This window comes from Rosa chinensis, chromosome 7, assembly GCF_002994745.2.
Source record: "Rosa chinensis cultivar Old Blush chromosome 7, RchiOBHm-V2, whole genome shotgun sequence".
NCBI classification, from domain to species: domain Eukaryota; kingdom Viridiplantae; phylum Streptophyta; class Magnoliopsida; order Rosales; family Rosaceae; genus Rosa; species Rosa chinensis.
This window is the reverse complement of record NC_037094.1, coordinates 31252087-31324175: the sequence shown is the minus strand read 5'-3', so window position 1 is coordinate 31324175 and position 72089 is coordinate 31252087. Positions and strand designations below refer to the sequence as shown.

Sequence of the window (72089 nt, the reverse complement as noted above, 5' to 3'; positions counted from 1 at the left end):
AATTCCATTAAAATGTTTCCATTAATCCCAAGAAACAATGAACCCACAATTTATCTTCAGTCAATTCACAAAAAGATGCGAAATTTCGAACGAAAAGCAAAACCATACCTCGACCATCTCAACACTCCCAGCACCTTCGAAGAGCTCAACTAGCTGAGCACTATCAACAGTGAAGGGAAGGTTTCTGACGAAAAGATTTAGGTCAGTCAAGAAATAGAGTAGTACCTGGACACTGGAATCAAATTAAGGCTCCATGGACGGAGTTCTTAGGAATCATCCCAAGCTTCCGTTTGAGAGGATTTGATGGCGGCGGCCGTGGTGGCAACGTACTATTCAACTTGGCCGCCGGCGAAGGCTTTGAATCCAAGGCGGTCTAGTTAGATCTGAAGGCGGAGGCACTTTTCTCCTTGGAGGCTTGCCGGAGCTAAGGTTTGGCGACTGGGGAGGCTCCATTGTCTCCCGTAAGAAATTGTCGTGCGGCTGCATAGTCTTCATCTTCGTCAATTACAGAGAGAGACGAAGCGGGTTTTAGAGAGAGAACGAAGAGGAGGGTATTAGTTGGAGGCGGAGAACGAAGAGGAGGAAAGGGGGGTTTGGTCGAATAGTGTTAGGGCTATCTGAAGTCAATCCAAATATGTTTAAGTGTGGGAATGAGTTTTTCCTCCCCCGCGCTTCTTTAAAATTTTTTAACTTAGCCGCTTAGCGTTTTTTCTGAAAATTCAAACAGAGGTTTTGTCAAAATAATTAGAAAATTTTAAAAGAAGCTCCACACTCGGACAACATTTAAATGTTGTCTGAATGTCACAATATTTTCTAGTCAACTAGGGCTTGGTTATTTGAGAGGGAAAAGTACCAAATCAATTTTTGGATATCCCTCCAAATTTGAGATAGGAAATCACCACCTTCTACAACTACATAAATATGTTGTCTGAATGCTCACCATTTATCCAAATTTGAGATAGGAAATCACCACCTTCTACAACTACACAAATGTGTTGTCTGAATGCTCACCATTTTTCCAAATTAAACCAGTATGGTTTTAGTGTATATTCAGACGACAGAAAAAAAAATTATGTCGTCTGAAAAACTCAGACGACATAAAACAAAACTTATGTCGTCTGAAGTGTGTCGTCTGAAGGCCTTTTTGGCATAGTGTAGCGTACCGCGTACCCGTACCTTAGCGACCCGTGATCCAGGTAACACTATTATCAACGAAGACGGTTGAGGAAGCACGATCTGGTCTGAGTGATTTCAGAGAAGATCGAAGGGATGGATGGAGGCTGAGCGTCCGTAGTGAATTGTAGTCATATCAAATTCCCGCGGAAAGGGAAGATAAAATTGTTGATCAGATCGTTCGAGAGTTTAACGAAGAAATAAAGCGTCTGAAGCTAAGGGAGGATCTACCGTTGGTCGTGGGTGTTAATGTATCTCTTCGGCATTCACATTTGATGTTCTGCTGCGAAGCAGTCCTGACCAGGGAATCAAGGAAGAGACTGTTGACCAGCGTAAAGGTGGTGCCGAACAAAAGGGCTAAGATGGAGCATTGTGTAGAGGGGTCAGAAGAGAGCAGGGTGGTTGGTGAGGATGCTCTCTGCACTATTTGTCTCTGTGAGTTTGGTGAAGAGGATATGGATGTTTGCAGGATGCCATGTTTACATGTGTTTCATGGTAAGAATTGTTTATACACATGGCTACAAAAGGATGGCAGGTGCCCTATATGTCGATATAAACTACCTGTTTGATGAGGCTGTTTCAACTCAGCTTATTTTTCGATTTATTGTTTTAGAAATGTAAATTATATTGTTTTGTTTAATGCGACTAAATGTACATGGTTAAACTACTTAGTAGTTATTCTACTTGTCTTGTTCTTCTACTGGCTTAAAGTACATGTACCCTTGCCCTTCTATTTATGTTTACCTGCAAAGCCAGGTTGGAGGTTTTGACAGTCCCGGGTTGTTGAAGGCACGCTACTTCCCTAGTAGTAATTATCTAGAAGCTTATGCGGACTCTTTTAACTCTTGGGGTGGTATGTCACCAAGGTGAGGAAACCCCCTCGCACGTAACTTGGGGTTGTCTGTATTGTGTTGCATCCAGGTCAGTCTACTACTTTCCCTTCTTTAATTCTACATGCTACGAGTGTTTTGCTACCTTGAGAATTATGGCTCTTCAGACAGGGAATACTTGCAGTGGTGCCGGTGGTAGTGTGGTTCGGAGGAATGGATGGGGGTGGGTTCCTCCCTCTTTTGGGATGATTAATGAATTGTGATGGCTCAGTTTTCGGTCGGTGGTGCTCAAGTTGGCGCTGTGTTCATGGATGAGGGGTCGTTTAGCTGGGGCGATGGGACAAGACTGAGGCTTAATGTTGCACCACGTACTGCTGAGTTGTTTGCAATTAAGGTTGGCTTGGATTTTATTATGGAGAATGGCTGGTCAAATGTAGTAGTGGTGTGTGATTGCATGGAAGTCGTTAATTTTCTTTCTAGAGGAAGAATGTTTATCAAGTGATGCGGTTGTAGTCTGGGAGATCCATCGACGAATGGATAGGTTGCGTATTCCAAGTATTGTCTTTGTTCCTAGAGAGTTGAATTGGGCTGCTCATGTGGTCGCTTAACATGTAGCCCGGCTTGAAGGGCGTTTTAGTTGGTCTTGGCCACGTACCTTGAGCTCTGTCTTCTAATGACGGATATCGAGGTTTCAGGAGGAAGCCTACTGCTTCTTGTTAGAGTCATTATCTGACTACAATTCATCAAATTTGGTTCAATAGGCCACGTACGGAAGCCCTTCTAATGAGGACCACTAATTGAGGACTTTTTTGTAAACTTTTCAATCACATTTCCACAAATCAACTTATAATTGTTTAAATATTTATGTGTAGATCATTTATGAAATTTTTCAACTAAATTAAAATCTTTATGACATTCATAACTGTGATTTATTAGTTATGGCCATGAACGTTTCATGTTTATCATATTTGGTGTGTCCATTGATTTGATCTGGTTCGGTACCTTAATGATTAGGTATTTTGGGACAAATGAGGAATGAGGATGGGGATCCCCAATCCCCGTTAACTAAGATTGGGGATGGGGAGGGGATGATATTGTGATTCCCATCCCCAAACCCGCTCCATAATATAAACATATATTTAATTTATATATATATATATTAATTTATTTTTTAAATATAAATCACAAATATATACATTTACTGTTTTACTTTAATGGCTACACTATAAATTATTATCCTTAAAATAAAAAACTTCGTCATTTCAATGATTTAATTACTCTATAAATCTTAACTACATATACATTTCTTAATCAGACAACATGCATAAATCTCTTTTCCAATAAATAAATAAAAAAGAGTTTTTCTATTGGAACCCCCAAATTTACTCACTTGACCTCTATGCTTTTTACACCTCTTATCAAATTTTCAAATACTAAATTTACTTACTAAACCTCACTAAACTTCCTCAAATAACCTCATTTATATAATTTGCAAACAAATTATTATCTTTAAAATAAAAATTTAGTCATTTCAATGATTTAATCACTCTATAAATCTTAACTAAATATATATTTCTTAATCAAACTTGAATTTCAAAAATTAATCTCTAATCAATAAGAAAATGCCATGAACTAGTCTGTTTTTTTTTTAATTTTTTTTTTCTGTATTTTTTGTACCACATGAAGAATTATTTAAATATTTTTAGTTTTTTTTTATTTTAACTGTTTTTTTTTTTTTTTTTTTTTTTGCAAATATAGTGGATTGACTTAGATTTAGGTCATAAATCATAAGAGGATTTATTTTGTTTGCCCTCACTAATATGCATTTAACATATATATCATACATTTTTATGTCACATGATCTTAATCATATTTTTAATTCTTATTAAATATATATGAATGCTTTAATGAGTATGTAGTAAAATTGGAAAATGAAAATAGATAAGGAAAAGAGGAAGGAAAATAATAAGAAATACAATCTAATATTTTTGAATTGGAAAGTTTACATAAAATAAATATAATTTTTTTTTGGTATAATTATTGTCCTTAATAGTCATTTTGTAGTAGGTTATATATGTCATTTAATAATTCATAATAAAGTGAGGTCAAGTGAGCAGATTTGGAGGTTCCAATAGAAACTCTCAATAAAAAATCAAACACAGGGTATTGAGTTTCAAAAATTAATTTCTAATCAATAAGGAAATAACATAAACTATTCTGTGTTTTTTTTTATAACTTTTTTTTTCTATTTTAGTTGTGGAAAAAAAAATGAAGAAATTATTTTTTTAATGTTTATTTTTTCTCTATTTTTTGTACATCATGATTAATTATTTAAATATTTTTTTAGTTTTTAACTACTAGTTTAATTTTTTTTTCTTGTAAATATAATGGATAGACTTAGATTTAGGTCATAAATCATATTTCCTCACCAATATGCGTTCAACATATAAATCATATATTTTTATGTCACATAATCTTAATCATATTTTTAATTCTTATTAAATATATATGAATGCTTTAATGAATATGTAGTGATTGGAAAATGAAAATAGATAAGGAAAATAGTAAAGAATACAATCTAATATTATTGAATTGGAAAGTCTACATAAAATAAATAGAATATTTTTTTTTTGGTATAATTACTGTCCTTAATAGTCATTTTATAGTAGGTTATATATGTCATTTAATAATTCATAATAGAGTGAGGTCAAGAGAGCAGATTTGGAGGTCCCAATAGAAACACTCGGATCTTATTGGGGATTTTGGGCGGGTTTGCAGGCTTAGTTACTTCCCAGTGGGGATGGGGACGGGGAATCCCAAATATATTTTTATTGGGGATTGGGGCGGGGATGGGGGTGGGGAATGACCTCGGTAATGGGGATGGTATTGTCATCCCCATCCCCAACCTGTCCCATTGCCATTCCTAATATGTCACACCTCTCTTCACCATAAGTGAGGCTCTTAAACCAACTTGACCACCTATGGTGGTTGTCTAAATGATTAAATGCTAATTATGGAAGTATGAATAGAAAATACCTTCAATATTCTTCTACCAAAATTATTGAATTTATGAAAGATTGAACATGTGTCCTTTTTCAGTGGGGAGATTGAACATGTCATACTGACACCCTAGTTAGTAAAAAACGGGACGTGTATGATTCGGCAAAGAAACGTACGTGTATTATTCGGTTAACCTAAGCTAATTATACGGTCAAAAAAATGCAATACGGCAAATTTATAACTTTGAAATATACGTATATAATACGGATATATAAAACTCTGTTTTTATAAGAAAATAACTAATAAACACCAACAAACTAATACTTAGACAACAAGAGCTAGTTAAACTGATATCCCACAACACATATGAATGAAAATAAGTCTTTATCATATTCAAGGCAATGACAATTCCGGTCTTTATAAGAAATCCAAGTCTAGTTTTAGAACGAAATAAAGAGTTTCCTGAATACTAATCTAACCATGAAAGATCCAATTGCTCATTTGCTGCATCATGGTTAGAGCCCTCATCATCCAACTCAAAATCATTGTCCAGAGACTCTAAACCATTTTCTAAAGACTCTGAACCATTTTCCAAAATTGAGAAGAAATGGGCTAATGATTATAAGAATCTGATCAAGCTTTAGTGCTTGATCTCTTTATATTGTTGTACTTTGTAGTGCATTAGAACTCTAGTAGTCCATCAGCAATTAAAAGAGTTTGATGCTTCCAAGATTCAACTTTCCAAGTTCCACATAATCTTGGGGAACTTCAAAAGTCCATTGCTTTAAAGATTTAAACCTTTAACCAAAGCTAAAGCTTTAACGTTTAAAGTTTTGTTTTTCAACTTCCCGTATTTTTGGTATGTATAAAATAACTAATAAACACCAACAAACTAATACTTAGACAACAAGAGCAAGTTAAACTGATATCCAACAACAAATATGAATGAAAATAAGTCTTTATCATAGGCAATGACAATTCCGGTCTTTATAAGAAACCCAAGTCTAGTTTTATAACGAAATAAAGATGGAGACGCAACCGCCAAATACTAGAGTAAATGCAACAATTAGAACAAAGGCTAATCCAGGCCGAGGCAGGTTCCCCAGCGCCCATACCAAATCCACTTTTTGCATCCTGACCAGGGCCACTCACCGCCAGGATCCTGCATGCCATCCGCCCGGCACAAGAAAAAACACCAAAGATGTCCTATTACAGCAGCATGACTGACCCCTTTATCCATATGGACACCTTCAAAAAAGTCACCAATAACAAGGGGTTCGATGACGCCACCATCTGCCATTTGTTCAGTGAAACGCTTGACAGTGAGGCGATGAGTTGGTTTTTTGAGTGCCCGCCGGGATCCATTAACTCATTTCATGCCCTATCAAATGCTTTCCTTTCGCGGTTCATCTTATTAGCTGCTGGCCACCACAATACAACTCAGCTTTTCAGCCTCAAGCAGGGGGCGGAGGAAACATTGAAGGTGTTTGTCACCAGATGGTGAGCGGCAACATCCCAGTGTCACGATCTCGACAAGACAATGGCACTGGCAGCTTTCAAGTAGGGACTCCTCAAGGGGCCATTTCTCTATCACCTCAACTACAATCATCCCAATGCCGCTTACAACCATGTCATGAGTGAGGCTGTCATCCATACACAGGCAGAATTCATCACATATGGAGAAACCCCCCATCACCACCAACACCTGTAAAATCCACCCAACCCCCCTCCAGCCATCAGGAAACCGCTAACAAAACCTCCGCTGCTCCGCCAACTGATAAGAAGAGGGAGTGGCAACAGAGCAGCCACCATAGCAAGCAGCAGAAGGATCAACATTACACCAGGGGTAATCGCTCATTCCAGGGAGACAACCGTAATAAACCAATGGAGTCATCCCAGCGTTACGCAGTGTTCACTGTACTCAAGGCCTCATACAAGGAAATATACGATCAGTGCAAAGACCAGATTCCTCCACCACCCCTAAGAAAATACCCACGGGTAGGAAAGCCAAGAAATACTGGTAAGTGGTGCAAATATCACTAGAACAGCGGCCACAACACCAACAATTGTAACGCCCTCAAAACAGCCATTGAAACCTTGTACCGAGATGGTAAAATGGAACAATTCAAGGTACACCAGCCACCACCTGTGATCGCTAACGTCGAGCCCTTGGGCTGCATCAACACCATCGACGATGGCGCTCCAATCACAAATATGTCTCATAGGGCAAAGAAGCGTTGCGCACTTGCCAACCACCCCTAGGAGGTGTGCAATATCCGCTATGAGAGATCTGCTAAGCTCCCCAAATCTGGTTTGGAGCCCATTACCTTCTCAGAGGAGGAGGAGCGCGGAGTACATCTGCCCCACGATGATCCATTCTTCATCGATGCCATACTCGACAGATGGCCTGTAGGGAGGTTCCTTGTCGACAGCGGGTCCGCTGTAAATGTCATCTTCAACAAGTGCTACGACAAACTCCGGCGGAATATAAATTACTGCAGGATCACGAGCCATTGCTTAGCTTCTCCAGTGACGTCACACAGCCATTGGGCTCTGACTATATGCGATTGGTTATCGGCACTAGTCCACGAATGGCAGAGATCCACACGGAATTCATCATTGTAGACTGTTTCAGCTCATATAATGCCATCATTGGTCGACCGACACTTAACAAGATCAAGTGCATTATCGCTGGGTACATGCTCCTCATGAAGTTCTCCACTCCCAACGGAATAGGCTATGTAAGGGGAAGCCAACAGCTGGCACGAGAGTGCTATTCCACAACCGTGGCACGATCAGCACGCCGCCATGAAATCTTAATATTAGGAAGTCATGCAGCGGCGCCGGACATCTTCGAGGACCCCAGAGATGAAGAGAAGAAGTATGTCAAAAAGGAGCCTGTCAACTCGGAGACATACTTGGGGGTTATCAGCATCTCTGACAAACACCCTGAGCGAACAGCCGCATCGGCGCTCAGATCGACCCAGAGGTAGCCGCTGAACTCATTCAGTTTCTACGTGACAACGTCACCGTCTTTGCATGGTCCTATGCTGACATGCCAGGCATCTCCCCCGAAATCATCACTCACAAATTAAGTATCAAACCATCCGCCTACCCTACGAAGCAGCGGCGGAGGGCCTTTGATGAAGAAAGATATTGTGCTATAGGAGAGGAGGTTGCCAAGCTCCAGAACATTGGATTCATCCGCCAGGTAAATTACCCGCAGTGGATTTCCAACTTGGTCCTGGTCAAAAAGCCCAGCGGAAAGTGGCGAATGTGTGTTGACTTCAAGGGCCTCAACAAGGCATGCCCCAAGGACAGTTTCCCACTACCCCGCATAGACCAACTAGTCGATGCAACCGCTGGACACGAGCTACTCAGCATGATGGATGCTTTCTCTGGCTACAATCAGATCAAGATGCACCCAGGTGACCAAGAACACACCTCCTTCACCACCGACAAAGGCCTATACTGCTATAATGTCATGCTATTCGGTTTGAAGAACTCTGGGGCAACTTACCAGCGGCTGATGAATGCTATGTTCGCGGAGCATCTGGGCAAAATCATCGAGGTCTACGTGGACGATATGTTGGTAAAAAGCATAAAGGCCAGTGGACACATAACAAACCTCAGAATTATATTCACCATTATCTTGGCCTACGGTATGCACCTCAACCCAGAAAAATGCTTCTTCGGCATCACCGCCAGCAAATTTCTAGGTTACATAGTTAGTGAGTGGGGCATAGAGGCCAACCCTGACAAGGTACAAGCCATCCTCAACATGAAGGCCCCAGAATGGAAGAAGCACTTTCAGAGTCTCCAGGGCAAGCTAACCGCTCTCTCTCGGTTTATCTCCAGACACACTAACAGATGTCTCCCATTTTTCAAAGTCCTAAAAACAACCCACAAGAAAGTCATCGACTGGAACCCATACTGTGCGGCGGCGTTCCAAAGCTTGAAAGAATACTTGGCGGCAGTACCACTCCTCTCCATTCCGGTACAGGGGGAGACACTATACATATACCTAGCGGTATCACAGACAGCGCTAAGCTGTGCCATTGTTAGGCGGGAAAGCCAGGATGAGCTCCCTATATTCTACGTCGGCAGAGGCATGAACGGGGCTGAAACAAGATATCCACCCTTGGAACAGCTCGCTCTTGCACTCATCACCGCCGCTAGGCGCCTCCGCCAGTATTTTCAGGCTCACACAATTCATGTCTTAACGAACCAGCCGCTGAGGCAAGTAATGCAGAACCCTGAGCACTCGGGGCGCCTCAGCAAGTGGGCCATCGAGCTCAGCGAGTTCGACATCGACTACAAACCAAGAGCAGCAATGAAGGGCCAAGCGGTGGCGGACTTTATTGTTGAGCTCACTGAGCGGCAGGATGATCCCAACATAGAGGCACAGCCCAGCACAGCAATGATAACCGCCGAGGAGCCAGCCCCCCAACAATCAGACTGGAACCTACACGTGGACGGCTCCGCATACGCCCAGGCCAGCGGCGCCGGAGTTATCCTAACAGGATCAAGGGGACTAGACGTGGAGTACACGTTGAAGTTCAATTTCAAAGCCTCAAACAACATGGCGGAGTATGAAGCCCTTATTGTCGGCTTACTCCTCACCATAGACTCAGGAGCTGACAGTGTCAATATATTAAGCGACTCTCAGCTTGTCGTTAACTAGGTCAACGACAGTTTCCAGGCCAAGGACCAACAGTTGGCGGCATATTTGGGATACATCAAGACGCTCTTCAAAAAATTCAAATTTCACACCATCACACAGATCCCCAGGGAAAAGAACGCCAGGGCTGATTCATTGGCAAGACTGGCAAACGCTCAGCCACACCAGAGTCCAGCGGACACAAGGGTGGAGTATCATGATAGGCCTAGCATCACAAAAACCCTAGCGGAAATCTTCAACATTGAGGTCAATCCCGATTGGATGAAAGAGATCATCGAATACAAGCGCAATGGAACATTGCCAGAAGACAAGGTCGAAGCCCGACAGCTCAAGCGGAGAGCAACCCGCTAGAACATCCAAAATGGCAAGCTCTACCGCAAGGGGTTCACTCACCCCAACCTCTGGTGTCTAACCCCAGAGGAGGGAAAGGTCGTGCTGACAAGGATACACGGCGGAGAATGTGGCAACCACTCGGGCGCCAGGTCCTTGGCCAACCGAACAATGCGACAAGGCTACTTTTGGCCCACACTCGGCGACGATGCCAAGAGGATATCAAAATCTTGCCACAAATGTCAACAATATGCTGATCTCCCACACGCCCCAGCAGAACCACTGTCGATCATCATTGGCCCATGGATCCACTCGACCTGGGGCCTTGACTTGATGGGCAAATTCCAAACCGCCAAAGGCCAGTTCAAATATATCATTGTTTCCATTGACTACAATAGCAAGTGAATCGAGGCAGAACCACTAACGGCAATAACCGGCGACACGGCGCCAAAAATTGCTCTGCTAAAAATAACACGCAATTTAAAACCCTTTTCGTTGTCAAGTTGTAGTAGTGAAAGTAAGGGATCGTTCTACGCCAAGGATCAAGGGTTTACCTTCAATTTATGTAACCTAGAAAACAAAGAAAACTGGAAACTATAATAAAACAAATTTAAAAACACAATTGGGGGGATTGTTGATTAATTTTGCTGAAAATAAAGTAAGAACAAAAGATGAAACTAAAGTAAAGTTTGTGAATATGATGATGAGCAGTTAGGAGTTCGTTATCCACCACTAAACACAATCCGAGTTCCAATTTTTCTTCCTATGTTTATTACTAAGTCATGAGAGAGAGATTGACCAAGTTACAAAGCTAGAAGCAAGCTAAGTACCTTATATTACTTCCCTATAATGTTCTAACAAGAACAAGCGCCGTTATTAGAACCTTTTGAAAACATGCAACATAGAGATCACAAGCAGCTCCTACATTTAGCAAGTTCTAAAGCATTAAGCACATATGGAAGGATGTCAATCTAAGTGTACAAACTAGTACAACAAGCGTGTCTAGTTGCATTCCTCATCTTTGGTACACACCTAGGCGAGAGGTTTTACTACTTCGGTTAAAATCACAAAACTATTAGGTGAATTGCTATTTAACCTAGCACCAATTACATGCATATCCTATATGTTTGCAACCACATAAAACATACATATAAAAGATTCATCTAATCCAGAACCGAAGAACAATCTCATCAACAAAGTAACTAAAACATAGAAATTTATTATGAAACTTGAACCATAGTTTAGGGCTTCAAACTAGCCCCTAACACAAAAGTATTTAGCTACTCATTGTTCTAAGGTAAACACACAGTAACATATTGAAAATAAAAGGGCAAAGTCGCAGAAAAAGAGAGTGAAGATGCACGGTGGATGTTGCTTGAAGATGGATGGTCACGGTGGTGGAAGATGGCGACTTTGGTGGCTTCTTTTCCTTATGCTTGTATGGAGCTTCGAAAACCAGAGAGCTAGGGTTCTTTTGAGGCGTGAATTCTGTATGATATCGTCTCCCTTTTGACGCCAAGAAGCCTCCTCTTTTATTGTTTACAAACTCCTAACTTTCCTCCTCAAAACCGGGTTGAGTTCTCCTTATTCTTCTCCAATTCCACTTGCTTGGCTGCCCCACAATCTTCTGAACCTTCCTTAAGTCTTTCTAATAGTCTCTTGATAAGTATAATGCAGCAAAAATCCAATAAAATTCGTCCCAAAATCTGCCAAGAATATCTTCAGAAAATATAGCCTTTAATTCACTTTCCTTTCTCAACTAGGACTGATTTCCCTCTCCATGTTTGACAAGGGTTCCCAGCAGATTCGAAGGTGATATTCTGCCACATAATACTTCTGTTATCACCCTTCAAAACCGTGCAAAAACGTTCTAGAAAGCTTCTTGAAACGTGGCCCAACAACGGTCTTGAAAATGCTTCGCATAAAGACTTGTCAGAAATTCCAGATTTTCCTTATCCTCTGCTCATCTATGCAGCATCGTAACTTCTTCATTACACCATCTTTCTGGATTATTCTTGATTCTATACTGATCTACAACATATATTCTTAAATTCTGGGCAGAAAATTCATGATTATCATCCCATAAGTCCAGTATAAAAATCCTTGAAAAAGCTTCCTGAAAAGCTGATGGAAACAGTCTTCTCGAGGAACCAACTTTGAGCACAGCCTCCGGCTTCCTCCTTATCATTCTGGACCAACTCTTTGCCTTCAGTTATAGTAGAATATGTGATCTTCAAATGTTGCCAGGCCTTTCTTCATAATTCCACTCGAAGGTTCTTCAAAACAGCTTCCCAAAACAGAAGAAAATAAGGCAGACTCTTGTACTCTGTTTTCTGCTTCTCTGCAACTGTTTTTAACGCCAACTCTCTCCATCTTCTCTTGAGTTCTAGGACCAAATGAATCATCATAATCCATCCTTTGCATCACTACTTCATGTGAAGTTCCTTGATTTCCCCATTGTAGCTCTCTTTTCTCCTTAACTGCTTCTCAAAGTACCTAAGAAAATAACAAAGTTAAATTGATCTTTTTAAGGAATAAACTAAGCAAAAGTATAGAGGTTTGAACTATAAATTCATAGCATTTTATGCTCCTATCAATCTCCCACACGCCCCAGCAGAACCACTGTCGATCATCATTGGCCCATGGATCCACTCGACCTGGGGCCTTGACTTGATGGGCAAATTCCAAACCGCCAAAGGCCAGTTCAAATATATCATTGTTTCCATTGACCACAATAGCAAGTGAATCGAGGCAGAACCACTAACGGCAATAACCACCGCCAAGGTAACTCACTTCCTTTAGAAGAACATCTACTGCCGCTATGGTGTCCCCCACACCATCATCACAGATAACGGCATGCAGTTCAACAACAAAGAACTCATATCTTTCACCGCTAACTTAGGCACCAAGATGAGTTTTGCATCTGTCGCTCACCCCCAAACCAACGGCCAGGTCGAAGCAGCAAATAAAATAATCAAGAAACTGCTAAAACAGAAGCTCGAAGAGGCTAAGGAATTATGGGCCGAAAAACTGCCAGAAGTGCTATGGGCCATCAGAACCACCCCAACTTCCGCCACTGGTGAAACACCATTCTGCATGATGTTCGGAACTGAGGTCGTCCTACCTATATAGATAACTCAACCCACCGCCAGAGTCAAAAGCTACTGCCCCCAGACCAATGGCGAGGGAGTCAACCTCGACAGAGACCTCCTAGAGGAAAAACGACACAAGGCCCATTTGCGCAATTTGCAAAACAAGTAGCGGGTATCGCGTTTCTACAACGCCAGGGTCAAAGCCCGGAACCTCCAACTGGGGGACTGGGTAATGAAGGAAGTTATTCCACCGCCAACGGTACTCCGCCCAACTTGGGAGGGTCCATACAAAATTGTGGAAGTTGCTAGCCCCGGCACCTTTTACCTGATGGACAAGGATGGCATCACAACGACCTACCCTTTGAACACCGAACACCTCCGATATTACTACAAGTAGTCTCACCGCTACCCTAGAGCATCTTGGCTTAGCTAAATTTTTAACTCAACATTTAGCTAAGGGAAGCTACCCAACGGGTACAACCCCGCTTTTTGTAAACGCTGACATAGCAGCTATCAATGAAACGAGGAATTATTCAAACCATTGTCACCAAGTCCAAACACAAGAATCAACTGGCAACGCCAACAATATTCGGCGGACTACGTCCGCTACGACGTGTACTTGGAACAATTTTAATCCCTTTAATGTTTCAGTGAGCCACAAAACAACAGTCAAAACACTAGCGGTTCAAAAAAAAATGCAAACATTGCAATCAGCAAACACATCCACACTTAGCAAAATACCAAATTGTATTAGAGGTTGGAACTACCAGCCCAAAAATATTGTTTAATTACAATAAGCCGTAGCAACATATATATATATATATATATATATATATATATAAAAGAGGGGCAAGACAAAGGCCTCAGCGGCAATACTTTAGGTGGGGAAGTTATCTTCATTCCTTAGGGGCTTCAGCGGCAGTCTCGCCCTCCGGCGGCTGTTGCACGGATTGGTGACTCGTCTGGTCGGACCCATGGGAGGTAGGACTCGGCGTGAAAACGGTACCGTCTTCTCGAGTATAGGCAGCCAAAAAGCCAGCGCGGGAGACCTCGGACTGAGTAGGAGGAGGAGTCCACTGAGAATCTTCCGCCAGACACATACCATTTTCGCCGCTACCAGAGCGGCACCTTCAGCCTCGGCGGGAACCACGTCCCTCGCGGGCTGTGCATCCTGACTTCAAGGTTCGGCAGGCTGCGATGCCTTGACCCAGTCGATAGCATCCTTCTGATTTAGCAGTTCCACATTGGCCATGGCACCGGCCTTCGCCGCCTCGGTCATGGCTTTCTTATATTCCGCCGACTGCTTGAACTGTTCCACAGCCGCAGAAGACTCACGCTTCCCCTCCGCCCCCAGACGGCCAACCTCACCCTCTAACCTCTTCAACTCAGCAGACTTGGCGGCAGATTCCCGTTGAAGGATCTCAACTTTCTTTGCTTTGGCCGCCACCTGATCCTTCAGCAAGGCCATATCTTGCTCTAGCTTGGAGACATGGTTATTCCGCTCCACGCCTCGCTCAACGGCCACAGAGAGCTTGCCGCGAGCATCAGCGGCATCACGTTCTACCTTGGTCAGGTGCCGCTCGGCGTCCGCTAAGCTGTCCTTAGTCTCAGCTAGCTCCCCCTCCATCTCCTCCCTGAGCTGCCGCTCCACCAGGGGTTGCTTGGAGGCTGCCAAGAACATCTCATGTAGCCCAACGAACAGGTGCCCGAAGGCTGAACTATAGGATGATTGTTCAATGGCGGTTGAGCGTACGATCCCCTCCAGCCCGCCGAAACCCAACCGCTGGCAGAGGTCAAAGATGAACTCCCGCTCAGCCTCCGTCAGGAATTCAGTTGCACATCCGGGCCAGCAGCCACAGTTGCCTTTAAAGGGGCCTGCCTTGCCTTCTTCCGCTAGGGAAAGCTCCCATCTGCGGCTCCAGCCCCGCAACAGTCACTAGCTCCTTGGAGGGCGCCACCCTCTCCTTCCGCAACCCACGCCTAGCGGCTGGCACCCTCTCCTTCTGCTGCACTGGCACTGCGGATACATTGCTTCCTCCAGCTCCCGCTTGCACCACGGGCGAGCCATCGGGGCCGAGGTGGGAGTGAAGCAGCATTGGTAGCACCACCGGGGTCTCGGACTGGCTCATTGCCAATGTCTCCAGATCAACAACTATATGTTGGGCACCCAGCCCAGAAGCATACATGCTCTCCAGAAAATTATTTATCTCAGCTCGGTCCATGGCTTTCTCGAACGCCTCGCGACTAGCTCTGTTGCCTGGCGGAGAATCTAAAAAAAAAAACAAACAAACAGCGAGTTAACCCGATGGTAACCAGACTAAAACACTTGTCAGCAGAAGCTACTTACCAAGGGCTCGTGTCAGCTGTTGATCGACCAGCAGCTCCCAACCAGTAAGTAGGCGGAAATCTAGCAAGTTATGGTTCTGCCAGCAGCCGCGGATCCTTGTCAAGCGACACTCCTCTTCGCACGTCAGACTGTAGCGCAGCCCCGCTACACAAAAAACTCAAAGTGGTCAGTATAGCATTCACGCAAACAAAATAAACTCTAGCCAGCAGCAGACTGACAACCTCGGATAGGTTGGAATTTCGACTTAATCCTGAAGGTCGGCTCTCCCTCGTTGGACCCAGCCTGGTATTCCCATCCGACGGTGGCAACACAATAAGTCCCCTCTAGGGCGATATGGAATCCCTTAAATTCTCGATTAGCTTCGGCGCCCCCTTGGCGGGGGCTCAGATTCACTTGCCCGCTGCACCCTTGACGCGTCACGTACACCAACTCATAAAAGTGCAGCACCTCCACCACAGTGGGACCCTCGCAACCATTAAGGCGCCATAGCGAGTTGAGCCCCATCAACAACCGCCACATGTTAGGGCAAATTTTCCCAAAAGCGAGGCCAAACTCGCAAACCAGGATTTGGAGATTGGGCAATAACGGGAATGTCACGCCCTGCCGGAAGATAGCTTCGTGCACGGCGGCGTGCCCCGGTTGTAGGATCGACGCTCTCTCGTCCTTCAGCGGTGGTCGCAGCTTCACCACACCCGGCAGGTGGAACACCTGCTTAACACGGTCAACTGCGGCCACCGTCATCGGTCCCCCAGCCTCATCGACTGCTGTTCCGTCACTATGAACCCATGCGAACTCAACTTCTTCCCCACCAGTCTCCTTCAACCCACCACAAGAGCCGCTTGCAGCACTGTTGCTCGCCAGCCTCTCCTCCTGCCTGTCATGAACGGCGACATCCTCTCTCACCCTAGAACTCTCGGGGCGACCAGCGCGACCCATGCCAGCTTCCCGGGGAATGGTCTGTAGCGGCACGATGTCTAGCGGTTCAGACAGTGAGATTCCTGTAGGGTTAGACGGACGCAACGAGTCAATAAACACCCTATCCGCCACGTTGAGCGACACGTCAGACCCGGAATCCTCACTGCTCGAAATCTCTATGACGCCAGCCATCCCAATCCCTAAAACCCACAGCCAGTCAGTGCATACAAGATCAAGGTTATCCCTATGTCAATTGGACCCAAGAACATCAAGAACAATTTCCCAGAAACCACCAAAACAAGAACACAACACATTCGAATAGTCAGCCCAGATTCGGCCATCTAAGAAATCCCTAAAACCCCATCTCGCCATCAAACACCAAAAATCACCCCCACAGCCCACCTCACACCCTCCTACCATGTCAAAAAAGAACAGAGCACCCCAAATCGAAAACCAAACAAAAAAATCAACACAGATTCAATGGAACAGGGGTGAGATTCGGAGTACCAACCTTAGAGATAATGGCTGTGGCGAAATCAAAGGTGTCTCTGCTTCAGATAACTTTCGTGCTTCGACGATCGACAACTTCACGACGTACTGGCAGTCTGCTTCTCAGAACACAGGGCCAAGCTTGAAGACGACGATAACAAGCAAAAGTTACAAAGTGTCAAACCTACGGATTTCCCCCCATTTTATGTCCGCATCAAGTTAATCTCGGCCATCCGCTGAAAAACGACATTGCACCACAACCGTACACGTGCCCCACAGGCGCACTTACTCTCCGGATTAACCGAGGTGACGCCTCGGTTACAAAATCAATAATTACTCGCATTAATGACGAGGTGACGGGCGTGCCAAAGAAACGTTATCACACAAGCTAATCCAGTACATATATGCCACGTGTCAGGCACCATCACAGGAAGCGTCTGTCCAAGATAACTATCGAAAAAAAAAAATCAATCAGCGGAACTTCTCCCTTTCCATCTGGCAGGCAAGACATTCTCAGCTAGGAACAACTCCGCTAGCGGAACTTCTCCCTTGCCATCTGGCAGGCGAGACATTCTCCGCTAAGCGCAACTCCGCTAGCGGAACTTCTCCCTTTCCATCTGGCAGGTGAGAAATTCTCCGCTAAGCACAACTCCGTTAGTGGAACTTCTCCCTTTCCATCTGGCAGGCGAGACATTCTCCGCTAGGCGCAACTCCGCTAGCGGAACTTCTCCCTTTCCATCTCTCAAGTAAGACTCCTCCCTCAACACCTGAGGAGACAGTCGCCGCTGACCACAACACCAGGCAGGTCCTACCAACAATTCCGGCCACTTATCACCAGCGGAGGGACTTCCGCCAGCGGCGATTCCCGAGGCCACGCCTCACTTTGACAACTACCGCAACGCGGTGTTGCAGTCAAAACATAGTCCTCCAGGACAGATAGGGGGACATGTCAACACAGTCTTCGACGGCCCTAATCAGGCATGTTGACCCCCACCACTTGGGTATCAAAGAATGGGTTCGCTACCCAACACCCTCTGCTCAGCGCAGCTCCCCTCAACAAACAATACACCGGCCAAACGGAGGTCTATCTTAGCTGGGGAGTGGGGGACTCCCTAGGGGGCCTAGCAGGGGCCCACCCGAAAGGGTATAAAGCTTTTGCTTAGTAGGTCCATGGTTAACAATGCACTGACGCTAATTATGCTATTGCAAGACTGGCGGAAGCAACGCTTCTAACCGCTAGGCAACTCCCCAACCAAGATTGCCCTCCTTGACTGGGGACTTGGGGTACTTGTACTTGCATAGGCATTTGCAAGCATAATTAGCTATAATGAGCCACGTTCAAAGCTACCTCTAGCGGTACCAACTCCCGCCAAAGGAGCGACCTAAGGGAACACAGCCAAGCAGGCTACCGCCTGAGCCCCGGCATGCCCCCAGATCACCGCCACACGCTGCGCCAAGACAGCATCTGAAGCTCCAGTAGCTGGGGACTGAAATATGTCAGTCCCACATCGAAAACATGAAGAAAATCAACTCCTTCTTCACCTATAAAAGGTTCTCCCCTCTCTCCTCATTGATTACGCAATTAATACTTACCTACTGTTACTTTGTCAACATAAATACATTGACTAACTTAGGCATCGGAGAAGAGAAGACCACCAAGCGCGGTCTCCCCTCTGACACCCTCTGTATTTTACTTGACAGGTAGCGGGAACTTTGAGTATCATTGATAGCGGTCCGCCCATCGGACCAACGTTAGTAAAGGTTTAGTTACCGCTGAACTTTAAACATCAATAGAGTCTAACGAATGGATCATGGACATGTTGGAGGAGTTGTTCTCTCCTGAAGAAGTTGAGTTGATCAGACGAATCCCGCTAAGTGTGAGAGGTCCTCCTGACCGGGTGGTCTGGCGTTATGATAAGCGTAGGTTGTATAGCGTCTGGAGCGGTTATCATATAACAAGAAGGGTGTCTTCACCGTTACTCCAAACATCTTCCTCTACGGGGCAAGTTGGCTTGAAGGTGTTATGGAAGAAAATTTGGTCAGTAAATGTCCAACCAAAGGTTCATTCTTTCATTTGGCGTTTGGTGAGTGGAATTATTCCCACTAAGGCAACTTTGAATAAGAAAAGAGTCCAGCTTCCAGAAGTGGTGTGTGTAATGTGTAGATGTGAGAGGGAAACTGATTTGCATCTTTTCAAGGACTACTCAGTGGTAGCTTGTTTTTGGCTTTATAACTCACTTGGTTTACATGCACGTAATTACCAATCACCTTCTCTTTGTGCATGGATTATGGACATGGTTGACGTACTCCCCATGCATCAGGTTTGCATTTTCTTTATGGCCCTTTGGACTATATGGGTTGAGAGAAATCAGATTGTTTGGAATGGGGGCACTTTTAATCCAATGCATGCCTCTGCATGGTCCACTCAGCTTTTGTTGGAATACCAACGTCTGCACCCTATTCAAGATAGATGTCAAGGTGAAAGGGAGAAGGGAGCAAACTAAGTGGGTCTTTCCCCCTCGGGCCGGCTCAAGTTAAATATTGATGGGTCTTTTCAACAAGATGGGGGTCGTGGTGGTTTTGGAGTTGTTGTGAGGGATTGTGCTGGCATGGTTCATGCTACGTGGTCCAGGTCGCTTTCCTCTGTGGGTTCTGCACTCCAGTACGAGGCTGAGGCCTGCAGAGAGGCCTTGCTATTGGCAATACACCAAGGATGGAGAGAAATCGAAGTTGAAAGTGACTCGTCTATCCTAATTAACGCGTTGAACTATCAGGGGGAAGACAACTCAGAGGTTAGTCGAATTATTGATGATTGTAAAGATTATATTGGTTCATTTGAAACGATTGTAATTCGGCATATTTTTAGAGAAGCAAATAGTGTGGCAGATAGATTAGCCCACTTTGCTAGTCTAGGTCATGTTTTTGACCTTTCTTTAGGTGAGGCTCCTGGTTACTTACAGGATGTCCTCTATGAGGATTTTTGCAAAGCTTCTATGAGCGCTCGGGGTTCAGGTATTATGTCCCCCCCCCCCCCCCCGATGCGACATTCTATAATAAATAATAATATAGGCATGGGGCTGAGCCTCCCAGCTTGACTGGGTTCCAAACCCCTTTTCAAAAAAAAAAAAAAAAAATACAACCCAATGAAAAAAAATCTCAGTCAAATTCTACCTATCAACAACTCACTGGAATAAGATTAAATCCTAATTCAACCGAAACTGGGAAAAAAATAATAATAAAAAAATAAATAACCAACGACTTATCACATGGGACTCGATTAAAGCACCATTCTAGAGTATCTGAAAAGAAATTATGAATTAGACCACAAAACCACTAAAATCAACCATCTAAAGCTTTAATTGATTAGGAAGATCAAGTGTGCTTACTATGGCATGTGGAACTGAATATGAGCATGCTTTCCGAGGACTTACCATCAAATAACAAATTGATGACAATAAGATGTAAAGCTACTTCATAGCATGACTTTTCAAGGAAGGATCATATCCATGCAAAAGTATGAGTATGTGATGCATATTGCCAAAAATAAAAAAATAAAAAATTGTCTACTTCAAGTTTACCTGAATTGGTTCTTTCTCAGACGGCTCTGTAGTTCAAAGAGTGTCGAAATTGTAGGAAGCTCTAGCATTTTCTTCAAGACCACGAACTATCACTTTCCCTGAAAAAGTGAAGATGACTATTACAAACCCAAAAACCCACAAAAAGAAAATCAATCATCCCACATCAATGAGGGGCTTGATCAGTGTGCATATTGCGAACATTGTAATATATGAAAGATTTCAAAGTAGTTTCAAAATTTTACAACAGAAAGTACAAAAATAGAATTCATTATCTCTGCCCCCTCAAATACCATGGATTCCTCCCTCTCCGGTGAATTTATATTGTTATGGCTTTCTCATTTGTTTAATTATAATATGTAATCAGATTGTTTGTGCCTGGGCTTGAAGTAGTCAAATGAATATTCAATCAGTCTACTCTGTTTATTTCAATAATAAATATGAAACCATGAGGAGCTTACTTGGGAACAGTTATAACTCTCGCATATGGACTAACTGATAATTTAATTGGAAAACCTATATATAAGGACCACTTTTATTCACTTGAACTTACAAATACAAAAGCATATACGACTTCCACCAAAACGTTTCTTGAAAAGCAAACAACAAAAGCAAAAGAAATCACAAAGTGCACCACATAGGCACACATGACATGCATATTAACCCCAAAAAGCAGGTTCTTGCCTATGACTTGATCCATGCCATGCAACACAAAGTTAAACTAAGATCGATGCATCTAACTATAAGTCCTGCCAGTCCCATACCCAGGGGCATAAATCACACTACATTGTATATGTTCAAAGAAAAGCCCCAAACAACCTATAACACCCCAAAGCCAGAAAGTAAAATTTGTAGAATCAAAATATCGGTAAAAGCATTAGGCACTTCCTCAAGCATAAGATAAGTGGGAAAAACAAATGCAGCCACATCATTATTCGTAGTATTGTCTAAAGGGATGGAAAATATTTTATCATGAATGCGCGAAGACAACAATTATTCAAATATATGATTTGCAAGTGACTCTCCCGTGTAAGGGTACTCAATCATCTTAAAGCATATTATTCTTTTATTTAAAGGCTAAGTTTTATCAATAAAATGTGCAGTTAGTGACATGTAACCCATTTTTTGACGCGATGACCAAACATAGGATGTCAAACAAATTTTTCCTTGAAACTTTTCAAAAAGACTCAAAAGCTCATTTTTGCCCTTAGTAAACTTCTTCATCACATCTCTTTTACATGTTGAGGCTAAAATTCCTACATATTGAGGACAAAATCCTCGACGAATCATTCCTTTAAAATCATGTTTTTCAACAAAAGTAAAAGGCAGTTTAGCTCTAATAACATAATCAACAAGTTCTCTACGTGCAACATTCTTATCGTAAGCAAAAGTAGAGATATTTCCAACAGTAGCAGGACCTAATCTTTTCTGCCCTTTTTCATGAATTTGTAAATGCCTTCTTACATGATTAGTACCAGCACTGGGACCACCTCTAAACAAAGCCTTACAAACCCCACATTTATTTTTTGGTACCATACTTCCATGCTCATTAACTTGAACCGTTTCAAAAAATTCCCAAACATTACTAGTGAATCTAGATTTCTTAGAAGATGCAGAAATAAATGAAGCTCCGGCTTCTGTCAAGTTATCAGCATTAATCATCCATTTATAACTGGAAATAAACAAAGTTAAGATATTACTTGAGAGTTTTGAATGAGCTAGCTAAAACATATTTGCAGAGATGCTACTGTCCTTTCCTTTGTTTGCTCTTACTCATCCTGCAATTTAAGAGATCACAATCAAAACAAGGGAAAAAATAGCATACAGCAACTAGATTGTCATTAAGAAAGCTGGGTTCTTCATTGTGAAAATAAGAACTCAAAACACCAACTCTAATCATGCATAAACACCAACTTCGATTAACAAATACAACCCAGAAGATAGAAAGCATAAATCAAAACACTTGTTGACCTGTCCAATAAATCAAAACACCAACTTCGGAAAAAAAAAAAAAAAAGGGCAAAAAAAGAAGCCATAACCTGGATTCAAAAGATCGATGGGACTGTGAGTCGGAGGGAGAGGATCGAAGATCGATGTGACTATGAGTCGGAGGGAGAGGATCGAAGATCGATGTGACTGTGAGTCGGAGGGAGAGGATCAAAGATCGATGTGACTGTGAGTAGAAGGGAGAGGATCGAAAGATCGATCGTGAATGAGGAGCGGCTGAGAAAGATCGATCGTGAATGGTCGTTTGGTCGTTTGATCTGAGAGAAGAGGATGAGCCGATGAGGGATGGATGGAGCTTGGAGCTGGAGGTCGTGGTCGAGAGAGAATGGAGGCAATGGAGACAGCGGCTGAGTCGAGAGAGAAGAATTTACACTTTACGAAATAGGATTTTGGTTTTAGGTCAATTGGGACTTTGGGAGTGACCTAGTGGCTAGTGGGGCTGGTATGAGATAGCTGGTCTCCAATTTACGAATCCAACGGTAGGAAATTAGAGTTCTAGGATTGGATTCCCTTTCCAAATCCAACGGTAGGATATATCATTCTAAAAACATATATATAATATTATAATTTTAGTATTTTACATAATTGTTTTATAAATCTATATTTATATATCATACATTGATACATACACTCTAAAGAGCAATCTCTATAAATTCAAAGAAAATGCAAAAACCAAACCGTTGGATGTGATTACTACAATAAATTGTGCATGTGGTTAAAAATTTAGTCAATTTCACTATAGTTTTGAACCCGATCGGATTGGTCAATTGTAGTCACTTATATGTTTTCTTGGTTGACCGATGGCGTAACAACCGCGAAACGTGCTTATTTTTTCACATCACGTTTGTAAATATTCAATCCATGGATGTGCGTGGACATAAGATAAAAAAAAAAAAAAAATTATTACAAACACGTTGGCCTATATCAATTTTCCTTCTAAAGTTGTATGACTTATACATGGCATTTAAATTGTTGAGGTTCATTCTAAAGCAACCGCAACCATGAAGTGGAAAATGAATTCGGAGAAACCAACCGCTCGACGGAGAGATTGTAATGTTTTATGATGGTTGTAGAAAATCTAGCCAATTTGCTTCTCGTTTCGAATTCGATCAACTAGGTCAAACTTAGTTACTCTTATAAACATATATTTATATATCATACACTCCAAAGGGTAACCTTTATCAATTCAAAGAAAATGGAAAAACCAAACCGTTAGATGTGATTATTATAATAAATTGTGCGTGTGGTTAAAAATTTAGTCAATTTCACCATAGTTTTGAACCCGATTAGATTGGTCAACTACAGTCACTTATATGTTTTCTTGGTTGACCGATGGCGTGACAACCGTGAAACATGCTTATTTTTTCACATCACGTTTGTAAATATTCAATCGATGGATGTGCGTGGACACAAGATAAAAAAAAAATTTAATTAATTACAAACACATTGGCCTATATCAATTTTCCTTCTAAAGTTGTATGACTTATACATTGCATTTAAATTGTTGAGGTTCATTCTAAAGCAACCATGAAGTGGAAAATGAATTCGGAGAAACCAACCGCTCGATGGAGAGATTGTAATGTTTTATGATGGTTATAGAAAATCCAGCCAATTTGCTTCTCGTTTCGAATTCGATCAAATAGGTCAAACTTAGTTACTCTTATAAACATATATTTATATATCATACACTCCAAAGGGCAACCTCTATCAATTCAAAGAAAATGGAAAAACCAAACGTTAGATGTGATTATTACAATAAATTGTGCGTGTGATTAAAAATTTAGTCAATTTCACCATAGTTTTGAACCCGATTAGATTGGTCAACTGTAGTCACTTATATGTTTTCTTGGTTGACCGATGGCGTGACAACCGCGAAACGTGCTTATTTTTTAACATCACGTTTGTAAATATTCAATCGATGGATGTGCATGGACACAAGATAAAAAAAAAATTAATTACAAACACATTGGCCTATATCAATTTTCCTTCTAAAGTTGTATGACTTATACATTGCATTTAAATTGTTGAGGTTCATTCTAAAGCAACCATAAAGTGGAAAATGAATTCGGAGAAACCAACCGCTCGATGGAGAGATTGTAATGTTTTATGATGGTTGTAGAAAATCCAGCCAATTTAGTTCTCGTTTCGAATTCGATCAACTAAGTCAAACTTAGTTACTCTTATAAACCGATATTTATATATCAAACACTCCAAAAGGCAACCTCTATCAATTCAAATAAAATGGGAAAACTGACCGTTGGATGAGATTATTATAATAAATTATGAGTGTGGTAAAAAATTTAGCTAATTTCATCATATTTTCGAATCCAATCAAATCGGTTAACAGTAGTCATGATATGTAGAATACTAGAATATATATACACATATTCTATATAGATTATAGAACTATAGAAGTATGAGAACTTCCAATTTCACCATAAACCAAATTACAACAAATTCACACTCACACAAAGACACACACACACACACATATATATAACATATATATATATATATATATATATAAACACACACACATATATAAACATGTCTAAAAGTCTTGGATCTTTAATAATGATGATGTAGCATACTGAAGATTTCCAAATATATGTGCTGGGCCTTCTAGATAGGGCTTTCCGTGTGTTTCTGTTATAGAATACGGAACAGGAACTAAGTATGAGGCAAGGTAGAGAGGGAGAGAGATGACACAGCATGTATAGTGGTTCACCTTGCCCTTGAGGCAAGGCTACGACCACTTAGCTAGTTTACTATGTGTGAGGTCAAGTGACCTTTGTAGTGATACAAGTTGGGGATCATAGATCCCATCCCATTCCAAGAAGGGGAGGACTTCCTCTTATAGCTAAAGGAAGTCCCATTCTATTCTATATTTCCAATGTGGGATACAATACACATATTGCTTCTCTTGAAGCCTCTTGGAGAGCATGGGAGGGTGGCCTCCTAGCAAGGTACCGGCAAACCTCCACCATAGTGAGGTAGCTCAGGTGTTGGACTACCGGATTCATGTCATAGGTGGGACTAGTCATGCCGCGGGGTCCACCTAAGAGGTCGTTGCTTGTGCTTGGCGGTATGTGGTATAAGTGATATCAATAAGTCCCCCAAGTCCCCGAGTAAGAGGCGCTTCTTGGTTGGGGAGTTTAAATATAATGCCGCCAAGTATGAGTGATGACCTTGTTGAACGCCATGCCCATACTAGTCCCCCAACTCCGTAAGTAAGAAGGGACTCTACGGGTATGTTGGTGCCCCGGGGTCCTCATCAAGCTAATACCTGCAAATAAGATGAGTGCACAAAAGCACATTGATTGCGCTAGGGCAATTGAGGTGACATTTGAGGCAAATGGCATCAAGGTGCATGAACGTTTATATGAGATGCATGTTACACATTGTGTGTATGCACGTATTATGTAATGTTGATGTATGACGTATAAGTCGAAAATGTATGTGGTTGTGATAGCATACAAAGTGCATATGATGCATAGATGTGTGATGAACACGATGACACATAATGATATGTCAATGTTGCATGCATATGATGCACACATGTTAGGACCGGGAGTGTAGTTACTCGCTGAGTCCCCCAAGTCACGTAGTTAGTAAAACGAGAATTTGGACTTGAGTTCGCTCGTGTCGAGCGGGTGATAGGTTGTATGAGTTTTGTCCTGTGGTCTTATTAATGGGATGTAAAAGAAATTTAATTGTTGCGATCAACAATAGGTGAAAATTTTCAATATTTCCATTAATAGACCATAGCACGAAAAGTATGAGCGTGAAGCCCGATGATAGTCCCAGTCGGGTATTATCTACACTTGTGATAAGTGGTATGAATAAGTCCCCCAAGTGTATAGAACGTTAGGGAGGTGAGATGACTCAAAAGCAAGGGACTGGACCTTGGCTTACCCCTTGGGGGTACCTCGCCCGGGGTAAGGACTTGGATGCAAGGGACTGGACCTTGGTTTACCCCATGGGGGTACCTCGCCCGGGGCAAGGATTTGGATGCAAGGGACTAGACCTTGGCTTTTGTAAGGGAGCTACCCTTTAGTGATCCCGTTGAGATACCTCACTCGAGTAGAGGATTTATGAGGGCATGTAGGCCTTGTGTACCCTGTGAGGTGAATGAGGGTTATGGCCTCTGGTACCCGATGGGGTTGGGCTAAATCTCGTATACCTAGTGGAGTAGATAGGCTCGTGGCCTCATGTACCCGATGAGGTGAGTGAGCCCGTGATCCCAGTGGGATTTGAGAGCTAGGAGTCTTGTACCCGATAGGGTATTTATGGCCTTGGGCCTCTGGTACCCGATGAGGGTTGGGCTGACTCGTATACCTAGCTCATGTACCCGATGAGGTGAGTGAGCCCGTGATCCCAGTGGGATTTGAGAGCTAGGAGTCTCCTTAACCCGGTGGGGTGGCCCCGGGTAGAATGATGGTTGTAGCCTCGTAACCCCGTTGGGGTGTTTGGTGGATTTGGCCTCCGGTACCCGGTGGCGTGGCCCCGAGTAGAATGAGGGCTTGTGCCTCGTGTCCCCGTTAGGGTACCTTGCATGGTGGAGGGTTGTATGCAAGGATTTGACCTTGGCTTACTTATTGAGGGTACCGTGCTCGGAGCAAGAATTTTAAGTGCCGCACGTTGCGCTTATGTAGTGCCACATGTATGCATGTAGTAATTTTAATTGACGGGCAATTAAATAAAGCATGACACTAATACAAAGGCATGATAGATATGATATCGAGATTGTCACACTTTGTAAGCATGCTTAGATTATAGAAATCATTATTTGAAGCATGTAAAGCATTGCATTAGCTCAAATTGAAAGAGCATAAGTGAGAACTTATCTGGAGCCGTGTGGGGTTGTCCGAATACGAAACTTCGATCGATGTGTGTTGCCTGGTGGCATGACCCGTAAGGTATAGCATAATGCCTGATAAAGATAATTTGACCCTGTGTGGATACAAGGAAGAGTTGCCTGGAAGGAGCTCGGTGGTCAAGTCTCCGAGAGCTGTTGGTGAAGGGGAACTCAACTTGTCGTTGCGTCAAGAGAAGTGAGCAAGTTTGAGAATCACCGGGTGCCGAGAGACGCTATGTTTTTTTTTTTTTTTTGAAGTGTATATCACCGAGATACCTGCTTTGAGGTTAGCAGAGTGTTCTGCTTGAGAAGACCCGGAGCGAGACCACTTGGGAATTGATCGAAGCTGCCGGTACCATGAGGAGAAGTCATCGACGTTACTGTTGGGAGGTACCGGGATGTGTCACCGAGAGGGATGCCAAGCTCAGGGCTTGATCCATTGGGATTCCGAGACCGAGATGGGTCAAGGTATAGATGGATTCTCCGGGATGTGCAGTGGATACCGGGTGGAGTCGCCGGGTTTGGTCTCGGTGATGCCGGATGCCGGTATGGGTTGAGATGTTCAACGGGGTTGAGCCTGCTATTTTTTTTTTTTTTTTTTGAAGCCGTGATGCTGATGATCTCCCGGAGGATTAGAAATCAAAAAGAGATCCCGGACGGTTGTGCGGGTATCCAAGATGCCAGGCAGATGGCTCCTTGACCGAGGGTAGAGGTGGCAAACAGGCCGGCCAGGCCCAGCTCGACCCATTTTAAGCGAGCCTAGTCGTGCTTCGTGCCGTGCTTGGGCCGGCCCATTTATTATCGTGCCGGGCTCGTGCCGGCCCATTTATTTAAACATTAAGCCCGGCCCGGCCCATGGCCCGAGCCCATATTGTGCCGGGCCGTGCTCGTGCCGGGTCAATAACGGGCCGTGCTCGTGCCTACCCACTATAAAGCACGATTTTAAAATCTTAATTTGAACAAATAAAAATTAATTTTATTTAACTATTTAGAAAATTAAAATAAATTAAGTTCTACAACGTTTTTCTTAATCTTAGCTTTTTAAGATTAGATTTCTAATAATTTTTTATATTCCACTATAAGAAAGAAAGAAAGAAAAAAACTCAAAATATATTGTTTTTAGTATATTATTGTGAGATTAATCTTTATTAATATAATGAAGATTTAGTATCTATTATTCTTTCCTTCATTCTATAGTTGTATTATTATGAGATTAGTCTTTATTAATAAACATATATTTAATATTTAGAAAAAATACTTATGTCGAAATAAGGATATAATGTTTTGTTTCATTATTTTGACAATATAAAAAAAAGTATTGGTGGAATTGTCATGAGATTTTAAATAAAAATGTCTCATATTCAAATCTCATTATTGTAGTTTTTTAATATTTTTAAAAACAAAATGAAATTTTGTGTGTTGTAACGGGCCGGCCCACAATATATCGTGCTCGGGCCGGGCCAATGGGCCAATATTCTTAGGCGCAGCCCGACCCGTTATTCTAACGTGCTCGGGTCGTGCCGGGCCACTAACCGGCTTGGGCCGTGCCGGGCCGCTTTTAAGCGTGCCGGGCTCGTGCTTAGTGGCCCGTTTGCCACCCCTAACCGAGGGTATTGATGAGTGTCGCTGGGCGCTAAGGTGCAATGGACATTAAGCCTTGCTTGTAGATGCTCACAGGGTTACAATTGAATTCGGGACTGATGAGCAAGTTGGGACTGCCGGTAGGATAGGCTGCCTGTGAGCAAGTTGTTGAGAGCTGACCGTTGTGCATGACAGAGAAGGTTTGGTTACCGGGCGCAAGAGATCGAGGTTGGATAACTGAGAAGTGATGCTCAATGATCAGGACCTTGAGAGCCGACCAAGACTGACGTTTTTAGGTACCGAAGCTTCTGATATATCCACCTCCAAGAGCTCATAATACCCATGAGTTTGTTGTTGCCATTGGCGTAAGAATGATGTGAAGTGAGTACGAGTGCCGGGTGCAAAGATAAAGATATGGGTGCAGAGAAGAGAAGACCACGGACCCGTATGGTTGTACCCATGCATTCTAGGTAGAAGTTAGTCTCCAAGAGCTTCTTGATGTGGAATGGCAGCGTGATCATGAGTGGTATCGGAGACTTGGCCTGATGAAAGTGACCGGGAAGAATATGGTCCAGAGGGAGGTTGAGTTCATGGGTGTCCAAAGAGGATGACTAGTACCTTGGTGGTACCCGTACATGATTATTGGTGTATAGGTATCCACCGACATGGGCAAAGCGTGTTTGACATGTTGATATGTGGTACCCGGTGGTGTGGTACCTGTAGTGTGCTAGCATGTGTAAAGTTGAGATAGTTGGCATGTATGAATTGTGGCATATATAGACGGTCATGCTTGGCATGTGTCTTGAATCTGATAACTTATGCATGAAGATATTCAAAGCATGCATGCATTTGAAGTATCAAAAGCAGTCATATAATAGGAACCGGTCATATAATAGTCATAGGGGACAGATATTCAAAGCATGCATGCATTTAAAGTATCAAAAGCAGTCATATAATAGGAACCGGTCATTTAAAATATACTAAACGTTAATTCACTGTTCATACTGTTTACAATTACTGTTTATTAGCGTGCGTAATGACCTTTTTGCTCTTTTTTTCAAGAAATTACGAGTTGCCACTGTGAATCTGCGTTAAGACTTGCGAGTGGTCGGTCATCGTTTTCCTGTTTGTATTTTGACGCTCTAGAAGGGACCGGGTTTGGTTTGGAGACTCTGGTACTCGAATAGAAAGAAACAAGGGGATTTGGTTTCCACAACACTGAATTTGTGGCGAGAGTGAGGATTGCAGGTCTGGAAGTTTTCTTCTGGTATTGTTTTTGTTAGTTTTTGTGTCCTTTGGTGTGTAATTGATATGGGTTTTTACGTTCTAGGGGTTTGATTTATCTTTGGCTTTGGAATTCCAGTTATTGATCAGAAAGGTTGCAAGGTATGGTTTTGATCTTCACTAATTTTGAAGTTTTGGTTAGAAGGTGGTTCATTTGATTCGATGGATTTGCTTTGTGATTTTTGATGGATTAGTTCAAGAATTTACTTTGTGATTGTTGATTACATTGATTGGTGTTAATTTTCTAAGAATCTATTGAATTTGGTTGATATAGCGATCATGCAGAGAAGTATCTGAATCAATTGAATACTAAGATAAAATCTCCATTACTTGATCAGACACGTCCATCGTCATATAGTTTATACCAATTGTCTCCCCTGCCTTGCTGAAAACAGCTTTCATATATATATAAAAACGTCTTTGTCCCAAATAATTCAGTCTTGAATGTAATCGATCTCCCTTTTCGCCGGTATCCCTTTTTCCAAAACCCCTCTCTTGAAGTCTTGAGATTCCTTAACTCCAGCCCCACTGAAAATCTCGACGTCTGTTCTCCCTATAATGTCCTGGCAAAAGAAAAGAAGAAACTTAAGGCAGTCTGGTCTACTGTGACACTTAAGTCACTCCTCAGATTAGAACTGCAGTGACAAGAAATTACTTGAATAAACATGTGCAGCAGGAAAATGCAATGATTTTGGTAAATCTGATCCATGATCTACGGTATTGTCCATTTAACTTTTGATCAAGAGTATTTGGTTAAAGTGGAAACACGTGGTAGTAGCTTCTAGCATTATGGATGAAACATGGCTGCATCTGAATTCCTCACTTCTGATCTGATCCCCTGCATATAAGCACTAGCTTTCATTTCTTTCTTAGTTTGCACAAGAGAAAACTGAGAATTGATACGTCACTCCTCATTTTGAGAAATGCAGTTTTAATGAGGGAAATCTGATGATCATCCCGGTTAATGATCAAATATCAATAACTGGTGTTAAGCAAAGTTTTTATCTTCTTGCTTTATAAACCAGAGTTTCTTTGTTGATGGAACTAGATCAATTGAAAGGTACTGAATTTGGCTATTGATATTTCATATTTATATCTTTGTTGTAGTCGTAAACTATAGGAGGAACTCAAATGTCATTGTTCTAAATTTATTGTTGTCCACTGTATTATAGACGTTTGTTTTTCTTCTTTAATATTGTGATTGATATTTAGCAATTCATATCTGTAACAGATGCCTCTATTATTTAATGTTGGAATTGATGTCAAGGATACCCACAATGTTAATTTAGATCAGTTTCCAAGTTGGGTCCAACATATTGCTAAATGGTCAGATTTGATAGTGGATTGTGCTAGATTTTTTTGGTGAAGATTATGGCTATAGTCTTAGCTATGCAATATACAGTTTCTTTTTCATTTGGGGATTCATTTGTTGGAACAAAGTTTTCTTTTCAACTTCAATTCAGTTCTCTTTTCCTGACTTCATTTTTTGCAAATTTCAATTCTATTTTATATACTTCTTCTGCTTAATGGGCAGCAACATGGTTCGTGAATCGTGAACAATAAAAATCATTAATTAGTCTCTATAGACATGCGCATATTTCCTTTCTTTCTACTTAGACATGCATATCTTCCCTTTTCTTTATTCTCCTTTTTTTTTTTTCTTTGTCTTTTGTTGGAAGTTAATTGATGAAAAGACATGATTCATTCTAGAGCCAAGTTCTGATTTTTTTTAATTCTTCAATCCATGGTCTTCATAAGAAGTTTTTGAACAGATAGTACCATACCATTCAGAGTTTTTTGTGCAGGAATTGATCTTTCTATTGATTTTATTTGATTGTGACCTTGGTATTTTGTGGTTTTAGCGTTTAATTGCTTCTGATTAAATCAATACTTTGTGAATAAAGTTTGTATTCATTGTTTCAGGTTTGATGCAAAAAATTGTAGCTGTCATTCTTCTGCTGCTGTTCCTCAGTCTGTTGTCCCTTCCTGTTTCAATCTTTTGCTTTTATTCAGGTTTGTTTTTCTATCTTTTCAGTTATTCGGGTTGCAATGTATAAATGAAGTAACTATCTGTAACCATTGTTCCTCGAATTGTTATAATTAATTACATTCATCTTTTTCTATTCTTTGTTTGAGAAAGTGAACACCGGTGTTTTTATTCTGCAGATTTGAGGAACAGTTTATTGTTGCGTTGTTTAGCTCCTTCAAATTCAAGTATACATCTTGAAACAGTATTAACTGCTTATACTCTCGCTGTGAAATTTATCATGATGTAGTGGAGTTTGATTTCTAATTGCTAAAGTTGTCTCTATGTTTTGTTTATGTCATCTGATGTCTGAGGTACAAGTTTGTTTGTGATTAGTCTTTCAAAGACTTTGAAAATTTTTAGGTTTGAAAAATGCAGTTTTTTTATGTACAAAAGTACCTGTTACGAAAATGATTACTCTTCTTCTCTTCACATTTTCGTATAGTGCACTAAGCCGTTTAGTGTATCGGCTCGAGCCTAGCTAGTTGGTGGAAATTACGTTTCCGTCCTTATTTCCTGATATATATACCGACGTCATCTCCTCGACCCTTCCAGACTATCAGCTTAGTCACAATCGAGAGATAGAGAGGTTGGGTGTGTTTCTTTGTTTTTTGAAGAAAGACTGTTGGCAGCAGGTGTTGACATTTATTTGGCTGCTTTCAAAAGGTCTGCGCCCCCTTCTTTTCTTCCCTTTCGGGTTTATTTGTAAATTTCAACAAAAATAATTACCGATCAATTTATCTCAGTCGCATGTAATCATTTGTTTCTTCCATTGCATACTTCTAATTCGTTAACAAAAAACAATCCCGCAGCAAAGCGCGGCCTAATTCTCTAGTATTGTACTATATATAAAAGATGAGTCCACTGTTTATTCCGCGTTACTGTTCATTTGTGGGGAAAAAGACGATTCTGCCCCTTTTTTTTACGCCTCTGCCACTGACTTTTTTTTCCCTCTCTCTTCTTCCAGAAGCCTCCCATACTGACTTTTTAGCTCTCTTTTCTTCCTCTCGCTCCTTTCACTCCCTCAGACGACTGCCTCCTCAACTGCGGCTCTTCCTCCAACGTCACCTTCTTCAACCACTTCTTCATCGGAGATTTCAATTCCGGGTCGGGTTTTGTCTCCACAGGCCGGTCTATTTCAGTCACCAACAACAAAATCCCACCTCCAAACTCACCCTCTCCTTACCACACAGCAAGAGTTCTCACCACTGCTTCAAGCTATAGCTTAAGCGCTAGGAAAATTGGAACTCACTTGGTAAGTTTTCATTCCTCACCGTTTTCGGCTCAGGGTTTTAATTTGGTTGAAAACTCGATAGTTGGTTTTGTAGTCATTCGTCAAGGAGCGGTTCAAATCGGATTGGGCTTTGCGGAAAACAAAAGAAGGCTTGCTATTGTTCAGTTTATTCTTCTGAGGTATAGTTGATAACTCTTTCAAATAGGTGTTGTATTTGATTTACATATGTGTGATTCAGTATGATTTAAATATTGTGATTAAGTATTTGACTTTGCGATTGATCTCAGAATTTTATTGTTGACTGCTTGCAGCATTTGGTGGTACAAAATCAGAAAGTATTGGGGATATTACTTTTTGATTTATTGAACTTTTGTCATGATTGAGTTGCATGTTATCATGCACTTTTTGTTGTGATGTTACTTTATATTGCTCATATTTTAGAATTTGCAGTCCATAAATAATAATCCCTACCACTTGATTTCATAAAAGCTGAAAATTGATCTGGTTTTCATCTTTTGGTTTTAATGGTTTTCACATTTTACTGATAATGTATGCTTTAGATATGAAATTTCAACCTCCCACTTTATTCTTTTCCCATGTTTGTAAAAAAGTTTTTTTTTTTTTTTGGTGTGGAATGGAGAATTTGTATATTACTGTATTCACTATTAAGGATCAGCAAATGGGACGCAGGTCAAGAGTGGCAGGAATGCCTCCATTTGGGTTATAATGTGGGAGCATTGATTTAGTTTTTTAGTTTTGAAGCCTTAGCTAAAATATAACCAAATTAGGATAACAACGAAAAATTATATAACATTACTCTTCTCTTCAGTTTTATGTTTTGTGCTACTGTTCTTTCATTCTAGGCTTTGAAGTAACTTAGCTTCTCAGGTATGTATCTCTTCATATATATATATATATATATATATATATATATATATATATATGAGGCAGGTGAATTGGATGCTATGTTGTTCTGGGTTCTTATCAAAAAGTCAGACTATGAAGTGTTATTAGGTCTGTTGAGTTGAAGTGTTCGTGGGTTCAAAAGTGGATGCTTTTCCTCTGGCTATGCTTTCCTCTTTCTTTTTTTTTTTTTTTTTTTTTTTTTTTATTTGGGGATTTTCCATTAATTTACATGTTGTGAAAGAAGATGCACTGTTTTTTTTTTTTTTTCGATAGAAAAGTGTAGAGTGAAGATTAAATTTTTACAGAGATTAGGGGATTAGTAACCTTCTCGATGAATACTTGAATCGAAAGATCTTCAGAGACTTTTGGTGCGGTTTCCTGATTCTAAACTCCATGGTTAGCTTGGAAGACTGCCAACAATTGAGATGCATTCATTCTTTTGGCCACTGAGCTCACTTTTCTTCTTTTTTTGAGGTCCCTTCTGTCACAGCTTGACTATTGTTTATAACTGGGGCATAGTAACATAGTGAATTCACTCAGGGTGTTGGGTTATACTTACTATTGTATCATGGCCGGTATTATTGATGGTAGTGCCACTCACAGCCTTGCCATGTAATAAGAGGCTCTCCCTTCTTTTATGTTGCCTTTCTACTTGGGATTCTATTGGGAACTGTTTGATTATTGGAGCACCAAATATCATTCTTGCAATTATTTTTATTTTCATTCTTTTTTGGTATTATTTTATTAATGTGTGTCTTATTTCTGTAAACATTGAAATTGTTGTTTAGTTTGTTCTGCGTTAAATCATAGCATAGAAATATCGAATTATTTTGTATTCATGATTAATATGGTTATGTCTCTACTTTAATAGTGATTGATTTCTGAAATCCAAATAATCGTCGTTTTGATTGAGTTTTGTGTGTTTACCTTGATAGTGATTGATTCAAATTAGAATAAGTTGAATACCTTTACGTTGATAGTGACTGCAATGGAAAGAAGAAGAAGTAAGAAGAGGCCTTTACCGTTGACAAACTGTTGCTGGTGTAACAGATGAGCATACAAGTCTTGCCCACCGCTCCATCCCCAATTGTCACCCACTTTATGAACCTGGACGCACTCATCTCCTCCTCCCAATTTTGCCTCTTCCTTCTTCAACTACAAAGACCCTTTTTCAGATTGAAGGGTTTTTTAATCCCCATAACCCAAGCACGTTTGACACCAATAGAAAGAGAATGAGAGAGAAATGGACAGAGAGAAATAGAGGGGTTTGAAAGGAAAGAATCGGGAGGCTGGGCCTGAAGAAAGCCAGCTCTTGCCAGCTATAATAAGAGTATTATGATATTGCTACACTGTGTACCAAAATGACTCAATTCCTGGCCCCATTTCAAAGTTTTTCAACCCTTTTTCTTTCTATGCCAGTAATTCTGCAATAAAAACCCTTTTTGCGGTTTTTCTTTTATTTCAAGATACCCTGTTAAGAAATCAAAGATCACAGCCACTGGTCTTTTTTAATTTCAATTTCTTTACTGTCTTGGGAATAAAGTTTTATCGTTTGTGTCGTTACCTTGATAACGATTGACATTGAGTCGGGTTTGGTTAAGGCAGTGTGTTCCATTTTGAATGTTTGATATTGTCAATTGTGTGCTTTGCAGGTTTATAATAGGAAGTTGTGATACAAAGCTCCTAGAACTGCTGGATTGTAGAGATTGCTCAACTCTTGGGCGTTGTATGCTTATGTAAGGTAACTTTTTTTCCTTCTCCAACTATGTATGAACTATCAAAAGTTGTACGATGTTTTGGTATTGCGTACAAGTCATGAATGCGATCTGTACACAAATGGTAGAAAGCAATTAGAGGCTCAGAGGTTAGTATGAAGCTTATGATTACATTGATGAGTGGATAAATTACTGTTAGGTTTGAATAAAAGATTTATACTGCTGCTACTAGCAATAGATTTATGTATATCTATGATTTCTTGATACTTCCAGGTCCATTATTAAGCGATAGCAACTGCAGTTCATAAAAATCGAATCAGTCTGGATCCTATATTTTTGACAGCTGAAGCTTCATCTGGATGTTTTTATGCAGTCAATAGGCGTGGTCAGGTGTTACTTGCCACTGTAAATGAACAAACAATTGTACCTTTTGTTAGTGCTCAGGTATGCTTTTGAATCAATTTGTACTTTTTGCTCCTGGAAAAAAGAAATGATTGTGATTAAATTGTTGTTTGGTGATTTACAGTTAAACAATTTCGGACTCGCAGTTAGTCTTGCCAGAAGAGGAAATCTTCCTGGTGCTGAAGACTTGGTAACAATTGCAGTTAATTTGACTATATATTAGCACTTTAATGTTAATTAATTATGGTCACAACAAACACTGTAAGAGATCATAATACCATTAATCACAACAAACACTAGATTTTATAGACTAGGGGTCCCATCTCACGAGTGCACTTGGTGATAACTTAATACTACATTGTGTGGCTGTCTTGCTCAGGTTTTCCAGCAGTTCCAAGAATTGTTTTGAAATATTGTTCTTCATTTATATGTTGTGCAATCTTTGTAGCAAGAACTAATTTGCTCATCCAATTTTCTTGCACGGTGTTCCTGTGCAAGCTGGGCAAACACCACCATTGTTGCAGTACTTTGGAACTTTGTTACTATAGGAAAACTCAACACTTTTAAATCATTGGAATTGCCACGTTTGGTTGTAAATCAAAACAAGAAGCATCTTTTGGAGAATTGGCTAGCGGAGGACAAGCTTGAATGTAGTGAAAAGCTAACTTTTTCGATAATTTCAGGACGACAAAGTTACTAGATGAAGAAATTGAAGAGGACGAGATGTTCTGGAATCAGGAGGCTCTTAAAGAGGTAATATTTTTTTTTTCTCTTCTCTTTCTTTTTTCGAAGTTTTGTTTACTGTAATTTGTACTACTGTACACTGTTTGTAATTTACGTTCATGAATGGATATTGTGGAAGGAGGAAGAAGATGATAACTATGAAGTGGAGCTGAAAGTTACTGATTTGTTTGATAATGACTTTGTTAAAGATGTGAGTTTTCTTCTACCAAGGCTCAAATTGTTTACTTTAATTTCGAGTTTTCTAGCATTTCAGAGGAAATATGTGAGTTCAAATTACCTCCATCGATTTGTTTTTGCAATTGATTGGGAACTAAGCTGTGATTATTTTGAGCTGACGTCGACAGATCTTTGTATTTCCTTTGATTATGTATTTTACAAAATAGCTTATACCTGAAGTCAGCAACTGATGTGTATAAGAAATTATGCTGATTTTGGGGGTTTTACTGATTTTGAATCAATTTGGCACCTTACAAATGGTGAGCAATGTTCAATTAGAATTTAAGCTCCAAGCATACAGTGCTATAGTCAATGCTGATAAGGATTGCCTAAGGATCTATTAGACCCTATTTAAAATTTTGACATCATAAGTCGTATTTAAAATTTTGACATCATAAATGCACTTATGATGTCAATCCCTATTTAAAATTTAGAAAAACCTCAGTAGTGAAATGGCGCATTTGATACATGCATATAGAACTTTGCCAAAAATACCAATTTACATATTAAAAGGTTTTCTGGTGTGCATGCATTTTAATTAGTACTTGGAAATTGGAAGTACCGAATATCTCTTGCAAGGCAATAGATTGTGTTAATATTAATTATAGCTGGCTTAATACTATCAGTTCCTAAGCTGGATTGAGCGATGCTGTGATTTGGTGTTGAAGCATCTTTCAGTCATGCAGAAACAAAGGTATGTTGCTACTCTCTTAATACACTATTTTTCTGTGGCTCTCTAAATGTACTAATGCATATTACGACACTTATAGATGCTGCTGAAAAAAGTTGATGCATTGATGAAAGCCATGGAGCAAAGTCTATGAAAATGAAGAGAGAAACCGCAGCTAAAGATAAAGAAGCTGCAGCAGCCAAGGTGGATGCTGACAAAAAGAACAGAATTATAAACTCATCTAAGAAGTTATAATTACTTTTCAACAGCCTCAATGCCATTCTTTCCTTTTGTATGATGCTTCTGTAGCAGCATCCCTTTCAAATATTAAAAATTTTCAGATCTGATCACCTGAATATATGATTGATTTTATAGTTTACTTCTAATTGCTGGGGGTGACAAAAGCATCTTCAATGTTTGGTTACACGAGATTTATTGAAGATAATGTGGAGATTTAGTGTTTATGAGCAATGTGTCCTATTAGGATCATACGACAATAATTCCCGCAGCAAAGTGCGGGCACTTTTTCTAGTAATAGTCATAGGGGACAGATATTCAAAGCATGCATGCATTTGAAGTATCAAGTCATATAATATAATTAAGCATGTAAGATAGGACGAAAGTACTCATCTGCAGGTGTGTATGCATGGAACAGAAGCAGTCCAGGTACATGGGTTCAAGAGACTTAGTGGATTAAGTGTGTATGTGTAACGTCCTGTATCTTAATTTACCCGTTTACTAGTCATTTGGACTGTAAACGACAACTATTTTCACTTTTACTATCGTTTCGGTACTTTTAGTGGCACTAAAAGTTGACTTTTTGTTCGGGTCAAAATTTGAGAAAATTTCCTTCATGAAAGTTGTAGAGGACGTTAAACCGAGCGCGTGCATATGTGGTACGTAAAAATCAGAGTTCGTATGTGAAAGTTATAAGTGAAAAGGTGAATTTACTGTTCATGATAACTCTCTATATATAAGGAAACTTACCGAGGTAAGATCCCATTTCAGAACTTACCCTGACCCTCTCTCTCCCCTCTCCCTCTTCCCCGCGTCGCCCTCCCTTTTTCTTTTTCCGATTTCTTCACCGTCCGGCGTCCGATTGATGTGATTCCAGTTGTCCTTGGACCGTCTCTTCCTCCTCTATACGATGGTATTAGTGGGTATCGGTGATTTGGCCGGAAAACCCCGAATTTATGCAATCATTGTTACTGTAGTAATTTGCTTCTCCGGTGAAATTCTCCAGTTTTCGGCTATCTCCAACGGGAAAATTGGTTCTATTAGGAGCGCCTCGAGTCACTGATCATCTTCTCTCAAGACTTCTAGCTGAAATTTCCACGTTTGGAAGGTGAATTTGAAGGATTTCCAAATTGGTGGGTTTGGAGATTTCCGGGTTTGTGTTCATCGGCAAAATTGGAGCACTTCAAGGTATTTTCTCACTTGGTCACAGTTATGAAAAATTCTTAGAATGTTGAGATGATTATGTGGTTGAAATTTGGTGGCCGGAGGAGGAGTTGGCCGGCGCATGAACAGTGCCATGCGTGAACAGTGCGGTGCGTGAACAGTAATTTAAATTCTATTTTTTTTAGCTAGTTAAATCCTATAAATTGTGTAGAGCTTGTATGTGAAGTTTGGTAATTTTTGGAGAAACTTGGAATTAATTATGAATTTTTGAAGTTTAGGGTTTCGATTATCGAATTACGAGAATCCGACCGTCGGATATCTCTCGGTTCTACCTTGGAACCTTTAAATTAACGAATTGGTATTAGTGGTATAATTTGGGCTGAATCCGAAGAGAATGGGAGATGTAATGGTGAGGAATTGATTTTAGGAATCGTATTAAATTGTTGAATAATTATTCACGGAGTATAATTGTGTACAGGATGAAGTACCGAGCTATTGCTCGATGATGGAACTCGAATGCGTGATAGTCGGAATAGTACTGTGAGTGGACTTTTGTTTTTAAATAATGATGCATGCATTTATTTCTTAAATTAATGCTCTAGTTATTAATCATATTACATTTTGAGCAAATGAATTGATTTTCGGAATTTGATTTCGGTTTATCTCGTGGTTTTACTTTCAACATTGAGTTTCAAAGGTTGGTTATGATTTATAATATTATTTGACGAATTACTTATTTCCGAGGTAATTTTCCGGAATTAAGTATATTTCTAATCGCCGATTTAAGTTCCTGGAAGATTTTCGAGATGAGTTTCGATGGAGTTGGATTTCTCATTTATTTATTGACCTTCCGTTTTGGCATTGGGAATGCCTAATTAATGATTTTGGATTTGGTTTGTTTCTTGGAGATTTTGAGAGATTTTTGGAAATGGGATTTGCTTATACTAATTTCCGGTTTTGGTTACGGATTTGAGAATATTTTGGCGTGCGGGGTCACGTCATTGGAATATATGTTTTTCTTGTGAGAGATTGGGGAAGTCTTTAGGATTTTATGGATTTTGAATGTTTTCCTCACCATACTCGGGTCATTCGATTAGTTCTCCTCCTCACTTACTTTGTGTTTGTGAGTGGCAGTTGAGGTAGCTTATTCTCCTCCTCACTTACTTTGTGTTTGTGAGTGGTAGTCGAGGTGATTTATTCTCCTCCTCACGTGAGTGGTAGTCAAGGTTATTAGTTCTCCTCCTCACACAATCTATGTGTGAGTGGCAGTTGAGGGTAGGTAGAGCCTAAGGGGCTCCTTTACCCGTATGGTGACATCTCTTCCCCATATCCTTTTATTTGTTACTTGACTAGCGGGGCTAGTACGATTCTTTTAGCCAGCGGGGACTAGTATGTTTTTACGAGATTTCGAGTTTTAAAGACATACGTTTTATAAATGTTGCATGCATCGAAGTTTTACGAATTTAAATTCGTGGGGAAGTAATACAATTCCTTTTCTTTTAATTTATTTATTTAATCGTTTATTTTGTCCACTCACTCTAACATGTTTTTCAATTACTTTCCCCTGGGCCCTTCGGTTTCAAATGCCCAGTTTGCAGGCGAAATTAGTGAGGTCGGGCGTACATTGGAGTTGAGGCATAGTCAATCACATGGCTTCCGCATTTTTATTTGATTTAGGTTTTCCTTGATTACCCTTGCTGTTAGAATTGCTCTGATTACTTGAGGAAATTAAGGTTATTTAAGTTGTGATTTGTGTTATGTGATTTTTGGTTGATGTTGTAATTTGGGGAGCAGGGTGGCTCCAGGAGAATAAGGATGGATGATTTAGAAGTGTAAATGTTTTCCTACAGGTTTTGGGTAGCCTACTTTTAGGGGAAGTTCCGCCAAATTTTTGGTAGAATTTCTTCTAAGGTGGGCCCCACAGGGCCACTTCGGATTTCGAGGTGAAATCCGGGGCGGGTCTTGTTAGTATGCATATCAATTATTTACTCAATTATGCAATTTGTGCATGACACGTGCGGACACATGTAAGAATGCCCAGCCTTTCTGATACATAGGCACATGTATATATATTTAAGAGAGTATAAGGACGTAGGCACTTAACTTTGCATATGAGATAAAAGGCTTGGCCTATTCTGCAATAGTACCGTCACTACACCAAAAATCTTATCAGACAACGGCAGAAAACCGATGTGGGATTTGGAGTCCCACCGTTGTAGAGTGAGCCGTTGTCTGATTTTAGCCGTTGTCTGATGAAAAATCAGACAACGGTGGAACACAGTTGTGTAATAAACACATAGACAACAGGTATGTGTTATAACTGTTGTGTGATAGCTCGACAGATGGCTTGGCAGATGCCAAGCGCAACTGCGCAGCAGTTGAGGCGCTGTCTTCAGACAACAGTGCTAGTTTTAAACTGTTGTTTGTTAAGCGTATCAGACAACCGTTTTTTATTTTGTCTGTTGTCTGATTGATCTTCACACTTCAGTTCTTGGACTATATCTGTTGTGTGATTAACTTTAGGACAACAGAGTTCAATTGGTTCTGTTGTGTGATTAACTTTTAGGACAACAGAGTTCAATTAATTATGTTATCTGAGTATAAATTAAAAGACACTGATTTGTTAAAAACTGATGTGTGATATGAATTATTGCATTTGCTACATTACAAAACTATTGTACGATCATTTTCATTTGCTAAATTTTGTGCAAATATAGCTCCATTTTACCTAATGAATAGTGATCAATTGGAAAGAAAACACATTGCAAGCCTTCAAATGAGTAATCCAATCCATTCCATATGCCAAAAATGTTAAAATGGAGCATTTCCCAATCATTCAACATCTCGTTTTACATTCTAATACATATATGCCCTATCTACTTGAACATCAAAGGCCGATACACATTGTTCCAAAGCATTATGTCTTCTAATGTTGCCTGCAAATATATAGGAAGAGTAGTTTTTAGTGACAAATCAATTTATCCTGGAGTAAACAATAGCCAATCATTACCAATAAGATTGCATCACATCACTATCGAAATACAATGCCATGTCACTTTTACTTCAGAACATATGAAAAAGAGTTCCAAAGTGAAAACTCACTTGCAAAATCTCTTTGATATATCTTCAGAACAAATGAAAAAGAGTTCCAAACTGAAAAAGACTAACAGAAGGAAAGAAACAAAAAGGAAGTGAAAGCACTTCATATTTGAATTTAAAACACTGCTCCATTTCAAAGTTCCAGTACCTTTCTACATTTACAAATATACATAGTTGAGTTTTCAAAAGAGCATAATTACAAGATCTTACAAGAAGAAGGCAGACCCAAAGGTATACAAGATGATTACTATAAAAAAAAACAAAAAGGAAGAGTGACAAAATCTCAGTTTGTAAACAATACAAACTAGCACCATACTCTGGTCACATGGTACCAACATCGAGTTCCTTTTGAACCATAAGCAATAGACCAAAACACAATTGAAGCTCAAGTAATTGTCCTCGACACCTAATAGAGAACAAGGTACATAAAATAACAAAGCAAAAGCTCAGAAAGAAAGATATCAGAATTCAAAGCAATTCCAAACTCATGATATCAAACACCCCACCTAACCACAGTTTACAAATCAAAAGCTTTACCAGACGTCAAAGATCCCAAAGTAAAACCAACAATGATAAAAGATAAATAGAAGTAATATTTCTAGGTACGAAATCACTCATTGATCCACACCAACATCTCAATTTAACATAGAAATCAGCCAAGGAAAAATCATAAATAAAACATAACGCAAGAAAGAACAGTCACTCACCTCAGTTCTTAAGCAGACCCAAAACAAGAACAGCCAAAAAAGGAAAACCCAAAAGGCTCAAAGCTTTGAATAGCAGAAAAAGAATAACAAAGGCTGAAACACCTCTCCTAAATCTCCTCCTTCCATCCACAGTTTGCTTTTCGAATCATAGAGCAGAACGGAAACAACCAACCCAACTCAAAGCAAAACCCCTTCACTAAGAGATCATATTCTCAATTCTTCATCTTTGCTTCCGGAAATCAACATAAACCTTCTAGCTTCTCTCCCCTCAAATCCAGAGATACCCAAATGGTTGCCTTCGATAAAAACCCAAACTCTCCAACTCTCTCTTCCCTTCCTTTCCCGTCTTTTTCTTCGTCCCCATCCTCTCTTCTTCTTTGTTTTTCCTTTCTATTTTTTTTCTTTTTTTCTTTCTCCTGTCCCCTTCCCCTCCTTATTTAGTCAGCCCCCAGCCCTTCTAATCTTCCCACAATCAAAAGAGAACAATATAACAATAAGACTAATATAAAACAATTAACTAACAGATCATATATTATATTTATATAATATATATGGAAAAATAACACAATAGAAAGAAAAGAGTAAGAAACAAAGAATGAAAGAAAAGACCTAACCATCAGCTTACTGTAACTTAATTTTCATTTGGATCATATAAGATCTATGATGATATAAGATGTGCAACCAATACACAATTAAACTAAAACCATAACAATCATTATTAACTTAACTTGGAACAGAAAGTCATAAAATTGCACTCATTATTGTATGATTTTCATTCGCATGATTCATATATTTACTATTTCAGTCAGCTAAAAAAAATTCAGTTGGAAGCAAAACAGATATACATGTCAAAATGCAAGCAAAACCGATGCCAAAATATCTATGTTTTACAAAACGCAACCAGACTATCAATTAGAGAGCAGACATTAAAATTTCATTTAGGTCAAAACCAAATTTCAATACTAATAAACAAAAACATAGCCTGAAACTTCCAAAGTTCCAATCTAATCCTTCCTCAAGCGATATAGACGAATCCAAAAAAAGGTATGAAACTGTAAAAGAGACACCTTCATGTTCTTCTTTTGGTTTATCATTTTCAAAACCCAGTAACGATTATGATGAATAGAAATGTGGGTTTTGACATAAATAATTTGACAAACAAAAATGAGGTGCTCGGAGCAATCAGGAAGGAACTCACCAAATACGAACCGTATATATCCTCTGCTTCAATCACCCAGCCTTGGGCAACAACTGACAAAGAATAAATGAAACAAATTAGAAATCATGATAGAACAATCCAAAACAAACCCACACCCAGGTCCCTAATCTTTCCTCCTCGAAATCTTACATCAAATCCAGAATACAAAATCCCAAATTTGATATCAAATATGGCATATAAACTTTGTAAACCCAACCCGTCTTACACTCTTACTTGTAATCTATTCAGAATCTTGCTCCACCAGTATTAACGATGAATGTAAATGTAAGTGAGATAGTTTTAGCACTCTTATAATACATGTAAATGTAAGATGGGCACTAAATACCAGGATTGAGTTACATGGAATCCAGAAAGAATGACCACTAGGCAAAAACACCTAAATTCACTGTCGACCAGGCTTATAGCTAGTTAATATAACAAGCATTGCGGCTAAGCATGTAATTGATCAGACCATGGATTGAATTACTTTGATCTAAAACTTCTGTTTGTGGCTAATCTGGGTATAGTGACAGCTTAATTACTTGGAAAAAATAAAAAGAGTGAGGACGAAAGCTGCATTAAAACATGTTGTGTCTGAAGTGACACACTTGTATGTTCTATGAAGCTATAAGAGGATATGGATATAAACTTAACAAGCTCAAAAGTCAACCCTAAGGCCCTCAGCAATCCTACTTCTTCAGCACACATATATGTGCTAGAAGTATAAATCGCAAAAGTTCAATGAAATTCCCTTAAAACAGATTATTCAAAGTTTCTCTTCATAATAATGAAAAAGGGTATGCAATGCAAGAGCTTTGAAAAACTTGAAGAAACAAAGTAGTAGTCAAAACCAAAGATCCAGAATTTTTGGTGCAAACTAATATAATAATGAAAGCATTCTCAAGAGACGTAGTAAGTGTTACTTACTACTTACTTCAGTAAGGAAAACAGATACTTGACCGCGGTACACCGAAAATCTTGGACATACAATCTGATTGATGAATTCCGTTGAGCATCCCTTGAAGAGATGAACATTTACAATGTTTGGAAAATATAAGGTTTGTGAAATCTGCAATGAAAAAGAAAACAATATAACACAAATAAGGATATTATTCTCAACAGCTCTTTCATAGGGTAAGCAACTAAACAATTTTCAGCTGGTTATTTAGTGAACTATTAGTAAGATTTTTTCAATATTTGATAAGGAGAACAGCGTAAACTAATGAATCCATATAAGGAGGTCAGCGGAAACTAAATTGAAGAACAAATAGGAATAAAAAAACAAACCAAATTCAGGGGTGAATTTCTGTGATTTCAACAGCGTGGCTTCCTTATTAGAAAACCATGTGTCCTGATCATCCACTGTATTCTGTTGAATACAATTTCAATAAAACATTACATAAAGAAATATAATATAGAAATTGCTCCACACTATCAAACCAGTGAACCCAAGAGCGTACGCAACAGGATCCGACATTCTTTGGATACTCGTGCGTGTGCCACCCTTGGACATGAACCAATCTGAGAAGCTTATCTAAAGAAAGAAGTAAAACTTTAAATTTAAACAATTGTGCAAAAAATAACTATCTACATTGAAGCAAGAACATAGAAAAAACAAACCCAAACAAAATCAGGCAAGTAAGATTCCCAGGTACACAATAATAACACATTAAAGTAGCTTTCATTCTTACGCTATCCAAATTTCGTACATCACTCAATGCTCCATCTGGATCAACCAGAGCCCTGACGACAGGACTCAATGCAAAAGCCAATGCATTTCTTGCTTTATCATAAGTCTACAGTTACAAAATATCATAAAGTAAAAGCATTTAAAAGAAATCCGGACAAGCTCTAATTACCATATAAATCACATCCAACAAATACTAAATGATAACACGGATCACACCACGTGCAATGTCTTCCTGATTCAAGATGGAACCAGTGCTTCATTTTCTCTCGGCTTATCCAATTCCTAAATTTAAAAAAGTATTGGAAAGCATGTACAGAAATGAACCATGACAAAAATGATGCTTGCAGTAACGTCAGGACAGTGGCAATGCAAATATTTACCTTGATCTTATTTGTAGATAAAAATGCAAGAATCCCATGTATGGGGGCTCCAATTGGAAACCGAAAATCAAGTTCTGTGATGGAGAAGTTAATTAAATATCAGATTTCTTTGAAAAAGATCACTCCATAAATATAAGGTGGCATACAAAATAGGCAGGAACGATTTAAACAAGAGAAGATTTATGATCTCTCAAGACAAAATTTGATCAACAAAAGATCGAGCACCAAAGCTTACCACCTGGTTGATAGGGCATGCTATGGTGTGGCATGGTAAACTCATTTACTAACAATCGATCATTTTAATCTTCTATCTCCAAGCCTGGCTAGCTTTTAAGGACTACAGCAACAAAGTAACTGGCCGCCTTGAGTCAAGCAGTGTCCAAACCTGAAGTGTTTTGTGCCGCACTCTGATTTGCACTGCGCCTCTCCAAAGATGGATGTGCAGGGATCATAGCAAAAAGGGTCGATTGGTTTATCTGCATCAAAAAACCAAATCACCCATTAAACAAACACACAACATGAAGCATCCGATAGAATATTAATAAATGATAAGCTGATTCTTAGTTTCCTGACCAACTAAACATGGTATAAATTTCAGAAACTGCTCAATTGATGATATAATCAGCTCCAAATCAATGTGAACATAAAACGAGAACCACCTAAGTATATCAAATAGGCAGAGAACGAAAAAATCAACAATCGGTAAAACCCTAACAATCACGACCCATCCAATTCTAGTGTATAACAATTGATTGATTCTCAATTACACTCATCTAACCCTACAATGACACGAAGAAAACCCTAATTCAATGAAAATTCAAGTTCAGCCGCTCAGATCTTTCAAGGATTTAACTCTTTAGGCTCCGAATCTGGTTGAAGCAACAACCGGAGCAACAAAAAGGAAATCTGAGAAAGTGAAGAGAAGTTGCTTACAGGTTGTTCGGCATCGATAACCAACGAGCTTCAGGTGCCGATGACGAAGCTGAAGAGGACTAACGGAAGCTTTGATGGCGGAATGTGAGCCGCGGGAGAGAGAGATGGAACGGGAGGCGGAGAAAAACCAAAACCAGGAGGAGGCTCAGGCTGTTCAGGACGGTGACAACGAGGGAGAAGAGGGTGAAGGTGAGGAAGGGGAAGGAAGAGGCTCCTAAGAAATTGAAGTCATTCGCTCGAAAAGTGTTCGAAAGAGATGGGTTTGTAGATCTAAGGTCGAGAGAGTCATGAGCTGTGTTAAGTGTAGAGAGGAGGCCGGGGTATGCTTTTTTCCTTTTCCGTTTCTTTTGGACACGATGCGGAAAAATTAAACCTAACTAAAAATTCTCAAAGTTATTCACACAACTGACATCTCATCGACCGTTGTCTGAATGCAGCACTAAAAATCAAAATGTGAAATTATGGGGGGAAACATGGCGCCTACAGCCTTTTGGCTCAAAATGTTGCCGCCCAGTCACAACAGATTATTTGAATCAGACAACACATATATGAAGTTATGCTGTCTGATTATACATAGTTTAAATTTGAGCTGAGGGAGCAAGGAGGGATAGTTCCCGCCTATGTGCAATCATAGTACCAGTTTTGGTGCTAGGGATAGGTATCTCTCATTTAGACAACACAAATAAGAAATTACGTTGTAGGAGTACATATATGTAACCTACATTTTGATCAAAATTTGTTCATTTTGGGGCAATGAATGACATTTTGGATGCATTGAAATCTTGCCAGTACATATCTTCATTACTTGGACAACACAAAGTAAAAAACTGTTGTGTGATATTTTGCAAGCTACACTCATACAACAGATATAACTATTCTGTTGTCCTTTGGAGCACCAATTTAGAGCCAAATTTGAGTTAGGCTAAGAGGGAAATCTGCCGCTATTTTTTTTTTCATTCACACAACGAACTATTCTTATAACTGGTGTGCAATGATCCACTAGCTAAAAAATTTAGAATTTTAACCACCTTATACAACGCAAGTTTTTTAAACGTGTTGTGTGATTCACTTTTCTTCATCACACAACACTTTTTTTTTTTTTTCGTTGTGCAAAAAGTGTTGTGTGTTTAAGTTATTGGTGTAGTGCGTGTTGCAGGTGCGACATTAAAAGCAGCTCGCCATCATGAGTCCATGATTAGAGGTCATCACTGAGTGCCAGAACGAGTCATCTAGAGGTGCAACATTGAGAAGATGATATTATAGGAGTCCCCGAGGGAGTCGCCAAGAGGGTGGATCTCGGAGTGTTTGATATATTCCTGGAGAGTAAGATTTGGAGAGGATCAGCAGGTTCCGGGTTTTGTCACCGAGAGATGATGAAAAGATCACCGGTGAGGTCGCCAAGATGAGCTGTCGGGAGCTGAAAGTGCTGTCAGGGACAGCCCAGAGAAGTTCCCCGTTTTTTTTTTTTTTTTTTTTTATTTTTTTTTTTTATTTTTTTTTTTTATAGTAGTTGGTACCGGTGGCTTCGATCAAGAAGCTGAGTCAAAGGGAGACTCCCGGTGATCAAAAGGGTGAGAGCAGGACTCGGTGATTGTGTCGGGGGACTCGTGGTGCCGGGAACGACCTGGGTAATGGTCATGTTGTCGGCAGCAAGACTCAAGCCGGAAGCAAGAGCTGCCGGGGCCAAAAACTGATGGTATCTGTGACTGGGGTCGTGATGTGTTGCTCATATCGGTCTGTAGGTGGATCAGGGGAGAGTCGCCAAGAGTTTGAAGATAATGCCTATGAAGATACGAACCGCTGCCCAGACGAGAGCACCATAATGTGATCGATAAGCCTGGCCTGGTCAGGGGCTCACCGGGTTTGCAAGTGAATTCAAGAACTGTCGATGTCGTTCTAGAAAGGATCCGAGTCTTGTGAATCCGGTGAGTTGGAGTGAAGGTCCCGGCTTGGGAGATTGTATCTCAAGCACGCCTGGCCGAGTCAGAGGTGAAGCACTGAAGCTGTCGGTGAGTGTATGGGCGTCTGGGTAGGTGCCGAAGATCGAGGTTCGGTGCTGACAATCCGGGATGAGGCATGATAGGCTTAGGGTACCGGGCTCTTAATCATAACATGTACTAGAGCGGGCCGGAGTTGGGCTAGTAGGTCCAGGCATGACCAAGTGTTGCTAGCGGGATGCTAGATGCTACGGGCCTAAGTTGCTTAGCAGGGGCCTAGAAGAGATGAACCCGATCCAAGTAGAAATCATCATCTCTATGAGTTGATGTGCAAGACTAGCTACTTCGGGAATGGACCTTGATTTTTGGACTTGCCGCACCTTGGTGGCTTGTGGTACCCGCTGACTCATGTACCCGGAAGCTCATGTACCCGATGACTCCTCAGAGGCTTGGGAAGGAAGGTGGTATTTGTACCCAGACGATCATGTACCCAGAAGCTCATGTACCCGATGACTCCTCAGAGGCTTGGGAAGGAAGGTGGTATGTGTACCCGGAAGACCATGTACCCAGTGGCTCATAGTACTCGATGGTATAGGCTTGGGTGAGGTTGAGGGTCGGGTGTCTTCCATGTACCTGGAAGCTCATGTACCCGGTGGCTCATAGTATCCGATGGTATAGGCTTGGGTGAGGTTGAGGGTGGGGTGCCCTGCATGTACCCATGTACCCGGAAGCTCATGTACCTGTACATGACCCTTGCTCAAGGTCGGAGGTTCACACCCAAACATAGGGGCCCTCTTCTAGCGCCAATGTTTCTGTTATAGAATACGGAACATGAACTAAGTATGAGGCAATGTAGAGAGGGAGAGAGATGACACAACATGTATAGTGGTTCATCTTGCCCTTGAGGCAAGGCTACGTCCACTTAGATAGTTTACTGTGTGTGAGGTCAAGTGACCTTTGTAGTGATACAAGTTGGGGATCATAGATCCCATCCCATTCCAAGAAGGGGAGGACTTCCTCTTATAGCTAAAGGAAGTCCCATTCTATTCTATATTTCCAATGTGGGATAATACACATATTGCTTCTCTTGAAGCCTCTTGGAGAGCATGGGAGGGTGGCCTCCTAGCAAGGTACCGGCCGACCTCCATCATAGCGAGGTAACTTGGGTGTTGGACTACCGGATGCATGTCATAGGTGGGACTAGTCATGCCACGGGGCCCACCTAAGAGGTCGTTGCTTGTGCTTGGCGGTATGTGGTATAAGTGATAACAACACCGTGCATATTGTAAAAGATGTTGTAAAAGATGTTGTAGATTCCCGTCAAAGCTGAACTTTCTTCACTTAAATTGCCATAACTCCTTCCAGAAAAGTCGGAATCGCAAACCGTAAAATTCTTCAGAAACTAGACACATGGGGATTTCCGTGCATATAGGGTAAAACTCCTAATTCCATCCGAGTAGTTCCCAGTAATTCAGCGAAGTTAGGTTCTAGACATGAACTTGTGAAAGATGTTACAGATTCCCGTCCAAGTTGAACTGTCTTCACTTAAATTTCCATAACTCCTTCTAGAAAAGTCGGAATCACAAACCGTAAAATTTCTCAGAAACTATACACATGGGGCTTTCCGTGAATATAAGGTACAGCTCCTAATTCCATCAAAGCAGTTCCCAGTAATTCAGAGAAATTCAAACTTGTAAAAGATGTTGCAGATTCCAGTCCAAGCTGAACTTCCTTCACTTAAATTGCCATAACTCCTTCTAGAAAAGTCAGAATCTCATACCGTAAAATTCCTCAGAAACTACACACATGGGGCTTTCCGTGCATGTAAGGTACAACTCCTAATTCCATCCGAGCAGTTCTCAGTAATTCAGCGAAGTTCAAACTTGTAAAAATATAATAATTAAGAAAATATGAGATTATGAGCACATCAACATACATATATAGATATATATATATAGATATATATATATATATATATATAAAATAGTTTACGGGATTTTACGGGCAAGGTCTAGCGGGCTTTTACGGGCCGGGCTTTTGCGGGCCTTTGGCCCTCTGGGTCGGCGGGCCTCCATCGGTCCACTTGATCCGCGGGCTTTTTGATGAGGCGTACTTTGGGCTGCTCTCTTTCCCTTCCTTCTCCATTTTTTCCTTCTTGCCAAGAACCACCCCACCTCACCAAAATTTATTTTTCTCATTTTTTCTTCTCCTCACCAAGATCCATACTTCCTCGCTAAGACCCACCTCACCAAAATTTCATCTTCTCATCAAATTCACAAGATTCAAAGGGGAAGCACTTCAAGCATAAGGGGTTTAATCACCACTTGGGAAAAGGGAGAAATTATAATTCCAAGGTTTGTTATGTTTGCTTTCTAGCATTTGTAGCTTGCCTTGGTTGTTCTCCCTCTTCTATACCTTTCCCTCTTTTATTTGTACGAAATTGATGATGTATATATTTATGGGTAGTGAGTAGAAATTTTATTGGGTGTTAGGATTGTGTGCCCTAACCTAAATCTGATGTAATGGATGCTTAATTTAATTTATTTATAGAATTTGTTAATTATTGGATGCTTGTGTTTTGTGATAATTGATTAGAATGCATTCTTAGGAATTATCAACTCTTGGGTATGTGTTTTAATATTTCTAGATTGAAATTTAGGGGATGACATCTTTAGATTCTAGAGCTAGAACCCCGATTTGATAATCGTGGGAGATACAAGCATGGTTCACTACATGATTAGCTTGATTGACAGGACACACCCCGGATTTCACCTTGAAATCCGAAGTGGCCATGCGGGGCCCACCTTAGAAGAAATTCTACCAACAATTTGGCAGAACTCCCTCTAAAAGTGGACTACCCAAAACCTGTAGAAAGACATTTACACTTCTAAAATAATCCACCCTTAATCTTCTGGAGCCACCCTGCTCCCTAAATCACAACATCTCTAGTTTCACAAAACAAATATCAGAGCAATCTAATGTACAGGCATACAAGAAGATAGAATACAAGATAAAGGACCGATACTTTTATAATCCAGAAGCTATGACAGCTATGCCTCAATCCCATGTACGCTCGACCTCAAGCTAATCTGGCCTGCAAACTGGGCATTTGAAACTGAAGGGCCCAGGAGAAAAGCATTTGAAAACCGTTAGAGTGAGTGGATGAAGCATAAGTAATTTCGAATAAGCAAGTGAAACTTAATGCTTTCCCAAGCTATTCTCTAAAACCTCGCATGCAATAAAAATCTTAGAAACACTCTTAATCATCATCTTTATTGAAATCTCAACTATGTCATGTCGATCATCTCGAAATCTCTTTAAAATCTCAAATCATATCTCAAAATAGACGATGACTAAAGGGGTGTGCCGAGGAAGAAAGATGAGGTAGAAACACTCTTAATCATCATCTTTATTGAAATCTCAACTATGTCATGTCGATCATCTCGAAATCTCTTTAAAATCTCAAATCATATCTCAAAATCTCCTTCCCGAAAATCACTTACTAACTCAATAACTCATAAATAAATAGCTTGAAAATCTATTGAAAGCCCTCGGGAAGGAAATCCACTGATAATCCCGTAACTCATAGAGCATAATAAATCTCAAGAAATCAATCTCATAAAATCATAAAACTCAATAATTCAAATAATAAATTAAACCTCAATTAGAAAATAATAATATACTGCATGCACAATTAATTTAAAATAAATGTCCACTCACGGTTTGCGGCTACAACGGCCGTCCAACTTTCCCGTCTTCAACTCGCATATCCGTCGTCCTGAACAATCAATAAAATAAATAATTGTTTCTCAAGAACCGAGACTTAATTTACAATAATAAATTATATACCCTAAAACCAATAATCATTGGATGCTCGAAGTCAACACGGAACGAGCCCAAACTTCATATATTATATCCAATCAATAACTACATCAACATATCAAAAAATAGGATCGATCCCATGGTTGGATCTTCCCAAATCAAAATCTGAACCTTTCAAAATTTTGAAAATTCTGATTAATATCCAAACCTCCTCCAATTTCCACCAAACACCTATCTATATATTCGTAACAACATATACTACCCAATAGACTAAAACAACCCACCAGGAATGGCCGGACGCGCCGCCACAGGCTATTGCACATGGGCCCCACGCGCCGCCGGTCAACCACCACATATGGCTACCAAATTTCATCCACAGCATCGTCTCATCATTCTAAACATCTTTCATAACTACAACATTGATCAATTTCAAGTGTATAGGGTAGATTTTACCTCAAACCCGAAATCTCCAAATTTAGCTCAAATCTTCGATTCACCTTCCTCCAGCTGAATTGGAACATGAAACTTGGTGGATTAGGACCGTGGAGGAAGGGGCTAAAAAGGCCAGATGGTGGAGTCGTCTAACATGGCCGAAAAATCGCGAATTGGCCCGAAAACCAAAAACGAGCTCGCCGGAAATCAAGCTTGCTGCGCATTCTACCATCATCATCGTGCATCGTTGCCACAGGGAGGAAGAGGAAGATGAGTCCATGGTAGCTCGGTTGAACGGCCGGGGGTGGCCGGAAAAGCCGGTGGTGAGGCCGGGAAGCCCACTGCCGGCTATCTCCCTCTCTCTCTCTCTCTCGTTCCCTCTCTTTCTCTCCTCAGCTTCCAGAAATGGAAGCCCTCGAAAATAATGGGTTTCCCCTTTGGGAAACCCCCATATACCAAAAAAAATTCCCTAATTTACAAAATTGCAATTGCATTCCAACTTATATAACTTTTTCGTTACAGCTCCGATTTTAACGTGTTGTGTGTCCACGAACTCGGTTTAACGTCCTCTACGACTTTCATGAATGAAATTTTCTCAAATTTTGAACCGAACAAAAAGTCAACTTTTAGGGCCCCCTAAAAGGTCGAAACGGAGCCAAAAAGTAAATGTTAGTGTCGTTTACCAATCGAAAGACTCATAAACTGGTAAATTTAGGTTCGGGACGTTACAGTCTCCCCTCCTTATAAAAATTTCATCCTCGAAATTTCATGCTGTTGAAGTAGAGATGGGTGCACACACCAATCCGTAGTAAACATTCACGAAGATGAATAACACATCAATCATACAGCAGTGGCGATGATAAGACACAGAAAAGATGTGCAAGTCTACTCACATGTAGAAATTAGCTTCAAAACTGATCTAAGAGTTGACCAATTAGAACAGAGAGATTAACCCTTATAAGAAACAATCCTCTAGCCGAAATCTAGCCAATCATTGTGATCTGAATAATTCCCATAGAGTTCTTTATTAAATTCAGTGTCTTAGGAGATAAATTTATTTCCACTCATTACTGACAATCCTTAACAACTAAGGGAGAACATCGTCAAAGCATTATGTTAGAAGCGACCTGAACAAACTACACCGTGAATACTGCATGACGAAAATCAAATCTTCTTTGAGTTAAGTTTTCCCCTTTGAAAGCTTAAGTCAACGACTGGAGCAGCTGATAATTCCGACAATCTCAATTACCCAAGAAATTAAAAACACATACTTAAAACCCAAATTCATCAATGTTCCAAGTCGAATAACCTTGTCTTACCTAACCATGTAGTAGTACATACTCACAAGTACACAACTTCGGTGTCAAGAAATTTATATCAAAAACTTGTTCAGATAACTCACGGTATCGATATCACAAACTATTCAGTTGGAATAGCAGCATTCATAACCTTTTCATATATAACTCATATGGTGATGATCCATTTCGTTCACCAACAACATTGTGATAATACATCTACCCACACTTAATACAATTTCAATTCGTACACAGGTTTATGGAAAGTCCAACAGGTAATAAAACACCACAAGATGTTCACTGATAACCCACATGTCTGAAACAACCAATTTTCTTAGCAACCACAAAACCGCACTTGCTTTTTGTCTGTTTGTGCTTAAATTTCTGATCGAATGTTGTGCACGTAGAGGTCCCATAGTTGTCAAGCATATCAAAGAGTAGCCTCGAACCAACCTATAAGTTCTTAATCATGTAGGTTATGGGGCCTCTACACTTCCTTTGCGCTCCTTTGATACTTAACTAAACCATTGATCAAAGCCTTGAGATGACATCTAAGTCAACTAGAGAAACTTCTTTGATATATACCCTATTGGCCATAAGGCGACACCTTTCGCACACTCGTTCATGTTCAAAATTTCTGTACCAGACTATTAGCAAAGTAGTCCATTCTTTCTTCTCCGTGTTTCCAAACCATAATATTCCAATAATCAACGTCAATCTTGCAAGTACTTGAGTATAACCAACTCTCCTTGCATGGCTCAAAGCCGATATCCCTAAGCGACATTGTCATCCCTAAACTGAGGATAAAGTAGCTGAAGATCTGCCCTCTAACAACACTTATTCAATAATATTCCAGCTACAACAACAATTCCAAAAACTAATCTGTGCTAACTAAGATTGCACCAAAATTTCCCAAACCTCATCTCGCTAAGCATTAATCCAACAACACAACTCAACCATAGTAGCTCAATAGTTAGTACTTCAAGTGTCGGTTGAAACCTTTGATAAAACCCAAGTCCAAACAAACAATTTCCAAACTCAACTCCAACATCTTGCCAAGTCATCGTACCTAAAAACCCGTGATGGTGACCGAATATCAATACCAACAACTTTCTATACTTCTCCAATCAAGGGTCACCAAACGGTAGAAAGATCGATCAAAGTGAGAACTAAATCTCAAACAGTTTAACCCATTACCACCAGTAACGGTACCAAGGTAGTAAACTCACTTAATTGCTCCAAAGAATCTGTTAATATAAGTATTCAACTCAAGCAACAACCAATTTTCCTAGATGACAAAACACCATTCACAAAGTCTTTCCTTGAACAACAACCTTGATGCAAACAGACACCCGTCTAACATCTCTTATCACACAAAGCGGTACCTGGATCTAAAATTAATCCAACCACATGGCGATCCAATTCCTTCATAATCATAGTCGAAATATATTACAACACAGACAAACCGCATCACGTTTTACCCACATATAACAAGAATTCTGGTCAAGCCTTAATCTGAAATATTTTCGGAGCCAACTGGAAAACTTATTTCCTTAAAGTTATTCCACTAACCACTCTTACAAAATCACAATCCAACTGTCTAGCAAAAGTTTCACCAAAAATCTATCACAATTAATCTTCAAGGCCCCACATTTATAACTCGAATCGTACTCTGTATCACAAGTAATTCCACTTGCACTATTATGAATACCCAACGATATCACTACTACGATTCTCTGATTTTTGGTACAACCATTTTAGCCAAAAGCGGATAACCAAGTACACGCATCATTACAATCTCATATACAAAAGTTGTTTCTAATCCTCCCAATTAAATACTGCCAAAGATCGTAACTCGATTGTAAAGATCTAAGAATCCAACTAAATACTCAAATTTCAAACATAAAACTATTTCAAAAACATAAATTCTATCCATCTCCTTACTCAATACAATCCAAAACTTCAAAAGGATAAATTATAAGTCAATGTATCTAGAATCAATTTCTTCTAGTCCGAACAAAACTAAATCCAAATATCATGGTCAGGTCAAAGGCCCAAGATAACTAGTCGTGATTTCCAAGTAATCTCCAACAACTGTCAATGATATCCCAAATGTCGCTTAAATAACATATCACATCATGTAACACAACTCCTGAAACTTGATTCAACGTCAGAACCGCAAATATTACTAGTTTCATTTCCATCAACAATTCTAATTCCAAGCAATTATAGAAGTCAGAGACAGCCCAAAGCTATTTCCACTCAACTCTAACAATCAAACCCAAAATCAAACTCCAATCTTGCACCTTAAACCTTGCCCCAACAAACTTGACATCGAGGGAGAGATAACCACCACATTCCCTCGGATCACATTCGTAGCATAACTCAAACCTGTAAAGTAATCTAACGTTACCATCACCAGGAAAAGGTGCAAGACACGTAAACAATCTGATACGCAGAGAAATCCCTATGAGGTCGGCGTATAAGAGGCATCACACCTGAAGGAAAATCAACTAACCATGTATCATACACACTTGATGAATACTTCAGCACTGAAGAGTAAATGATGGGGAACCGCTGCAGTCGGGCCATCATTCGGAAGGTACTGAGTAACATCAAGCATATAAGGTAACTAGATCGTCTTGGAGAATTTTACCAATAATAATAATAAGGGGCCGTGACCACTTACCCAATTTCAGTATAAAAATTGCCCACTTACTCCACTAAGAGTTTTTTAACCCCACTTACCCAATCTAACATCTTTTGACAATTTTGCCCCTATTATTAAATTTTCACTCTCTCCTCTCATTCTCTCTCTCCCCCCCCCCCCTCCCTTCTTCGATCCATTTTCTCTCTCCTCCCTCCCCCCTCACCGATTTCTCTCTCTGTCTCTATCCACACCTCCAGTGCGGCGTCGAACTTCGAATTAGAGCTTTCTCTCTCTGGTGCAGCGGTGCGGCGTCGAACTCCGGATCATGCCTGAAGCTCTCTCTCCGGTGCAGCGTCGAACTCCGGATCACGCCTGAAGCTCTCTCTCTCCACCAGCAGTGCGGCCTCGAACTCTGGATCACGCCTGAGACTCTCTCTTCACCTCCGGTGCGGCGTCGAACTCAGGAATCAAGCCTGAAACTCCGATCGGAGCTACCGGAGTTTAATTAAGTTTAGATGTAGAGCGTCGGCGAGGCTATCGTCGATGGCGAGGCCGATAACAGGTTGGTGTAGACCACTGGTCTGCTTATGCTGCTCTTCGCAATTCCCTACAATGCTTCTGCTACGGGTCTCGGGCCTCACCCATCGAAGTCGGAGAAGGGAGATATGCAACCGTCGAAGTCAAAGATGGGAGGAGAAGAAGAAGTGGGTGCCCAGAGCATTTTCTGGGTGCCGGAATCCAACCAACTCATTTCGCAAGGCAAGGATTCCGTTGCTTCAGTTGGTTGACTCTGATAGGTCCTTGTGGTTGTATTCAAGATAGGTTGCGTAAGTCCTACTGCTACGTTCAGTTTCAAAAGAGACTGACGTCCTTGTTATTGTTTTGTTGTATATGAGATTCACCTAATTGTTAAATCATAATTAAATTAGTATGCGATTTTAACATTTTGGTTGGAATTGGTTATATACACAATGTCAAATTACGAGGTCATTTGACAATATGGGTTGTTGCTAGAAGTTATTGTTTTGTTTATTATGATTTGGTTGGGCAATAATAAGATCAATAGTGGGCAATAAAACGATTATTGGAAGATAATAATAAGATTATTGGGGGGTAATAGACAGATTATTGTCCCCCAATAATTTCTTAATTGTGGTTAATTAATCACTGAAATTAGAGTTTTGATAAGTCTTATGTTGTTTTGAGTTTATTAAAGTACAATAATCTGTCAATGATAGAAACTGGTGATTTTTGGGGTGGTCTATTGGGAGGCAATAGACAGATTATTGCCCCGCAATAATGTCTTAACTGTGGTTCATTTATTATAGGTCATTTCAACAAAATGCTGCTAGATTCATTAACCAAAATAATTAGGTTTATTGGGGGGTCATAATATGATTATTGGGGGGCAATAATATGATTATTGGGGGGTAATAAAATCAGACGCCGGAATCCGGTCACCAGTCCGGCAGTCGGATTCGGGATTCTGGTGACTGGTTGTCGAATTTCGGTCACTGGACGCCGGACTCCGGTCACCAGTGGCCGGAGACCGCGGCCGGCCACTAGTCACCGGAGCACAGCAAGATGGAGGATGACTTCTCTCTCTAAGTGAGAAAGAAGGAGAGGGCAAAAAAGTCCTAAAAATAAATGAAAAGAATAAAAAAGAATTAACTGGGTATTAGGGAAATAATCCCTTAGAGAGTGTTTTGGATAAATAGGGTTAAAAAATTGTTAGTGGAGCAAGTGGGCAATTTTTAAGTTGAAATTGGGTAAATGATCATTTCCCCTAATAATAATAGCAGCAGGGACACTTAGCCTTGGACCAACCCCCCAAACATTCAGCGGCACACGAGCCTCTAGAGGCAAATGTTACCCATCTTCAGCGGTAACCCAAAAAAAAAAAAAACAAAAATAAATCAAGGCCCAGTGTCAAGTCAAGAGTCCCCAGTGGCAAGACATTGTCCTTACCAAGATTTAAGGGGCCAATTTACTCAGGACACCCAGAAAGCTTCGGCACCCAGCCTTCTTCGTTATATCCATAACGCAACTCCTCGGCAAAACTCTTGTCACACCCAACCTCATCTTTCTTCCTCGTTGCATCCCTCAAGTAGGCTAGCAGCGACAACACCAAACCACAAACTTCAAGTCTTGCACTGCTAGACATCATCCGACAGCAATCTAATCTAAGCACCCATGACGCAAACCCATCAGCGTCAGGCTTCATCCTCCAATCAGCGTCGGTCAGCGTCGGAGTCAAGCTCCATCCCCGGATCTGCTCGAGTGCCCAGCTCCGTCCTCCTCTCACTTGACGAATGAGCCCTGCTAGCCATCCTCCGCTAGATGTCGACTTCAACGAGCCCCACTACCGCTGGCCAAGCCCCGCTGAGCGTCACCGCTGAACTTGCTTGTTAGTCCGCCAAGCAAAGAAATTTTCTTCGGCTCGTTACTTTGCCAACAAACAGCAAGCCTAGCATCAATTGCTGAAACTGATCAACACCACCCAGAAACTGATCAGTACATCAAGGCATCAATTGTAGCAGCTGCCCAACACCCTATCAACGTTAAGCGAGCAGCGAACAAGTACTTATGACGCAAACCCACTTGGTCAGCGTCAATGTTCAGAGGCCTTCGATCATAATTCCCATCCTTTGATCATGCTTCTCATCTTTTGATCATCGTCAGAGGCCACCATGTGCAGCTCAGCTCATCACCTCAGCATAGTCACACTAGCAGGCAGCTAGCCAACGGCCTTCTTCGTTGGCTCACTTGACGCATAAGAACATAACGCACTCAGCTGTATCTTCGCTGACGACGAGCACTTGACCTTGCGCTTCTGGCATAGCAGCACTTCAAAGCTTTGTGGCTAACAAGAAGATAAGACTTCAAAGCTTTTTGGCTAACAAGAAGATATGACTTCAAATTTAAATCTCTGCTCTTCATTGTGCAAACCTGAAGCATGCTATATACTGATATACATACATGCCTAGTATAATTATCTAAAGCATGTTCACAATTATCATAGCTGCTACTCTACCTACTACGTGTCCTCATCACATGAAATGCTATGCTCCAATACAACGACACATATCATACACTTGTTGCCTGGGCACGCCTACAATACACATCCCTCTAACTGCTTTAATACTTGTTCATTATTCAAGACCCATCGCATAGTCAATCTATATGGTTAATATATTCATTACCATGACCGCAGACACCATTCAAAAACAAGTGCATGGCAGCCCATAATCACGTTGAGCTTTATATTCATAGGACCATCAATATGAATACATGTCTTGGTGTTGTGAACCACCTACTACTGTTAGACTCAATACACATGTAATTTGACGATTATTGGAGAATGCATGTTCCATTCTGGATATACGTGTCTCTCATTTGTGCAAAGTTTAAGAGAATCTAAATATGGTTTATTCTTTCGGCAAGAATAAGTCAAAATTCTCAAACACTCTCAAATGCCCATGGTATCATGCTAAAATAGTTATGTTTATCTACCATGTTTACATTCAAAATAGATGTATGTCCAGATCATTTGTCATCAGCATGCCTATTACTTATATATTCTCTTACTTGATACATGACTATCGTGTTACGGGCGTAAGCATTCCTAAGTCTACAAGCATGCATACAGCAATTGTTATAGTATGATTGTCTAAACATAGTCATTATGTTATATGCAGACTTTGCTAAACACACAACCACATGTGTACTATATTGGCCGCATGCCCGTTTAAATTAAAGGCTGTGACATGAAGCTTTGTCACTTGACAACATGCTATCTCATCTAAAAATGAATCTGTAAATTTCATTGTCAATTTGAATATCACATTAGAAGCACACAAATGCAACGTGTCATTTGTAATCAACTACGTACATCGCTTATACACTTTGCTTAAATATCTCATCAAAGTACATATGCAAGATACTAGTGTTGATTTTTCACACCCATGTACTAATCACTCATTTTGTTTCAAGGAGACATAATCATCAATCACGTCTCCAATTAACGAAATCATCATCCTCCTACTAAGGTACTTCGCCGGAGCAATGGAGCATCATGCTTGGACAACTCCAACATGATTTGGGTACTTGTATCAATTCCAAACTCCAACTTACTCTAAATTGTCATAAGATAAGTAATTATATCTCAATACACGCTCTTGCAACTAGAGCTATCACTATGCCTTTACATGTTTTTATTACTTCTAGGGGCATTTCATTATACACCCAATTTCTAAAAGATCTAATAGAAAAAACCCACCTATTATTTCTTTTCAATTTACACCCAATTATTGCCAACTAGGATAAAATATTAGATTTCATTTGTTGAAGAATTACACAAATTGCCATAATTTAAATCTGGCAAACATAAGTTAACTAGCAAAATTAACGTCATCTTTAAATACCTTAATTGTAGATCTTTTTTATTGGTCCCATTATTATTGCAATTTTCATTAAATTCATCATGATTGCTAGAATTATGGATCTTTTTTTACATAATTTTCTGAATTCAAAGGTTATATAGATTTAAGTGAATGTGATATTTACTTTTCGGTAATTTAAACTTTCTATTTTAAAAGTAACTTTCTTTTTTACTTACAACCTAACTAAAAGGTAGAGGTTTAAAGTTTTTAACCCAACTAATAGATTGTCTTTTTTTTTATATTTTTTTTATTACAACCTAAAGATTAGACAGGTATGTTTAGCTAACTTGATTTCTAGAAATTTTCATATCAACCTATTTATTAGAATCATTTTCAACATCAGCCTCTTTTTTAGGTATTCTATCATTGCGAGTTGACCATGTTTATTAGGTTGAAAGTCTCTATAATATATGCGTATACCTATATAATAAAGTACTTGATCATCAGAACACTTTTTCTAGTTAATTTGATTTAAAGTATGTATCTAATATATAGGAGGTTTCTTTTTGTATGACACAGACACCTCTATATTACAATCATTTTTTTTTTGTACCATACCTCTTTATTAGGTTTTCTATTATATTATACCTATGATCGTAGAAGATACGACCTTTTTTTAGCTTGAAGGTTTATGGTATTCAAGCCTCACTTACATCTAATTACTCAGTAGGTAAATTAGAAATGTAGTAATTGAGAGTAGAAAGCTATCATGGGATTAATATGACAATATACCTAAAAAGAAGAAGAAAGTTATCCAAGAACAAGATACATACCTTATAATTAGAAATCTTTCGAGAATATAGAGAGCCACCGAGTGTGAGCCTAGAAGTGAAAACACAATAACAAAAGCTTTTTTCCCATTTCTTGACCCCATCTCGAATCCTTTTCTTTTCTTTAAGAACATTTCTTTAGTCGTTCTTCATAGACACAAGAGAGAAGTATCATACCTGCTTGCCCCTCGCCCTTTCTTTCAAGCAAGAAAAACATTTTCTCCCAGTGATTGAATCAAAATCTCTTTTCATCTTTTGAAACAATAATTGACCCCATCAAGGAAAAGAAAATTGAAAATCTATTTGAAAACAAAATACCTACATATAAGGAAAACAATAATTGAAATTTGTGCTAGAAATGAACTACTATTGTAATGAGCATATATAGAAATATATACTCAAGTCAGTAATCAAAATATAAAGTAAGGAAGAAATTAAGGACGTAATTGTTTATGATTGATTTTTTAGCTTAATATTTCAAATTCAAATTCAAATGGATGATAAGATTAAGCAAGTTACTTAATTTAACCCTCCATAATCAGAAGGGCATAGTAGATATATCAAAAGAATGAGAAAAATCATTAATTATAGACATATACTCTATATGGAAGGTTTGCTTATGTAGAGTGGGTGTAAATTGAAAGAAAAATATCTATGGGTTTTTCTCAATAGAAGCTTATATTTTTGGGTTTATATCTAATTTTCTCTTACTTCTAAGCATGCCTACAATATACCACACTTGATCGATATACATTCACATGCTTCTATGACTTTAAGCATGCATACACTATGTATCAATGTTACTAGTACGTCTACCATGCTAGATATGCCATGCTTTATGTCTCCATGACCTCTAAGTATGTTTACAACAATATCAAAAATGTTATTACCAACTTTACTACTAGTACATGCTATACACATGCCATTCTTAAATCAATTTAATGTGACACTCACTTAAACAAATTATGCCACATCTAGAAGCTTGTGACACTTATGACTTAATTAAACATGCTCGGACAACAACTTGCTTGGGTTACGACTCGCTTGGGTATCGAGCATGGCCACAACTTGCTTGGGCCATGCCCCGCATGCTTGTACAGCTCCTACCCGCTCAACTGCACCCAACTTGCTCGAACACAACCTAACTCGATCAAACATATCCAACATGCTTTAGTTAAGCTCTCGGTTCACAATGCTTCATAGCTTTCAGCGGAAGTTACTCCCAAAATTTTATATGGACACCCATCACACTTGCAATAATCTAATATGCATGTCACATGACCATAAGATCCATATATTATTACTTGCTATACTTATTTGTCATTGTTCATACAATTACAAACTTTACATATACGCTATATGTAAAATTACGGTCTAGCCTCCAGGCACCATACTTTGTCAAACTTTCCCCACGGGAAAGAGACCTAAACCAGTCTAGACTCCATGAATCTATGGTCTACGACCAACCGCCAAGCGGTAAGGCAACGCCTCATAATGACAATGACTGCTACGCGGCATTGCAGTCAAGCTTTTCTCCTTTGGGAAAGAGTAAAGGGACCGGTTAATGCAGCCCACGGCAGCCATTGATCAGGCAGTTAACCCCCGACACTTGGGTATCAAAGATTAGGTTTGCTACCAAACACCCACTGCTTATACGCAGCTCCCCTCATCAAACAATTTTTCGACCATACGGAGATCTATAGCCAGGAGTGGGGGACTCCTTGGAGGGCCTAGCAGGGGCCCACCCGAAAGGGCATAAGCGTTTGCTCCGAAAAATTCTAGATGGACGACGCACTTGCACTAATTATTCTCGATATATGGCACAAAGCTACGCTTTGGTATAAACCCTACAAGAAAGCCCTCCTTGACTGGGGACTTCGGGGACTTGTACATACAGCCCAACATAATCAGCAACGGTAATGCTCACACCTCCGCGGCACCCCGAGCTTTCACACTCTTGCCTTAGCGGCAACCTTGAGTTTTCACGCTCATGCCTCTGCGGCACTCCCAAGCTTTCACGCTCTTGCCTTAGCAGCAACCTCGAGCTTTCACGCTCATGCCTTAGCGGCACCCCCGAGCTTCCCGCTCAAGAGCTCTAAAGCTCACGCCTCCACGGCACCCTTGAACTTTCAGGCTCATGCCTTCGCAGCACCCCCGAGCTTCCCGCTCACACCTTCATGGTATCCCCGACCTTCATGCTCATGCCTTCTCGGCAACCCCGAGCTTTCACGCTCACGCCTCATGGCATCCTCAAGCTTTATGCTCACGCCTTCCTGGCATTCTCAAGCTTTACACTCATGTCTCCTCAACATACTGCACATTAATGGAATATTGAATTCTTCTACCATTTGTCTTTTGTAACAAATTGAATTCTTTTTGCGTTCCATTAATACGAGCAAAAACCAAACAAACACTAGCGTTCGCGTATTCATCGTTCACGAATTACAAACGCTTGCCTTCATGGCACTCATGCAACTTACACCGAGCGTAACCTCGTCAACTCGACCTCGTTCATTCTCTTGCAAGCACCACGCGCATCATATGCAATTTATAAGCTTATTTGTGATATGTTCACACAACCATACGCGTTCTGGAGTTTATACGTCATAATCGATCATACTCGGAGCCATTCACATGTATACATCAACATGAATCATGCACCTCATACAATCGTATATGCCAATGCATATCAATGCAACTCACATACGTTGCCCAATACAACAAGCATCCTACGTGCTCATGTTCCTATATTTGTTTTATAGGTTGAAGAGTCCTTTCTTGATTACGGAGTTCAGGGACTTGTAGGGGTTGGGCACCACCCGGACGTCACTTATGCTTGATGACATCATGTTTATAACTCCCCAACCAAGAAGCTCCTCTTACGTGGGGACTTCGGGGACTTGTAGATACCTCTCACTAGCATGACTAATTTGCTATCATCACCAAGCATAAGTAACACCGTCTTTGGGGGGGCCGCAAGTCATGGTGGGACCCAACCGTGATATACATCCCGTAACCCGACATCCAACCTATCCCGTGGTAGTCGGAAGCGGCCAAGACCTCACCGGGAAGCAACCTTCCCGGCCTTGCCAAGTTACCTTCACAGACATGCTTTCTAAGACTAGAATAGTGGTTTTAGCATCCCACATGGAAGAAAATGTAAAGGAGAGGGGTTCATTTACCTATAAAATGGACCCCTCCTCACACTTAGAAGCCATACCATTACATTTCTTGTAATCCCCTTGGGCCGCAAGGCCTAAACACACTAGTTAAGTTTTCAAGTAGACGTAGTCTCCCGCTAGGGCGGGAGACGAACCACTATAATTCTTGTGTCTCATTTACTCTCTCTCTTTCTCTTTCTTTAACGTTAATTAGACCCCTCGGTCACTTGCATTAACACTTCTGATAGAAATGATATAGCATATGAATTTTGTTTTGGTACTTCCAAATTACGGAAATTTCGATAGTTTCGGAGAAATTTGAAACGTTGGTTATTACTTACTCTTTGATGACCTACATCTTCTCTTCTACTGATAAATCAGATGTGGTTTTCTTTCTGTTTATATATATATATATATTATTTTTTTTGGTTGATTTGCATGGGATAAGGGATTTGACTCTGGGTACATAAAATGTTGCTTCAATTTCAAAGTTAGGTTCAACCATACAAAAAAGAATTCAGTGAGAATGAAGCTACTTAATTACCCAATTTATATGGAAATGGAAATTCTAGAGTAGTTGGTTGTGGTACTTAAGAGGGGAGGCATTATGTTTGGTATTAAAAACCTCATTAATTGTGATCAACTATGAATAATGACTGTAAAACCCGCAACAAAGCATGGGCATGCCACCTAGTGTACCTGGTTACTTATCTAATAGCAGAACTTGAGGACGCTGTGAGCATGTGATGCATTTGAAGGAGTGAGTGGGGGTGTATCAGAGAAATGAGTATGCATGGCGATACCTCGTTACGTAATCCTATAGATATAGTTCATTGCTTGGCTACATATACTAGGGGTGGGTTCGGTTCAGTATCGGAGCTGCAAGCCCAAAACCACCTACCGTACCGGACTAGTTTGGTACGTAAAATCTCCTCCCATTACCAGCCACAAAAGTCGGTATACCAACATCTCATTATACCGAGAGACTCCGGTTGGTATCGGTTGGCTGGGCCTCCAATCGAGTTTATAATTAGGCCACAATCTGGCTAGAGCCCAAGAATTGAGCCCGCTAGGCAAGGCAAGCCCAGATGTTGTAGAGTCAACCCCAACCCAACACCACCACTTCTGCCATCCCTCCACCACCGCCTAGATCGCACCGACTCCTCTTCTGGCCCACCACTGTCGGACTAGCACAAGGAAACTATCCCTAGCCAACAACAACAACGATCCAACCACTGTTGCTCATCGAGGTTTGGTCGTCACAACTCCCCCAAACCGATGGTCGAGATCCATTTCAACCTCCTCCGACCCCAAACCAGCAACCAAGATCCAAATGCCAACCCCTTTAACTCTGCAAGACCCGAAAACCCACCCCCCAGCGCCCCTACACTCTCCTTCCTCCTCCCATCTACCATTGTCGCCTACAGCCAGAGCCTGTCCGACCACAGTGGGAGTGACAACAACGAAGTTTGAGGACTGATGAGCTCGGATTCGAGAGAGAGACTGAGGTGAGAGAAGAAATTTATAGGTTGCTATTTTTCAAGAAGAAGAAGATAAGAAACGGAAGAGACGGGAAAGAAGAGGAAAAAGAGAGACAGAAGAGAGGGGAAAAGAAAGAAAAAGAAGAAAGAAGAAAGAAGAAAGAGAAGAAGAGTCCAAAAAGGAGAGAAGAATAAAAAACTAAGAAGAAAAAGATAAGAAGAGAGACAGAAGAGACATGAAAAGAAAGAAAAAGAAGAAAGAAGAAAGAGAAGAGAGGAGAGAAGAAGAGTCCAGAAAAGAAGAAGACTGAAGAATAAAAAACTAAAAAAAATATGGGTATTATACATGAGTTCGGTACGGTACGGTATACCGTGCATATATGAAAATTGAAACCATTACCGAACCATATATGTGGAGTCGGTACGGTTATACCGTACCAAGAGTTCGGTTACCAGCAATGTCGATTACCAACTTCTTTGGTTCGGCTCGGATTCGGTTGGTTGATTTGTCTCGGTTGAAAATGCCAGCCCTAACATATACTATAGTTCATTGCTTGGCTACATATACAATTCATTGTAGGGCTGAGCCCTAACCTAGTATTAATTAATTGCTCTTCGTGTGGACATGATTTTCCCCGAACCACAACTGAACCCTACAAACGTGGCCTGTAAAACTAGACCACAAAAACCTAAATATCTCCCCCCAATAATATGGACAACAAACTGCAAGTCCTGCCAACAGTTGTTTCTTTCACTACTTTTTTTTTTCTTTTTTCTTTTCTTTTTGGGTAAAATGGAGGCAACAGGCCCAAAAACAGAAAAAATAAATAAAAGAAGGCTATTCAGCCATTGTTAACAACTTCCCTGGTCTAGCAATACCCAGGATATCATCAAGGATAGCTTCAACAACTACAGCAAGAGGAGAGGTGAAAGTACAAATACCAGAAGAGTGATGACACTACTAGAATTATGCTCATAGACATCATGACAATTAAATTGGTGAGAACTACACGCGATGTAAAATAATGTTATTAACAGCGATTCCTTAAAAACCGATTTGTATGCATATAACTGACATCGGTTTTAAAATTAGCCGGTGACAAAACTTTCATTTGAATTTTCAGAAAAACACTGAGCGGCTAAGTTAAAAAAATTTTAAGAAGCGCGGGGAAGGAAAAGCTCATTCCCACACTTAGACATATTTGGACTAACATTGACTTTAGCTTGCCCTAACACTATTTGACCAAACCTCCCTTTCCTCCTCTTCATTCTCCTCTTTCGACCAATATCGTCCTCCTCTTCGTTCTCCGTCTCCGACCAAAACCCTCCTCGTCTTCGTTCTCCAGCTCCAACCAAAACCCGACCCTCCTTGTCCTCCTTCTTTTCTGCGTCGGACCAGCTCCTCTGCTTGAAGACGGTGAACATAATCCGAGTTTGAGGCCGGTGATTTGGAGAAAATTTGAGCTTTTCTTTCATAGGTAATTCACGACTTTGTTCAATGCATGTCTTCGAAGGATTTGTGAGTCCTTAATTCACTGATCTGCTTATTCAAAAAAAAAAAATTCACCGATCTGCTTTTGTTTCTTAATTTGCTTCCAAGGATTTGATGGGTGTTTTTAGGTTCTGGGTTTACTTTTGTTTTCTGATGGTGGGTTTGGTTCTCAAGCACTCAATGCTTGTATAAAGCCTCGTTCTTTTGGGTTTGTGATACTGTTTTGCTCTGTTCCTTTTCTGATAGTCCGAAGCTTAATGCTTCAAATTTTGGTGAGTTGTGCTTGCCAAGTTTGCGTCTTTATTGGTCTCTTTGCTCGATTTTGGTTTCTAGACTTGGTTTTGGTTGATTGCACTCAGTCTAGAACTGGGTTTATTTTATTTCAAATTGCAAGTGTGTGATATAGTTGCTTAGCTCTGTAGATTTGATGAATGAGGTCTTGGGTTTTGTGGGGTTTACACGGAGAGTGGCTTTTGGGGCTAGTCTATATATTGAGGGCATATTTTGGGTTTTAGAAGCAGAATATGTGTAATTCTCTTGGGGTGAATAGCACAATATGATTTGGTTTCAGTATTTTATTAGATTTTCTGCAATATATTATGGTAGATTCCTCATATTGCAGTTCAATTTTGTAATAATTTTTTGTTGGTAGTTGATGTTTGGTTGTTCATAACTATAATAAATTTAAAATTTGTGATCGTTCTCTCATTTGTTTCCGTACTATGCCCAAATAAAAAGAGATGCTTGTCAAAAAGCAACACATATTATTCAAATTTTATGATAGGTATTTCTACTGTGCATTAAGTACTCTGTATGTGTTCCAAATCAAAAGGATTTTTTAGTGTTTGGTGGATCCATACTTGCACCAAAACCTTGTTTGACTTGCATAAGCCACCATTTAACTCGGTGGGATCTTCCAGGTCCTTCACTAATTGATTAGCATAGTGATGAGCTAGGCATGCCAAATAAGCAGTGAGCATAATGTGCCATCTGCTAGGTCGATGCTTGGCTATGTGCTTTTCAAACGCTTTAACTGGTAATATGAACATGTAGGCTTTAAAAGTCAAGGAATGCCTAATGTGCCCTTTTTCACCTTAGAGTTGTTGCCTTCCTGGAGGTCCTAGTTCTCTGCACCTACTTATTATTTGTTCCCTTCTGGTCATTGGCTTGTAAGTAACTAGATGTCCCTTTCCTGTTCTATGATGCAGGAAATGAAGCGACAATGTGATGAGAAACGGTCTATTCCTTTATCTTTTAACTTTTTTTTTTCTTTTTTACCTATTTGAAGTAAAGTTTTTCTGAATATGGTTTGGCACATTATCTTCAGAGAGGTAGCAACTGCAAGTAGCATAACAGAAAGAAAAAGGGAGATCAAAACGTGGGAAGGGCGAAAGCTTTACTTTGCAGCAACTGCAAGTAGCTCGTGAGGAATATGATGAGGAAGCTACACTGTGTGTTTTCCGGTTGAAGTCCCTGAAGCAAGAGCGAGCCCGAAGTCTTCTAACACAAGCAGCTCGCCACTATGCTGCTCAGGTTTTCTTTCTATCTCCAACAAGTTTAAAAGTCATCACCTCCGGTTCTTCTAATAGTTTGATGCAAAACTAACACTCCAAAACCTCTTCTATTTTTGTATTTAGTTGAACTTTTTCCGGAAAGGACTCAAGTCACTTGAGGTTGTCGAGCCACATGTTAGGTTGGTTACAGAGGAGGAAGGTGATGAGAGTGTTCACAGGGTTCAGATGATGAGAGTGGTCATGCAACCGGGAGTCAGAATGAGAACCCCGGTGTCAATCCCAAATCTTCAGGAAACTAGAAAAATGGTAAATCTTTATTGTCAGTGCTTTGAATTTTGAGTCTAAAATGATCTGAGAAAAGGGAATGTAGAAAGATGTTGATTCTGTTTGGTACCATTATATGGTTCATTTGAAGAACATAACAGGGGATTATTACAAAGAGTGATTAGTTAATTTTGTGTGTATGTTGTCTAAATTATAAGGACTCTCAACACCTGTTAATTAAACTTTAAAGGGTTCATTTTCAAGACCATGTGTCTTTTGCATCCCACCACAAGCCACCGACTATTTGTTCACACAAATTTATACTATTTCAGTTGAAGATTTCTTCTACTACACTAATACTGTGATTGCTCTCTCTCTTTCATATTCCTTCCGTATCTCAATTGCCAACACATTTTTCCTTGTACTTTTAGATTCAGTATATATAGTTTTCTTGCTTAGCTAGAGAGAAACATTAAGTCTTAGTTGACAACTTCACTACACACATAAACTGATCAACTATACACAGAAGAAGTGATCAAGAAGTAGACTGCAGTAGTAGTAATGGCAGATTGGGGACCGGTGGTGATAACGGTGGTGTTGTTTGTGCTGTTAAGTCCAGGGCTACTATTTCAGCTGCTGGGGAAGAGAAGAGTGGTGGAGTTTGGCAACATGCAAACCAGCGGACTATAGTTGTATTATATACTCTTAAGAACCTGTTCCTCTGTTTCTCATGACAAATATGTCCAATTTTGTTTCCACTGCCACTTATTTACTTCTTTCTTTTTATTTAGATGACTATGGTAGTAATCTAATTTTGTAGGTAGAATCCATCTCCCTTGATGAAGCTGCAAGGTTATTACTTGGGGATGCACACAATACATCCGTAATGAGAAGTAAGAAATCTATACTTGCTTTTGTTTATTCTTGAATCTTTTTGACATATTACTTAAGGAGCTGAAACTCTTGTCTTTTCTCTACTTGATGAAGCAGCTAAAGTAAGGCGGATTTATGATATTGCAAATGTTTCGTCCTCCATGAATCTTATTGAAAAGGTAAAACTTGTAGAACTTGTGATAGAGAAATATTAGAATTCATAATCTCTTAAACAGCTAGTATAATGTACTGCCAAGCTAAACTGTGCCCCTTGTTCAAAAATATGTAGACCCATGCAGTAGATACAAGGAAGCCTGCATACAAATGGTTGGGATTGAGAGGAAAAGATGCTACGAGTTCAGCTTCAGACGAGTCTAGAAAAAGAGCCTTTGGAACAGATATCACAAACGTTGTAAGAGGGGCAAAGTAGAATCTTCTACTGCTGGGAAATTGGAAGCTCAGAAACAAAAGCA

General features: G+C 40.2%; 3 protein-coding genes and 1 long non-coding RNA gene across 26 annotated transcripts in view; 2 read left to right on the top strand and 2 right to left on the bottom strand.

The window, feature by feature from the left end:
* Positions 1-33155: 33155 nt before the first annotated feature.
* LOC112179734 lies at positions 33156-38895 on the top strand. Of its 12 annotated transcripts, none has more exons than XM_040510878.1 (10): positions 33156-33443; positions 33517-33601; positions 35981-36064; positions 36417-36480; positions 36599-36635; positions 37129-37198; positions 37308-37379; positions 38032-38099; positions 38210-38323; positions 38451-38883. In XM_040510878.1, the coding sequence occupies exons 4-10, from the start codon at positions 36453-36455 to the stop codon at positions 38512-38514; spliced, it is 453 nt and encodes a 150-aa protein (XP_040366812.1). In that variant the 5' UTR covers positions 33156-33443; positions 33517-33601; positions 35981-36064; positions 36417-36452; the 3' UTR covers positions 38515-38883. The 12 variants fall into 12 exon arrangements, with proteins under 12 accessions (XP_040366812.1, XP_040366810.1, XP_040366809.1 ...); XM_040510876.1 differs by having other exon boundaries at positions 35981-36069; XM_040510875.1 differs by having other exon boundaries at positions 35981-36069; positions 36317-36480; positions 38451-38882.
* A 3348-nt stretch (positions 38896-42243) lies between these two features.
* LOC121050364 lies at positions 42244-43721 on the bottom strand. Its single transcript, XR_005802774.1, has 2 exons — positions 43283-43721; positions 42244-42412 (listed from the first exon to the last, which is right to left on the bottom strand). It is a non-coding gene; the product is annotated as an uncharacterized LOC121050364 (long non-coding RNA).
* Positions 43722-45918: 2197 nt separating this feature from the next.
* Positions 45919-55753, bottom strand: LOC121050640 (zeta-carotene desaturase, chloroplastic/chromoplastic-like; the record flags this gene model as incomplete). The annotated part of the gene is made up of 5 exons (XM_040511417.1): positions 55613-55753; positions 46936-47026; positions 46551-46624; positions 46172-46276; positions 45919-46014 (listed from the first exon to the last, which is right to left on the bottom strand). Coding segments are annotated over exons 1-5 (507 nt in total), but the record flags the coding sequence as incomplete, so codon positions are not given.
* A 12887-nt stretch (positions 55754-68640) lies between these two features.
* The window catches only part of LOC112175305 (E2F transcription factor-like E2FE), a 4738-nt gene continuing 1289 nt past the window's right edge, over positions 68641-72089 (top strand). For 3 of the 12 annotated variants that reach the window (XR_005803536.1, XR_005803538.1, XR_005803537.1), the window contains exons 1-7: positions 68644-68951; positions 70174-70202; positions 70293-70498; positions 70603-70785; positions 71358-71636; positions 71734-71795; positions 71906-72089. The exon at positions 71906-72089 is cut by the window's right edge. Coding sequence is in view for 2 of the 12 variants with exons in the window: in XM_024312979.2 (XP_024168747.1) it covers positions 70705-70785; positions 71358-71435; positions 71564-71636; positions 71731-71795; positions 71906-72046 (438 nt within the window). In the remaining 10 variants the exon portion in view is untranslated. Of the gene's footprint in view, positions 68952-70173; positions 70203-70292; positions 70499-70602; positions 71637-71730; positions 71796-71905 lie in introns of all 12 variants that reach the window. The other 9 variants (XR_002926397.2, XM_024312980.2, XR_005803534.1 and 6 more) reach the window with 9 other exon arrangements.

Excerpts from the sequence above, each read along its gene's own strand:
- LOC112179734 (XM_040510880.1), top strand. The coding sequence starts at position 36,453 with ATGAACAAACAATTGTACCTTTTGTTAG. Across the intron at positions 36,481-36,598 it reads ACAATTGTACCTTTTGTTAG|TGCCAGAAGAGGAAATCTTC; the intron begins TGCTCAGGTATG and ends CGCAGTTAGTCT. Across the intron at positions 38,324-38,450 it reads ATTATAAACTCATCTAAGAA|TTTACTTCTAATTGCTGGGG; the intron begins GTTATAATTACT and ends TTGATTTTATAG.